This window comes from Dendrobates tinctorius, unplaced genomic scaffold (assembly GCF_039654945.1).
Source record: "Dendrobates tinctorius isolate UK_male_01 unplaced genomic scaffold, ASM3965494v1 ptg000040l, whole genome shotgun sequence".
Taxonomy (NCBI): domain Eukaryota; kingdom Metazoa; phylum Chordata; class Amphibia; order Anura; family Dendrobatidae; genus Dendrobates; species Dendrobates tinctorius.
The window spans coordinates 19,850,369-19,922,457 of NW_027361708.1; the positions used below are offsets into that span (position 1 = coordinate 19,850,369).

The 72,089-nt window shown below is 44.4% G+C and overlaps 1 long non-coding RNA gene across 1 annotated transcript; it reads right to left on the bottom strand.

Moving 5' to 3' along the window:
- Window positions 1–12,886: 12,886 nt before the first annotated feature.
- LOC141088696 (uncharacterized) lies at window positions 12,887–15,859 on the bottom strand. Its single transcript, XR_012232030.1, has 3 exons — window positions 15,703–15,859; window positions 14,221–14,262; window positions 12,887–13,352 (listed from the first exon to the last, which is right to left on the bottom strand). It is a non-coding gene; the product is annotated as an uncharacterized lncRNA (long non-coding RNA).
- Between the last annotated feature and the right edge of the window lie 56,230 nt (window positions 15,860–72,089).

Here is a 72,089-nt window from a genome sequence, read left to right on the forward strand (position 1 = left end):
TGTGATTCCTCACCCCCTTTTGTCATTCCGCTCATTTTAAAAAGTTTGCATTCGGTGCTGCTTCATGCCGCTGTAGTTTCAGAAAAAATTTTGTGTCCCCACCGTTTCCGGATTTGGTGGTCTCCCCCTTGGGTGTGGTTCCGAAAAAGGAGTCAAATAAGTTTCGGCTTATTCAACACTTGTCTTTTCCACGGGGTAGGTCAGTCAACGATGGTATTGATCCAGAGATATGTTCGGTGGTCTACTCCTCGTTCGATGAGGCCGCACGGTGGGTGCGGAGGTGTGGTTAGGGGGCACTTATGGCTAAGACCGACATTGAAGATACATTTCGCCTTTTACCGGTCCATCCGGACAGCATGAGGGTCCTAGGTTGCTTTTGGGACGGCAAGTTTTTCGTGGACAGGTGTTTACCCATGGGTTGCTCATTGTCCTGTGCATATTTTGAGGCCTTTAGTTCCTTTCTTGACCGGGTGGTGCGTGACGTTTCCGGTTTTGAATCAGTCATCCACTATTTGGATGATTTTTTGTGTGTCGGTCCTGCGGATTCATTGTGTTGTCAAAGAGCAAACCACTGAGTGGGTGGCTGAGTGTTTCGGAGTCCCGCTGGCACCCGGTAAAACAGAGGGCCCAAGTACATGCCTGCATTTTTTGGGGATTGTCATCGACACTGTTGAGTTGGGAGTTCAGGCTGCCTGAGGACAAGTTAGTAGATCTGTGGGCTGAGGTGGTCCGAGCACGCCATTTGAAGAAAATATCATTGCGTGATCTCCAGTCATTGTTGGGGAAGTTGAATTTTGCGTGTCGTGTGATGCCAATGGGGCGAGTTTTTTCATGTAGGCTAGCGAGCGCTACGGCAGGGATTCGAGCCCCCCATCATTTCATCAGATTGTTGTCAGAGCTCAGGGCGGACTTGGCGGTTTGGGAGTCTTTTTTGGTCAGGTACAATGGCCGCTCTTTGGTAATGTCTGATGTTGTTGGTAACGACGCTCTACAGCTGTTTACGGATGCGGCCGGAGGTTTTGGCTTTGGTGCTTACTTCAGAGGACAGTGGTGCACGTCTCATTGGGCCGACAAGTGGATTGCATCTTGTCTGGTGCGTAACATTACGTTGTTGGAGATTTTTCTGATCCTTGTGGCCATGCATTTGTGGGGGCGGGAGTTTCGGGATCAGTGCGTGCAGTTTAATTGTGACAACATGGGCATAGTGTGCGTGATCAATGGGCTTACCGCATCGTCTCCTCCAGTCGTTCGAGTGTTGCAGCAATTGGTTTTGCTATGCTTGTCTTTGAATGCACATGTGACTGCATCTCACATTCCTGGAGTTAAGAATGAGATAACTGACCCTCTTTCTCAATCGCAGTGGGATCGTTTTCGCTCTTTGGCGCCAGAAGCAGAGGTCGAGGGTTTAGCTTGCCCAGAGGAACTGTGGAGATTGGCTTACGGGCCGCAGAGTCGCTGATTGAGTCTTCCTTGTCTCCAAAAACTTGGGAGGTCTACCGGGCAGTATGGCGGATGTGGGAGGAAGTTGTTGCAGCCGGCCCAGTCATTGGTTTCGGGCAGGATCAAGAGGGGATGCTGTTGGCTTGGTTGGGGCGCGGCTCTATCGAGGGCTGGTCTTGCGCAAAAGTTTCACGGGTTTTGTCTGGATTGTCCTTTGGCTTTCGCTTACGCGATAGTCGGGATCTGACGAAGATATTTTTGGTCAAACAAGCGGCAAAGGGTTTTCGCCACTGCAAAAGCAGGGGGGATGTGAGGAGGCCGGTATCTTTCAATCTATTGGAACGGTTGGGCCTTGTTTTGGAGTCAGTTTGTTCTTCAAGTTATGAGTTTTTATTGTTTCGTTTAGCTTTCTCGTTCGCCTTTTTTGGGGCTTTACGGGCAGGCGAGCTCGTATCTACCAGCAAAGGATCGGTAGGTGGGTTATTGTCTAGGGATGTTGTACTGACATCATGCGGTGTGGAATTTTGGTTGCGACGGTCCAAGACGGATCAGTTTGGAAGAGGCCGGCAGGTGGTGTTGGGCAGCATGCCTGGCTCTCCAATGTACCCTGCCCAGTGCTTACAGAATTTTTGGGAGCTTTGTCCCAGCTTCAGCGGGTCCCTGTTGTGTCATGTTGACGGCAGTAGTTTGTCCCGGTACCAGTTTCGAGCTGTTTTTAGGAAGGTTGTTCGATTGTTGGGCCTGGACGACTCCCGCTTCGCTCTTCACTCTTTCAGGATAGGGTCAGCGACAGAAGCAGCAGCTGGGGGATTTGGCCGGGCGTCTATAATGCATATTGGTGGTTGGAAGTCTAATCGGTACCGAAGTTATGTTAGGCTTTAATTGTGGGGGGGGGTGGCTCGTGTGAAGGCTAGGTGGTGGATATGGAGTGTTACGTTTTTGTTGCATTTGTGGTATGTTTTGATGTTAGCATTCCCCTTTTTTGTTTCAGGTATCGAGCCTTTGCTGGTTTGGATTTTTGGTCACTCCTTCGTTCATTGGGGAGCATTGTGAGCGAACGAAGGCAGACAACTGGGCTTCCCCAGGACCGTGGCGGTGGTGCAGTGGCTCGGTTTAAGGGGAATGGAGTGGAGAAGGGTATTACAGAAAATTCATGTGTGTGCTCAGTTGGACCGCGCAGCGGACATTCTTGTTCTTCATGTCGGGGGTAACGATTTGGCGGTCTGACCTTTTCGCGAACTGATAATGGACATCAAACAGGATTGCTTGCGGTTATGATTGTTGTATCGGGGAGTCACCATCGTCTGGTCCGAAATTGTTCCGCGCAAGCATTGGCGTTCCATGAGGTCCTTGGTAAAGGTCAACAAGGCCAGGATTAAAGTCAACAGGGCGGTGTCTTCCTTTGTGGTTAGGAATGGGGCGTGGTTGTGCGTCATTTTGATCTTGAGAAGGGCGAAGGAGATTTTTGGTTGGCTGATGGTGTCCATTTGAACGCGGTCGGTTCCGACATTTGGACTCTGGGCCTTCAGGATGGCATTGAGAGGGCCATAGCATGGCGTGTTCGGGGGGTCTCGGGCCGTTGAGGTGTTCTAGGGCCCTCGTTATGGCAGTTCGGAAGGGGGGAGTCCTTGGAGTCATTTGGAAATTGGCTTTGGACTCACGGTATAGGGTCTCCTACGTTCATAGGTATGGTGGTGGTGATCTGGTGAAAAGTGGAGGGGTAGTTTCCGTAAAGTGGGCGGATCCCCAAGTTGCTTAGTGGACAATATGTCTCGGTGTGTTGGTGCTCCTGAGCCTGTGGGATAACGGCTGGGAGTAATATGTTGGGTTTTGTCCACAGCATTTTGGGGTAATTCACCTAGATCTTGTGGCTTCAAGGACTCCTCCTCAGTGTTCAAGTTGTTGTATTTATGTTGTTCATAATACATTATTATTGTTGTTTGTTGCTTTAATAAAAAGGCTGCTGTAGCCATGCAAATTCCAAAGAAACTTTTGGTCTCTGGAGTTATTAAGCGGCGTATGGGGTTAATACATGTGGGTGGTGTGGGGCTTTGGGATCGTCTTGTCTCCTCTCAAGGAAACAACTTGACAATCCCAACATCAAGCACCTTGAACTCTATGGATGACAATAGAGTCATTGTTTTCACAAAAAAATGTCTGGTAACCTGCAGCAGCTATATATTTAGCAACAGACTGCAAAGCTCTAAGCTCTGCCTAGATGCTGTTTTCAGCTATTCTCCCTGCTCCAGCTGTCCCATGGCTAAATGCAGAATGTATTGCATTGAAAGAGCAAAGCACAATTTTAGCCCTAAGAAGGACTTTTAGTATGATTGTTCAGCAAAGTATGACCACTAGAGGACTTTGATTCCTAAAACTGTGCACACAGGCCTGGACAACTACTCTCTCCATCCAATAAGAACTTTTCCTGAGCTGTGCAAAGGCGTCAGTGTGAGGAGCATGGTGGTGACAGTCCTTTTATAACCGCTGATGAGGTAATGCAGCCAGCCAATCACAGTAATACCACTACCAAAATAGTTATCGGAATCCACACGATTGACTGTGTTACAGTTGCCAATTTGGAGGAGCAGGCGAGCATATCCAATGACCCATACAAATACCTGAGCAATATCCAAGTATCGCTGAGTGCGTTCGCACATCACTAAGGCCTCTTTCACACATCAGGTTTTCGCCGTCAGGCGCGATCCGGCGCTTTTGACAGAAACCGGATCCGGCGAAATGCAATGCCGGATCCGGTTTCCCCCCCATTGATTTGCATTTGCGCCGGATCGCGCCGGATGGCCATGCGTTTCATCCGGTTTTCGCCGGATCCGGCAATGTGTCGCAATGTGTCGCGATCCGGCGTCTGGAAAAAACGTCTACTGTAACGTTTTTTGTCTCCGGCGAAAAAGTCGTACCCGCCGGATCCGGCGCGTCCGGCTTTTTCACACAATGAAAGCCTATGAGCGCCGCAATGCGCCGGATCCGGCGAAAGCCGGATCCGTTTTTTTTGGTCTGAGCATGCTCAGTAGCTCTGCCCACAGGAGATATATAAAAGCAAGACAATGGGACCCTCAGCCACACCCAACATGCCACCCAAGCCAAGAACCAGGAGCAGGAGAAGGCAGCAGACATCTGCAGCAGCAGCACCATCAGCACCACCCCAAATGGAGCAGCATGCTGAACGGGAGGGGAGTCCAGAAGCAGATGAGAGACGGTAATTATCAAATCCCCCATTCCTCCAAACTAGGGCCATGGAATATCAAGATATTCATTGGCCCTTTGTTTCTCTTTATTCAACAGCCGCCAAAGAGATGCAGCAGCAGCAGCAGCAGAAATGGCATCACTGGCAGCAGCAATACCCACAGCCATGGAGTCTGGCCATCAACAGGACAGCACATCTTCTTCTGGGAGCCCTCCCTCGCATCGTCAGCGTTTGACGGTAAGTTTTTATTTCCAAAATCCATCATCTCTGTAATATATGTCTATTCATTGCCTTTTATTTCAAAACAGGAATCACAAGATGAAGAGGAGCTCCCAGAAGAAGAAGGAAGGGGTGGACAGACACCTGGAGTGGGCTCACAATTCGTAAGTTTTTTGCATCAAACGCAGAAACACAACATCACACTACACACAACACATAGAAAACAATGTTCTGCAGACCACACACAGCAAACAAATGCCTACATCCCAAGACATAACATTTTTTGTTTTCTTCTCTAGTCTTCCCAATCTGGTGCTCGGCCAAGAGGTCCTCGCAGTGCCTCCCAGGGTCGTCGGCGACAGCAACGCGGCGGTCACCAGCGTGTAAGTATAAATATTTTTGCTTTGTTTTTTTGCACTTTTTATTTCATTTCTTTTGTGGAGGCTAATTATGTTATTTTTGTCTTTTTCTTTAACAGCCTTCACAGCGTGCTCCCGACTCTGACGGTGAGGATGGAGGGATTGATGTGGACCGTCTCATCAATCTCGTCAGAGAAAGGGAGCCGCTCTGGAATATGGCTGACCGCCGCCACGCTGACCTGATCATTACCCGACGACTCTGGGAGGAAATCTGTTCTCTCCTTGTGGGCCGCTGGGAGGACCTCGAAGCTCGGGCCCAGATTAAAGAGCGTAAGTATATACAGTAACGGTTGCTTGATGTAAACCAGTGTTTCCCGAACTCCAGTCCTCGTGGTCCCCACGGATCATGTGTTCAGGATTTCTATTTACTATGGAAATCCTGAAAACATGACCCCTGGGGACCATGAGGACTGGAGTTTGTGAAACACTGATGTTGTATACTAACCACTCCTTTCTCGTTTCAGGGAACAGAATTGTGAATCGGTGGCGGTCTGTGAGGGATCGTTTCAAGGAGTTCAATAAAGAGATGCAGGCCCCGAGTGGATCTGGAGGACGCAGGAGCAAGTACAAGTACGCACAAGCCCTGTCGTTCCTCCGGGAAACAATGCTCACCAGAAGGTAAATATTACACACCACATGTGAAAAAAAATGTTAGATGTAACTTTTTTTTTTCAGCCAGGGCCATACCATGTCAGTATTTTAATTGGTTTTTTTTCTCTTTATTCCACAGCACGGTGAGCAGCACTCGGGAGCCTGCACGATTGGACCCTTCTGAGGCGATCCCTGAGGAGACCGGCACCGAGGGACACTTCGACCGCCCCGGTACATCTGCACCTTCCCAGCCTTCCCACACATTCGACCCATCTGTCCCATCCACCAGCACAGGAGCATCGTGGCCGCCTACATTACATGAAGCTGCTGGTGAGGAGATCGCTTTCCCTTTACCCCACCCTTCTGCCCCTGCCGCCTCTAGTACACCTGCGGGTACTGGGCGGCAGCGGCAGAGGGGTCAGGAAAAGAGTTATGCGCAAGAGTTATTGAATCTGAATGCATCTTTCCAGAACTGTCTCAAAGTCTTGTCAGAGCAAATCTCCGCAGGCTTTCAGCAGATCAACTCCAGCATTCTGGAGGTGAAGACACTTCTGCAAACCATGCATTCAGAAGCAAGATCTTCGCCAAACCACACCTTTTTCAGGTCTGTTGTGGAGCGCATGGCAACACTATCTCCTACCCAGCAGATGCATGTAATGCATTCGTGCCACGGTGCTCTACAGCAGGTTACCTCCCAACCTCCACCTCCCACCACTGTAGTTCCTCCACCTGCACCCCCTCCAGCCACTTTCCATCCTCCCCCTCCTATTACATCTGCACCCCCTCCAGCCACTTTCCATCCTCCCCCTCCTACTACATACCAGCAACCTGCCCAGTACCAGCAACCTCCCCAGTACCAGTCATCTCCCCACTTCCAGCAACCTGCCCCGTACCAAACTCCTTCCCCGTACCAAACTCCTTCCCCGTACCAAACTCCTTTCCCATACAACTTTCCATCAACATCATCTGCTCCTACAGTCCCTGCCCAACCCTCCACTCCACCACCCACCACCTCTTCTGCTTCCCACATGTCCACCCATTCTGTAGTTTTTTCCACACCTTCACCTCTAACTGTTCCTTCCCCATCACGATCCCAGTCCTCTCTCCACACACCCAGTGTCGAAGTGTCCCGCAGCCCCTCCAGCAGTATTTCCACCCCACAGTACACAGAATTGTAATGTGTGTTTTTTGTAATAAAAATGCCCATTGGGTTTAAAACCTTTATTAAAAAAGTTTTTTGCACTTTAAAAACATTTTACAAAAAAAAAAAAATTTAAATAAAAGTTAAATTATCGTTTCACAATGGTTGTCTGTCATTTCTTTCTGCGGCGAACTATGTTTTAAAAAAAGGTTAAATACAGGGTATTTCAAAGGTAAAAAGGTATTCAAAACCAGGTATAACTGTGGGTAAATTTTAGCTTTTTGCCACAGTTGTGTTCCTGGTTGTGTTTGAAGCAAAGTATTTCACCGAAAAAGTTGTGTTTATTGTTGGTGATTTCCTACCAATGTACACAACTTTTGTTAAAAGGTGAAATACTTTGCATAAAACACAACCAGGTACACACCTGTGGCCTAAAGGTAAAAATAGTAAGACCATGACAAGGTAGCCAACTTTGGTTGGCAAAGGTATATACTGTTGGTCCAGAAGGTACACAAGTTTAGGGCAAAAATCTCTCACACTCTGTCATCCCAGTGTACTCTGCCTTGAGGTGACATAAAGTATAGTGGAAAATTGTCCCTGAAACCGTCACAGAACTTCTAGTGGTAATATTTCCAATGACAACATCCATCTTCGCCAGTAACTTGCTCTTCTCTCCAACCTGCACTTTCGTCTCTACAACCTGTCAAAGAAGGGCTGTAGGAACATGCTATATCTAGTTTTCCAGTAGCCAATCCCGTTCGGAAGGCCACAAGGGTCAATTTTAAAAACCGGATCCGGCGTAATCCGTCGAAAAACGGATAGAAAAATGGATAGAAAAACGGATGAACCGGATGAGACGGATCCGGTTTTGTCTGTCAAGAACAAGACGGATCCGGCAGAAAACCGGATCCGGCACTTCAGGTTTTACAAAACATTTGCCGGATCCGGCATTCCGGCACGACGCCGGATCGCGCCTGACGCCGAAAACCTGATGTGTGAAAGTAGCCTAACAGAGAATTTTATAAGTAGCATATACAGATAAGACATCTGTTCCAACACCCTGAACTATTGTCTCTTTACTCCATATCCTATAGACTGTAAGCCCTCGAGTACAGTGTTCTTTCCACCCTTGGTAACAGTCTGATACTATTAGTTTATTTACTGTATGCTATATATATATTTCTTAACTAACATGTACAGCACCCTGGAATTAGCGGTGCTTTAAAAATAATAATAATAAAAGCACAATGCATGTAGCACAAGCAAAGAGTCATGCAGCACAAGTAGTTTAGTACTGTTGTGCAGGCAATACAAGCTAGCCAATCCATATATGTACTTAAAGAGGTTGTTCATTACTTGACAAACTGCTTCTCAATGTAAATGTTTGCCCTCATTAAAATAAAAGCACTATACGGTACTCATCTCCCGTGCCAGCGCCATTCCAGCAGAGTGGGCACTCGGATTTAAAGTAGTCTAGCAAAGCTGTTATGTCACTTGAGCCCTGCTTCCTTTTTGCTCTGGTATTACTGTCCCCTCCTTCGAACACATAAGTAATCAAGAGGGAGTCAGAGAGCAGCCGCAGTTCTCACTTCCTGTTGATTACTTACAGTATAAGTCTGAAGACAAGAATGGTGATAACAGCGCTGCTTAGGCTCAGGGCTTATTTCACATAACAACCTCACTTGAGCCCCAGGAGAGTGAGAGCCAACACCGCTGGATTGGTTCCGGCACAGGAGGCGAGTATAGGTGTTTTCATTCAGATTGAGAAGGAGTTGTCATAGTAGGCCCCACATCCCGCCCCGCAGTGTGTTATGATGTATTCACAGTGCAGGGCTGGGGCCTCAGTAACATGCAGGCGCAATAGCCTGATGTTGGTTCTCGGGCAGCGTGCACTGCGTATGCCCAAGAACTCTTGTCACAGCGCAGGCGCCGGCATTCAAAACAGGAGGAGGTGGCGGCGCACAGGGGCATGGTGGGCGGCGCCCACGCACAAGACAACTGGCATGATGAACGGATGGTAGGCGGTGCCCAGGCACAATACAAGGGGCATAATTGATGGATGGTGGGTGGCGTCCAGGCACAAGACACAGGCATGATGGACGGATGGGAGGCGGCTGATACAGGGGAACACACCATATCTATGGGACACATTACAGGTATGAGGAGCTATTTATCAAAGTCGATATTTCAGCATTACTAGGGGTCAGAAACAGAAGAGCCACCTTCACAGAGTGCAGCATTGGTGCTGCTGAAGGTGCCTCTTTTAATTAAAAACACCCTGGGGGGGGTGACAGTTTCCCTTTAAGCAAGGTAGCCCCCACTTTACCTGTCTTTCAATTTATTGATCTAAATATATGATCACTGGCAATTTAAAAGTGACATGAGCACAAATTAATTGAATCTTCTGTCTAATGGCATGTGGATTACAGGACTACATTGCCTGTTGCATTGATTGTAGGTGTCATGATTTCTCTGCTCAGAGTGTCTGGGACTCTGTGATGGACAGCTCTGTAATCCTATCCTGTGCTGTGGTGTGCTGAGCTTTGAGTGCTTTGATTAACAGCTCGGTTGACCTATCTGACAGGGAGGTGCAGAGATTTCCAAAGGTGCTCCCTGTTCTTGGTAATTGATAAAATAGTCCTTAGAGGAACATATAATCTGATTCGTATCTGGGAGGGTGATGAGTGGAAAATGGCGTTTTTAATATTGGAGGGTTTATTTGTCTTTTGGTTAACCTATGCACCTACAGTCTTTCAGGACTATATGAATGACATTTTCTCTGATATTATTGGAAGGTTTATTGTGGTATACCTGGATGACATTCTAATTTTTTTCACCTGATCTGAATTCTCACTATGAGCACATTCTAAGTGTTTTTAACAGAAACTCAGGTAAAATTCTTTGTTTGCTAAATTGGAAAAATTTTTCTGTTCAGGAAGTATTGTTCCTGAGGTTCATTGTGTCAGCTGAAGGATTTAAAGTGGACCCTGGAAAGGTGCATGCTATAATTAATGTGGTTCAACATTGTGATCTAAAAGAATTGGAACGATTCTTAGGGTTTCCTAATTACTACAGAAAGTTTTTTAAGGAGTTTTCTCAAATCGTGAAACCCGTTACTGACCTCATATGAAAAGGGACAGATCTTAAGGTTTGGTCGTTGGATGCTGTTAGCTCCATTGATAAATTAAAGGAGTGTTTCATGTCCACTCCAGTTTTGATTCAATCTGATCTCCAGAAACAATTCATCGTAGAAGCGGATGCCTCAGAGGTTGGGGTAGGGGCTGTTTTGTCTCAAGGTTCCAAAACTCTGACTAACTTGCATCCATGTGCATTTTTCTCCAGGAAATTTTCACCTACTGAAAGAAATTATGATGTGGGGAATCGTGAGTTGATCGCTGTCAAGTTTGCTTTTGAAGAATGGAGACATTCTTTGGAGGGAGCTATTCATCCTGTTACTGTGGTGACAGATCCTAAAAATTTAGCCTATATTGAATCTGCTAAATGTTTAATCCCTAGGCATGCCAGATAGTCCTTATTTTTCTCTAGATTCAATTTTTTCATTACGTTCAGACCGGGGTCTAAGAATGTTAGGGCTGACGCTTTGTCATGCAGCTTTGATTCCATTTCTCCTCCAGAACCTTCATCCTAAATTTTTCCTCTAGGAATTGTGATTTCTATGGCATCCTCATAATTGGTAGCTGAAAATCAGGAGGTACAGTCATTGGCCCCATCCGCTTATCCAGAATTTAAATTATTTGTTCCTGTGTATCTTAGATTACGTCTATTGCAGGAATTTCATGACTCCATCTTAAGTGGTCACCGGGGAGTCACTGCTACACAGAAATCTATTGTTAGACTCTTTTGGTGGCCATCCATGCTTAACAATATTAAAGAATTTGCATATGCTTGTGAGATTTATACAATGGTCATTTGAGTGGTAGTTGATCGATTCAGTAAACAGGCTAGCTTTGTTCAGTTATCAGGGTTACCTAAACCTGAACCACTTTCCAGGTTAATCATATGGTGAACTTGCATGGCATTTTTTTAAACATTGCATCTATTAGGGGGGCAATTCTGGAGGGCATTTTGTAAGAAGTTTGGGTACTGTCACACTTAGCGATGTACCAGCGATCCCGACCAGCGATATGACGCGGTCAGGATCGCTGGTACATCGCTAAGTGGTCGCTAGTGAGCTGCCACACAGTCAGATCTCACTAGCGACATCGCTGGGGACGGGGGTCGCTACTTACCTGTCACACCAGGTGATCCTGCGTCCTCCTGCCCGGCTCCACGCTTGTCGCTCGTCTCTCCACAGAAAGCGCCGCAGGAAGCTGACGACGAGAAACAGTCCTGGACGTTCTCGCGCGATCAGCGATAACCAGCGGGGGAGCTGGTCGTAGGTAAGTATCAGACACAGTGATATCGCTAGCAATATCGCTATAACGTCACTAGTTATAGAGATATTGCTAGCGATATCTCTTAGTGTGACATGCCCTTTAGGGATTGACTAGTCATTTTCCTCTGCTTATCACCTTGAAACAAACGGTCAGACAGAGAGGATGAATCAATCACTAGATCAAATTTTAAGATGTTTTGTGGTGGTCAGCAGGAGGACTGGTCCTCATTTTTGCCTCTTCTTGAGTTCACTTTTAATAGCTGGGTCAATCCATCCACTCAAACCTCTTGTTTCTTTTGTAATTATGGTTTTCATCCTCATTTTTTGAATTCTCTAGGATTAATTCTGGATGCCCTGGAGTGGAGGTGACCATTGAGAAACTTGGGGATGTTTGGAGGGAGGCTCAGCAGAATATTGGGGTAAGGCAGATAGGAAACATTTGGCGGGTTCCACTCTCAAAGTTGGGGATAAAGTTTGGATATCGTACAAAGTTCGGCAAAGTTGGGTACGAAATTCATTGGCCCGTACGAGATTCTGGAGGTACTAAATCCAGTTGCCTTTAGATTAAAGCTTACGCAGTTCCTTTGTGTCCCCAATGTTTTTCACAAATCCCTGTTAAATAAGTTGGTTCCTTCTGTGTTGACTGTTTCTTCCCCTCCTCCTCCAGTCTCTGTTGATGGCGGTTTGGGGTACAAGGTGTAGAGGACTGTGGATTTTCGGACGGCCCAAAATTCCCTCCAATATCTCGTTCACTGGAGGAGATACGGACCCGAGGAGAAATCCTGGGTTCCGGCTCATTCGGTGAAGGCTGATCATTAAGTCAGAGCTTTTCATCGTATGTTTCCTGGGAAACCTGAGGGTCCGGTGGCCCCCCTTGAAGATAAGGTACTGTCACGACTCCTCTGCTCAGGGGGTCTGGGATTCTGTGATGGACAGCACTGTCATCCTATCCTGTGCTGGAGAATGCTGAACTGTTAGTTCTTTAATTGACAGCTCGGTTGACCTATCTGAGTCAGAGGTGCAGAGATTTCCACAGATGCTCCCTGTTCTTGGTAATTGCCCTGCTATTTAGGTGAGCTCTCTAGCCAGATCACTGGCAGAAAAAAGCTTGTGCTCTCTGGTGTATTTGCCTGTTCTCTGTGTAAGTTTTGATCTTCTACTACTGACCTAAGGACCGTTTCCCATTTGTTATTGCCCCTTTGCATTCTGCTGCTGACCTTTGCACCGAGTTCTGACTATCTGTTTTTTATTGCCCTTTTGCTTATCCACTATTTCTCTGGCATTCTGACCCTGGCATGTGGCCTGACTTACAAATTTTTATTTTCCTGTGGTTTACTTCGTGCTCTTTTGGTGTTGACCCTGGAATGTCTGACTTCACTGATTCACGGCCTGGCCATGGATTGTGACTAATGTCACTGTAAGTTAATCACCTCATATTACATTTAACCCTTTTCCAACATAATACAAAAATAAAACAGTCCTGATTGAAGCGGATAATTTATTTGACAAATATTAAGAACGACTAAAATTTAGTTTTTTTGCTTTTTTCACACACAGTTAACAAATAATGATTTAATAAAGATTAATGTCAGCAGAAATTAGCAGTGCTTACATGAGGTGCTAAGAAAGGATTTTCGGTATCAAATATTTATTTCTTTACTCCAGCACCACTGTATCCTCCTTGTGAAACTTGTCCACCGACTCCTCCAAATCCTCCTTGTGAGACTTGTCCACCAAATCCTCCCATTCCTTCATATCCTCCTTGTGAAACTTGTCCTCCGATTCCTCCTGCTCCTCCATATCCGCCCTGTGAAACTTGTCCTCCGATTCCTCCTGCTCCTCCATATCCGCCCTGTAAAACTTGTCCACCCATTCCTCCGACTCCTCCCATTCCTCCCATTCCTTGACCTTGCAGTTGGCAAGGATCAGGTACAGCACAAGGATCTAATAAAAAAGAAGATAAGAAACAATAATAATGACACAAATTTTGACAAAAATGGGGCATATTTAATAATAAATATCTAATCCTTATACAGCGCAAACTTAGGCTAAACAGTGATAAAAAATGGCAAATTTATTAAAGTAGTTCATGCTGTTTGATAAATTATAAGCTCTTGGTGCCCACCTTTCCCATGAAATCACACCTTGTTCAGCGAGACTACAACTCTTAGTTGTGCAACTCATAAAAAGGGTCTAAAACACATATTAAATATTGTAAAAATTATTATAGACAGTTTTTGATGCATGCAAATTAAACCAGAATTCCAGTGGATGTAACGTGCACCTAACTATGCCCCTTTAACTTTTAATTTATAGGTACGGTAGATTGTACACTGCAAAAATATGTTTATTTAGCTCTATGAACTGAAGTACTTTTAGAAAACTAAGGTGTCTAAGGAACAAATATTTAAATAATAATCAATCTGCTTAAAATAGCGAAGATGATACTAAAGCAAGTTACATCAGACATTATTATACAGAATCATACGTGGAGGGACCTCCTCCTGTCACTATAAGTTCTTGGCTGGTGAATGCTTTACTATGTCAACCGGGGACCTAACAGAGACCCCCTGGTTCCCCGTAATCATCTGTCCATTAGGTAATGCCAGAGTCTATATTGATATCTGTATTTACACTCGCAGTGTTCACTATTCCAATCATCTTTTCCTCCACAGTAATTGAGCTTCAATTTGAGCTATTCATAAACTTTACAATTTATTTCTCAGGTGCAGCCAGTGCTGGTTAGACTTCTGGTTTCTACTTTTTAACACTAACATTTATAACTTTATGGTCAAATCCTTATCCTTCATACCTTGGCATGGGTCTGGTATACATTGTGGTACTGGAGCACATGCTGAAAAGACATATGTAAAAGTTATAGCTTTCACTGTAGTATGAGAGTTTTATTTTACTTTTTATTTGCATACAAAACCTTAAGGATGATGCTCGCCTATTTTGTCAATTAAATACAACAAAAATAGAAAATAAGCAATGTTAAAAGAGTTTTCTAATCGCTTATCTTGGCTGCACCACTGCTCTGGACGGAGCGCTCTCCAGGTGACTAGCACAGGCCGCTTTGGCTCTTCAATACTGGAGAACTGGGGGACTGAAGCTGTCACATCCAATGTACTTGCCAAAGAGGGGCCTGCAGGCTTTAAAAAAAAAAGTCTGCAAATGGCGGGCACAACATGCCTAACTATCAGACCATTGATAGTCAGCAGGGTGGCCGGTAACTAAGCAATGAGCTGCAAATGGTAAAAATATAAATCTCTACATTGTTGAGAATTTTAATAAGATGCAAATTGCTTCTTGTCACAATTTTGACTTGTTAAGAACTAGAGTGTTCCCTTTCTAAATAATAATCATGTGTATTTTTGAATTTAGATTCTATGCAAAGTTTCCCTTATGAGAGGGAATAATACATTTTAAGTAAGATCAAGCTGTATAGCATTGGTTTTAGCTATGAACTATGTAAAAACACAGATTTGCATAGATGTTCACATAAAGACTTTATTCAGGTGCAGTACAGAGGGAACATTTTGGCGACTGGTTTAGGGCAGGGCACATGGCCATAAATTCTCTCATGAAATGACACCCTGATCATTCTCTGATCAGAGTATTAGCATAATGTGACACAATTGTTTTGAGATGAGAGAAGCCAAGCACCCTGTGTGGGGAAGATGGAAAACCTGATTTCAGTTTGTGACCAGCTAGTGTTTCCTGAAGCAAGCCAGACTTCACTTTTCAATACGAGTCTATGACATCCTCAATTCTGGCTCTTATAGGCTTACATTGAGCGCTTGTGACCATTACATCTGATGTTGGGCCAGTCAGAATTTGTGGTCACATAATGGCGTTGAAGGGCCGGAGCGGTGCTGATAAAGTGAAATTGGCAATGAGAAAGTATAAGACTATGACCGGGGACCTTAGATTAAAAGCATCAGTACAGCACTGAAATAAACCTAGCGCTTTAACAGCAATCTGAATGAGACATGTCAAATTTAGTTTCTAACTTCTGTTTATTACTGCTCACGCTGTCTATTGTTGTTTTCCCTGGGCTCCCAGGTTTTGGGGCGCTGCTGAATTTACTATTGTTTTTAATACAGGTCAGGATTGTACTAGTCCAATTTCACAGCATCCCATAAGATAATGTAGAATAACGCATTTTATCATTATTGCCATACTTTGTACCTGCACACACTTTAGATTAAATATCAGTGCAAAATATATACAGTAATAATATCACATCATACAATTGTTCAGTAGTGTAGTATATATGAAGTATTTCACTCACGGTCTTTGCCTTTTCCTCCCTTGGTTGCCATGATGTTTCTTCTTCGGTTGATGATCCTTACTGAAGTACCGTACTTGGAAAGATGCTTTATGCCTTGGTAAAGATGCTGTTTATATACAAACCCTGATGCCATTCCCTGGATGGTACATCCCTTGCATAAGTACATAGAATTTGGCTCCAACTATTCTAAATTGAGATCCAATTAAATCCTATTTGCATACCTGAAGGCATGGGAGTAGCTGAATGTTTAATGTAGATGGAATTCTATTCTTCAGTCTATGTGATTGCATTTCCAAAAGAAACAATGGGTGCGTCAATGCAATAAAATGACCTTTAAACATATTTAGATTGGTAAACATTAAATATGCAGGTATTAATTATTATTTCAGTTATAATTGCCTACACTTAGAAGGATTCACAGATCATTTTCAGAACGGGTAAAATACTTCAAGTGGAAACTCCTGTGTCTGCTGAATAAGCACACAGTGATAATATTAGAAAGATCATAGCACTGGATGTGATAGAAGTATAAACTGGCAGTATTATAAGTCAGGAGATTTTCCTTCCTTAATCTTTAACATTACAATAGCCTCCAATGCACCAAAATTGTGCCAAGAGTGAGTTTTTTGTCCTTCTTTCTGGTTTACATCTGCATACTGTTGGTTGTGCTGTGCAGAAGAGCAAGATAGAATTTACGTTCCTATACAGATGACACTGCAAAGAAAATGATACCATACAGTATACAGTGGGGCAAAAAAGTATTTAGTCAGTCAGCAATAGTGCAAGTTCCACCACTTAAAAAGATGAGAGGCGTCTGTAATTTACATCATAGGTAGACCTCAACTATGGGAGACAAACTGAGAAAAAAAAATCCAGAAAATCACATTGTCTGTTTTTTTTTTCATTTTATTTGCATAACGCCTTTTTGTATGACCAAACAACTCAATCTTTGTTTCATCAGTTCACAGGACCTTCTTCCAAAATGTAACTGGCTTGTCCATATGTGCTTTTGCATACCTCAGGCGACTCTGTTTGTGGCGTGCTTGCAGAAACGGCTTCTTTCGCATCACTCTCCCATACAGCTTCTCCTTGTGCAAAGTGCGCTGTATTGTTGACCGATGCACAGTGACACCATCTGCAGCAAGATGATGCTGCAGGTCTTTGGAGGTGGTCTGTGGATTGTCCTTGACTGTTCTCACCATTCTTCTTCTCTGCCTTTCTGATATTTTTCTTGGCCTGCCACTTCTGGGCTTAACAAGAACTGTACCTGTGTTCTTCCATTTCCTTACTATGTTCCTCACAGTGGAAACTGACTGGTTAAATCTCTGAGACAACTTTTTGTATACTTCCCCTGAAAAGCTATGTTGAATAATCTTTGTTTTCAGATCATTTGAGAGTTGTTTTGAGGAGCCCATGATGCCACTCTTCATAGGAGAATCAAATAGGAGAACTACTTGCAAGTGGCCACTTTAAATACCTTTTCTCATGATTTGATACACCTGGCTATGAAGTTCAAAGCTCAATGAGGTTACAAACCCAATTTAGTGCTTCAGGAAGTCAGTAAAAAGTAGTTAGGAGTGTTCAAATCAAGAAAATGGTAAGGGTGCCCATACTTTTGCACCGGTCAAATTTAGTTTAAATGCAGATTGCACATTTTCTGTTAGTACAATAAACCTCATTTGAATCCAGAAATATAACTGAGTCCATCAGTTATTAGATATATGAAACTGAAATACCTGTTGCAAAAACCAAAATTGTTATAAAGAAAAAAGGTTAACATTAATAGGGGTGCCCAAACTTTTACATATGACTGTATAACATAGAGTACATACTCACCGTCACTTGTCACTTTGATCCCCGAAGCCATTGTCACCTGAGGGATAAATATCAAAATAAAAAAACACCAATATACTTACCCCGATCCGCAGAAGTCCACGAGGGTCCCAAGTCCATCTTGCGTGGAGAACAGCAGCATCAGCTGATGCTACCATTCTCTACCAGCTCCAGGAATACAATGACGGAAGGTAGGTATCCTTCCGCACTGTATTCCTCCACCACTTAAAAAAAAAAAGTCCCTAGTCTCACTTTATGCCATTGCTGCGTGGGAAATTTTTTTTTTTAAAGTGGTGGAGGAATACAGTGCGGAAGGATACCTACCTTCCGTCATTGTATTCCTGGAGCTGGTAGAGAACGGTAGCATCAGCTGATGCTGCTGTTCTCCACGCAAGATGGACGTGGGACCCTCGTGGACTTCTGCGGATCGGGGTAAGTATATTGGTGTTTTTTTATTTTGATATTTATCCCTCAGGTGACAATGGCTTCGGGGATCAAAGTGACAAGTGACGGTAAGTATGTACTCTATGTTATATGTACTGTATGTCTATATGTATGTATTGTATGTAGTATATATGTATGTTGCATGCATGTAGTATATATGCAGTATATATGTAGTATGCATGTTGCATGCATGTGGTATGTATGTAGTATGTATGTAGCATGTATGTAGTATATATGTTGCATGTATGTAGCATGTAGTGTGTATGTATGTAGCATGTATGTAGTATGTATGTAGCATGTAGTGTGTATGTTGCATGTATGTAGCATGTAGTATATATGTAGTATGTATGTTACATGTAGTATATATAGTATATATGTAGTATGCATGTTGCATGCATGTAGTATATATGTATTATGTATGTAGTATGTATGTAGCATGTATGTAGTATGTAGCATGTATGTAGTATGTAGCATGCATGTAGTATGTAGCATGTATGTAGTATGCATGCTGCATGTAGTATATATGTAGTATGTATGTTACATGTAGTATATATGTAGTATGCATGTTGCATGCATGTAGTATATATGTAGTATGTATGTTGCATGCATGTAGTATATATGTAGTATGTATGTTGCATGCATGTAGTATATATGTAGTATGTATGTAGCATGTATGTAGTATGTAGCATGTATGTAGCATGCATGTAGTATGTAGCATGTATGTAGTATGCATGTTGCATGTAGTATATATGTAGTATGTATGTTACATGTAGTATATATGTAGTATGCATGTTGCATGCATGTAGTATATATGTTGTATGTATGTTGCAAGCATGTAGTATATATGTAGTATGTATGTTGCATGCATGTAGTATATATGTAGTATGTATGTTGCATGCATGTAGTATATATGTAGTATGTATGTAGCATGTATGTAGAATGTAGCATGTATGTAGTATGCATGTTGCATGTAGTATATATGTAGTATGCATGTTGTATGTATGTAGCATGTATGTAGCATGTAATTTTTTTTTTTTTTACATTCAACACATTAGCCGGATGATGGGACTACTACTGTCCCATCATTGGCTAATGTGTCAATCACTGTCATGGTAGCAGCATCATGATGACGCATCATGATGACGTCATTTAGGCAGCCAATCAGAGCCACTTTTGTGGCTCATTGCATTTTGGACTTCCGATTCCGGTATCCGATACGAAAAAAGTATCGGTACTCGGTATTGGAATTCCGATACGGCAAATATCGGCCGATACCCGATATTTGCGGTATCGGAAAGCTCAACATTAGTCGTCATACAATGTTTGTGTTCCCCCGGATCAGCTGTTTTAGATAGCAGCAAAAAGCTGATCAATTCAGAATTAGATACAAATTGTTTGTTATTTTTTTTGTGAATAAATAAAATGTTTTGAGGCAAAATTGTCTATTAGTCTGAACCAAGCAGCAATAAAGACTTCCATTGCTTTTCTCCAATTCTGAAGATTCATGGAGAAATAAAGATATACTATATATTTCCTAATAGTTTTCTCTGTTACCTAGAAGTGATTCAGATTAAGATATTTTGCATGACCTTTATCCTGTTCGCGGTATGAGTGGTGCTCATGTCTAACATTCTGGAACAGATTTCTCTTACCAGGAAAACAGCAGCCAATTTAATTTACAATAGGATTCACCCTTAGATAGAGTTAGTGTCTTTTGCTGGAGGCTCCTGTGGAACACCTTATTTTACCACCAGAGTCTCAACAGTGAGGAGAAGTGTAACACCACTAAGCTCCTGAGGCACACAGAACAGAATTATTTTTTACATGATGTGCGGTGTTTACAATTACTTAGGCTGGTTTCACACTAGCGTTTGATCGCGCAGCGCATCGTGCGCTATCGGGCGCACACGCAATATTCCCCTATCTTTAACATGGTGATCGCAGGGTCTTGCGAATGTACGCGCTCATCAGCATTTAGCGTGCACTGCGCATTTTACAGGTGTGAGCCCAGGCACGCCGAACGCTACATGTTGCATTTTTTGTTCCGCCTACATACTTAAAAAAATCGCGTGCGACCAAAAATAGCATTACAGTCTATGTGATCGCTGACGAGCGCTTGGCACCGCGCACGTCAGCGCCTTGTGCGCGCACGCGCTTTGAGTAAACAATGTCTAGACACTTGTCTAAAACTCCCCCTAAACAAGCAACATTGTTTGGGAGGAGTGTAGATAAAAGAAGGTGTCTTCAGGGTCAGACAATTACTCTACAGACAGCCTTGCAGAGAGCAGACAAAAGTCCAGAAGAGCCTTCCAAGTGTGGATTCAAGCTTCAGGAGCCAAAATGTGAGTATTCTTTAACATAATGTCTGTGCATCCTGTACAATTTTATAATGTACTAATGTTTATTTTGTTTTCATTTCAGCATGTCTTCTTCTGGATCGGTCTATTCGCCATCTCGGCAAGAACTGGTCCAAGCTGATCATGAGGTGACAATCTTGCTGCCTTTGGGTAAGTATAGCTGCCTCTAGAAATGTGTTTTAATTTTTCATTCCTTTACAGACATCGGACACGGGCAGTGACGATGGAGTGCGGGAGAGGTCTGAGCAGGAGCGGTCTGAGTGGGAGGATTCAGAGCGGGAGCAGCGTAGTCAAGTCGTGGCGAGGAGACGCAATGTGAGTATATAATGTGCCTTTTTTTTCTGTCTTTATTTTCATCTTTTATCTTGCTTCTTCTCTGTTTCTTTTTCTATCTTTTTCATTCTCCAAAATTACAAACATTCTAATATATTTATTTTTTTCTAGGTTCCACAGCTGGATGACGAAGAAGTCTACATCGACAATGAGCACCTGATCCGCCTCGTTGAGGAGCGTATCCCGTTGTGGGACAGCCGTGACCAGCAGTACAAAGACACAGTGGTAACCCGGCAGCTCTGGAATGAGGTGGCCGCAGCGATGATGGATGGCTGGGACAGTGACTCTGCAGCTTCCAAAAGGGTGTTCAGTAAGTATAAAGATGCTCTGTGATACTGCATTGATTTTTTGTCCTGATGGTGCAGGTGTTTTTTTGGCAAGATATATTCTTGCATTAAAAACACCAATGCCATATGGCACACTTTGATGGATTTTGGTCTTCAACTGCTGCATTGCTTTATGGTCCTGATAGTGCTGGTGTTTTTTTGGCAAGATATATTCTTGCATTAAAAACACCAATGCCATGTGGCACACTGTGATTGATTTTGGTCTTCAACTGCTGCATTGATTTATGGTCCTGATGGTGCTGGTGCTTTTATGGCAAGATATATTGTAGTGAAAAGTTCAATCTGTTATGTGTGCTGATATTTAAGTTGCCATAAGTGCATTTTATAATTTTATTTTGTTTTTGTTTTTTTCCCAACAGTGAACAAAATACGCACACGTTGGCGCTCGATGAAGGACCGCTTCAACACTGATGTTCGTCCAGAGGGACAGGTTCGGAGTGGTTCAGCGGCAAGGTGCAGAAGAAAGTACCGCTACTATCGAGAGTTGGCTTTCCTGAGACCGGTCCTTGCCAGCAGAGCGTAAGTTTTTTTAATTTGTTTTGTTTTGTTATTACTATGTGCTTTTCAATTCAACAGGTGTTGCTTCTTGTAAATACATAAATACCCTGCAACCTGTCCCGGGAGCGGTTCTTCATCGATCGACCTCGGACCCATCCCAGCCATCCGACAGCCAGGAAGCATCTTGCAGGTTAGCAACACAGACAGCTGGTGACCAGGAAGCTGGTCCATCAGGTGTTCCCCTGTCTCAGGTGTCTGTCACTGGTTATGCGGGCACTACCCGCCAGCGGCAGAGGACCTCGGACAGGCCTGTCATGCCCGAGTTCATGCACTTGAGCGAGGCCATTCAGGCCAGCCTCAAGGCGCTGTCCGCCAGAACGGAAAGCGGTTTTTCCCTGATGGAACGTGTTTTTAACCACATGGAACACTGCTTCCACTCTGTCGACCAGCGCCTTGACCGTCTGGAGACTGACCTCAACAGAACGGCGCTCCATTTTTTCAGTAAAATTGAACAGGTCATGGTGGAACACTTTAGTCCTGAGCAACAGCTGAGTGTGAATCATAGAATCATAGAATCGTAGAGTTGGAAGGGACCTCCTGGGCCATCTGGTCCAACCCCCTGCTCAAAGCAGGATTCGCTAAATTATCCCAGTCAGATGTCTGTCCAGCCTCTGTTTGAAGACTTCCATTGAAGGAGAACTCACCACTTCTCGTGGCAGCCTTTTCCACTCATTGATCACTCTAACTGTCAAAAAGTTTTTTCTAATATCTAATCTGTGTCTCCTCCCATTCAGTTTCATCCCATTGCTTCTAGTATTTCCTTGTGCAAATGAGAATAAAGTTGATCCTTCTACAATGTGACAGCCCTTTAGATATTTGTAGACAGCTATTAAGTCTCCTCTCAGTCTTCTCTTTTGCAAACTAAACATTCCCAAATCCTGCAACCTTTCCTCATAAGACAGGGTTTGCAGACCGGTCACCATTCTGGTCGCTCTTTTCTGAACTTGCTCCAGTTTGTTGATGTCTTTTTTAAAATGTGGTGCCCAAAACTGGACACAATATTCCAGATGAGGTCTGACCAAAGAGGAGTAGAGGGAAATAATGACTTCACGTGATCTAGACTGTATGCTTCTGTTAATACATCCTAGAATTGCATTTGCCTTTTTTGCTGCTGCATCACACTGTTGACTCATATTCAGTCTGTGATCTATTAGTATACCCAAGTCTTTTTCACATGTGCTGTCACTTAGCCCTATTCCTCCCATTCTATATATGCTTTTTTCATTTTTATTGCCCAGATGTAGTACTTTGCATTTCTCCCTGTTAAAAACCATTCTGTTAGTTGCTGCCCACTTCTCCAGTTTATTTAAATCTTTTTGAATCCTCTCTCTCTCTTCTCTAGTATTAGCTATCCCTCCTAGCTTTGTGTCATCAGCAAATTTAATCAGTTTACCCTCAATTCCTTCATCTAAATCGTTGATAAAGATGTTGAACAATACAGGGCCCAGGACAGAGCCCTGTGGTACCCCACTTGAGACATTCTTCCAACTGGATGTGCAGCCATTTACGATCACTCTTTGGGTCCGATCACTAAGCCAGTTATCAATCCACCTAACAGTTGCCTTGTCCATTCCATACTTAGTCATTTTTTCAATAAGGATTGTATGAGAGACTTTGTCAAATGCTTTGCTGAAGTCAAGATATACTATATCTACAGCATTACACTGCTTACTTGCAGGCTATGCAGCAGAATCGGTATGTTCAGCACTCAGTGGTGTCATTTCCAACAGTTCCACCGCTGACTCGCTTTACCACACTACCGACTTCTGCTGCATACCACTGCACGGCCACCTGCAGTCCCAGCGAAGCCGGACACCACTACACCACCCCAAGTCTGAGTGCTGCTGGACTCTCCTCCGCCACCACCACTATGTCAAGCGCTGCTCCTGTATGGAGCACCACCACCGCCAAAGCACCACCAGCTTGGAGCCAAACCACCACAGAACCTGCTTGGGCCACTGACACCACCAGTCAACACCAAAGGAGCACCGCCAGAACTCCTCAGCAACAGAGCACCGCCAGCACTCGAGGATTTTCGGAGAAGCATTCGTTTTGATGACAAGAGAACTCGTCCTGTCAGTTGTTGCGGTCATTAGTAAAGTAGAAAAGGAACCTTTGAAAAGAGATATTCCTGCAGCATGTTTACTGCAACTTTTATATAAAAAACTTTTAGACAAAAAAACATTATTATAAAGAGTTATATCGAATGCGTATATTGGGTGTTTTAAGCCCGTTCAGTTACTCTTTTGTTTTTTTTTTGCACATAGTAATGTTTTGAATTATTCACATCTTAGGCTGTGTTCCCACTGGCGCTGGGGTCTGCCAGGAGGTGATCCGTAATGGATCTGATTTCTTGGTAACTCCAGTTAAGGGTGCTGGAATGCCGGGATTCTGCCAGCCTTAGCTGGGGTCACCAGGAGGTTAGGTCCATTACAGATCTCCTCCTGGCAGACACCAGCGCTAGTGGGAATGCATCCTTACTTTGCAATTTTCAAATAAACTTTGAAAATTATTTTTGTTTGAGTTATTCCATGTTATTTGCACACGGGCCTAAAAGGCCCCAGGTATGTGAAAGTGTAGATTTTTATGGTCATGCGTTCTAGGGTTAATATTTGTGTATATGTAATTTTTTACACACGTTTAATTAAAAAAACAAAAACAAAAAAAATTCTGCAGCCTTTGGTTTATGAAAACTACGTACCTTAATGTGACCAGGAGCCGTTCCTCAGGAGTAATCGTACGCCGGAGCTGCGTGTCCTGTCTCCAGATGACTTCTTTTACCCGACCAAGCAAGTAGTGAAAGGTTTCTTTGGTCATCCGGGTATAATCCGTATATTTCTCCTGGTTTGACTGGAGCACGCTGCAGAGGGTGTGGTACGCTCCACAGCTCTCCCGGAGTTCAATAATGGGATGTATCCACATACACCGCTGCTGCCTTCTTTGCTGCCTCTCTCTCCCTCTGTTCATGGCAAGCAACTGCATAAGCCTGAGCCATCCTCATGTCCAGATCCAAGCAAAGTAAAAGCTCTTCCAGGGCAGATCCAAGTTTCTCAAGTCAAATGCAAGCAAATGTGAAGAATTCAGCCGTAAAAAGGGGCTATATAAAGAATTTCCATAAGACACGCCCACTGCTTTCCCATTGCTTGAGTGTGTTGCAAGAATTTTCCAAGGATTTTTTTCTAGTTTATTGCGCATAAAAAATGCAAACGCATGAAAAACGCTTACAAACGCATAAAAACGCTGCGATTTTTGATCGTTATGCGCACAATAATGCTACAAAAAAAGCAGCGTTTACAAGCGTTTGTATGCGCTTTTCACATGCGTTTCATGTGCGCTCCTAACGCAGTGCAAAAAAACGCTAGTGTGAAACTAGCCTTAACTGTTCAAAAAGAATTAGCGTAGGGTACTTCACCCTTTATTTACAAATTGCCATAAGGCAAATAGACCCTAACTAAAGATTATATAATAATAAAATATAACTTTTATTTTTCAACTTAATATTGTGTGCTATTTAAAACCACAGTGTCTATGTTGGCCACTATATAGACTTATCATAGGTCTGAGCTAAAGATTTAATTTCATTTTTTCAGGCCCTTTGTGGGTTCATTCTTTAATTTATGTTATCTTAGTGTACCGCAATACGTCTCCTCTTGGTCAGACAATATTTCAATTTTGTTGTATACTAACACTTCAGTTCACACCCACAGACTGACGTGGGACTCATCGATCTGGTAGCTAAATATTGGCACTGACGCAGTCCATCAGTCCATTAATAGCTCTATATTCTCACACAGCATTAGGTGATCCCATTACATGGTACAGGATTAGCTGATCTAATTGTCTCCACTATCTAGTGATCTTATTATATGGAGACTGTAGGAAGCCCTCAGAACACTTATTAGTTGTTAATTCATTCTAATGTCGCTTTGCATAATGTGGCTGCAGACAACTATTTTTTGCACGTGAGCACCAACTACAGACAAATGCCTTTAAAATATATAACCAGATGCCTCCAACATGCTTCACCATTACTGGCATCTTGAGGAGAATGAGGCTGCACAATGTTCACAATGACAGTGCACTCTCTGTTGCCAGCTCAGATTAGCAGTAACGAGACAATACCAGAGAGCACTGTCAGAATACCCAGCATGTAGGGACCAGTGATGTCACTTGCTGGGGTGGTGCTGGTCTGTGCAAGCTGAGTATTCTCATACTACATACAAAAAGTGTGATCGGGTGTCAGTTCGTTTCTGCTGATCTGGCAACAGAGAGCGTGCTGTCATTGTGCACATGTATTGCAGGGACCAGCCCAGTCCCTGAATGGAGCAGTTTAAATTGTAGCATTAATTAAATGCCCCCTGAGGAAGGAGCAATCGGCTCCGAAACGCGCGTTGGGGTGACACCTGGACCACCTGGTCATCTGAGGACTGTGTTGAGGTATGTTGGGGTTGGTTTTTTAACCCCTCTAGATGGGCTATATTCTAGCCCTTTTTGGGAAGGATTGTTTTCCCGGTGGGCAACATGTGGGCTCATGGCATCAGTGGATAGGAGGTTCATTTGAGCACACCATACGTTATAGGCAGTGGTTCCTTCTATATACATACGATCATGGATATTTATTCATATCTGGCACCTCTGTTTGAGGTGATATAGGTTTTTCTGTGTAGCTCTGTGATATACTTTAAATCTTGGCCTCTGTTTGCCCTCTATATACTTGATGCCTCTTGTATAATAGATTGGTATATCTTTCTACCTTTCCTCTGTGACTAGTGGGGGTCCAGGGTGTCTTTAGGCACTATCTGCACTTTAGTTTGCATTTTGCACATGTCTGCCTTCTTGTCCTTTTATGTCCTTTCTAATAAAGAAATATTTATATCATGATAAAGGATCTTTTGGTCGTATTTTTGTGGTTTCCACATCCATGTTTTCAGAATACCCAGCATGTAGGGACCAGTGATGTCACTTGCTGGGGTGGTGCTGGTCTGTGCAAGCTGAGTATTCTCATACTACATACAAAAAGTGTGATCGGGTGTCAGTTCGTTTCTGCTGATCTGGCAACAGAGAGCGTGCTGTCATTGTGCACATGTATTGCAGGGACCAGCCCAGTCCCTGAATGGAGCAGTTTAAATTGTAGCATTAATTAAATAGATAGGAGTTAAGGATGAAAATAACTTTATATGTCGGACCACCCCTGTTAGAGGAATATGTGTACAGTTTCTGTTTCAGCTTCTTTAATTAACCAACCATTGCAGCATCTTACGACATAGTCTCACAAAAAAATAAAATATTTGTTTATTGATGGTGATGTCTCCTTTCTAGTATACAGTAGTGGATGCCACATTAATCTCTTAATAGACATGGGTGTGAAAAGAAAATATAAAAAGATTGTCTTGACATTGATTTATTTGTGCAAAGTAATTAGGTCACCTATTAAATTGTTTCTTCTGCAACCTAAATGCAATTTACTGATCATTTACTTGTTTGACCTGTCATGTAGCACCAGCCTAATCATTGAATCTATCCAGTCTTCAATGCTTTACTTCTTACAGTAATTGCATCTTGACCCTCTTTTGTCTCATGATCTCATATTTTCTAGCATCAACAACTCATTAAATTAATTTTACAGTCCAATGATACTCTGGTGGTACGCCATTCCACCAATTACTTTGGGCTTAATATTTACTATAGTGATAACTATCTGGAATATGGGCAAAGGCTCAATTGTAGCCCATGTTAACTCATCTTTCCCCAGTTCAAGATTTCTGATCTTATATAGAGAGGGGAGTATGTACCAACTATTAGTGAAAAAAGGCATTATTATAGTGTTAGTTGTTGTTAATTATAGTGTGTTGAAAAGTGGAAAAGCCTTGCTCTTTATCAAACTGGGTTATAATAGGTTCCAACTATGATGTGGTCAGCCTCTTGATACTATTGCACAGATAGAGAATACTATATTTTTCGCTTTGTAAGACGCACTTTTTTCCCCCAAACTTGGGGGGAAAAAGGGGGTGCATCTTACAAAGCGGACATGCCTTACTGGGTGTAGGCTGCAGGGGTGTCTCCAGGTTCCCAGTGGTGCTGTGGGTGTCTCTGGGTGCCCAGCGGTGTCTCCAGGTGCCCAGCGGTGTCTCCTGTACCCAGCCCGGGACTCTGCCAACATTTTGCGACAGGCCAGAACCCGGGGCACTTTCTCAGTTCCCTCTGTCTGATGGACTCCGGCAATATGGCCGCCGCCGGGGTGGCGCATGTGCTGATGGTGATCTCAGGACTGAGATCTCGAGAGATGAGATCTCAGGCCGGAGTCACACTACAGCGAGATACGGCCGAGTCTCGCAGGTAAAAACCAAGCTCTGGCAAGGCACTCCAGAGCGCAGCGTGCAGCTCCATGTATTGCTGTGCGGCTGCACGCTCCGCTCCGGAGTGTTGGCGCCAGAGCTTGGTTTTAACCTGCGAGACTCGGCCATATCTCGCTGTGTGTGATCCCGGCCTCAGCGCTGAAACTTCATCTCTCGATATCTCAGTCCCGAGATCACCATGTGCGCCTGCGTCGCCCCCAGCAGCGGCCATATTGCCAGAATTCGTCACACAGAAGGAACCGCAAAAGTGCCCTGGGGCTCTGGCCTGTCGCAAAATGTCGGCAGAGCCCCAGGCTGGGCACTGGAGACACTGCTGAGCACCTGGAGACACCGCTGGGCACCGGAGACACTCACAGCACCGGCCAACACTGCCAGGCACCAGGAGACACCCGACAGCAGCACAAGCCCCCCTGATAGCAGCACAAGCCCCCCTGGTAGCAGCACAAGACCCCCTGGCAGAAGCACAAGCCCCCCCCGGTAGCAGCACAAGACCCCCTGGCAGCAGCACAAGACTCCCTGGCAACGCGCTGCACATCGGAGCACCCCCTCATCCCTTCCTGCAGCATCACCCCACTCTTGCCTCCTCCAGCAGTGACCCTGGAACCCCGCTTCACCGCAGCCACCAGCCCCGGTAAGCAATAAGACCCATGGATTATAAGAAGCACCACCATTTTATTAAAAAATTTTTTTTTTTCCTATTTTTCTCCTCAAAATTTGAGGTGCATCTTATAATCCGGAGCGTCTTATAAAGCAAAAAATGCGGTAAGTTGTGACTGCTGAAAATGTTATGAGGGAATGAAGGTTTACATCCCTTGGAAAACAATGTGATTTTTTAGCAGACTGTGCTTTGTCTACTATATATGAAGGGGAGGGAGGGAGGAAATAGGATTTATTTTTCTTGTTTCATTATTTTACTTTTAGAATGAGATATTTTAAACATTTAATGCAGCTAACCTCTCTTATTCTTGAAATTTAAGGAGGACAACAATTGAATTCAATTTTACATTGTACTGCACAGTTTTTCTATTACAGTCTTTTGTCCATTAAAGAGGTATTCTCAAGTTTTCTCCTGAGCAGCTCAGAGATTTGTATTCACCCTAATTTCTTTTTGCCTTGGGGGCGAGAACTCCTTCTTGACTGACAATTCTGGTCTACAACTCACTCCTGCTAGTCTATAATATTATACTATATTCTAAGCCGGAAAATTTTTATCACTAGGCTTTTCCTAATAGTGAACAAGCCATAGCCCTAACAAGCTAATTAATGTCTCAAACCTTGGTCAAAGAAGTCTGAACACACAAATCTCCAAGGGTGCCCAAACTTTTGCATCAACCCTTTTTCCTTTTCGTAATTTTTAAAATGTTGAAGATGTAATATATATACACTGCTCAAATAAAAATAAAGGGAACACTTAAACACCAGAATATAACTCCAAGTAAATCAAACTTTTGTGAAATCAAACTGTCCACTTAGGAAGCAACACTGATTGACAATCAATTTCACATGCTGTTGTGCAAATGGAATAGACAACAGATGGAAATTATTGGCAATTATCAAGACACACTCAATAAAGGAGAGGTTCTGCAGGTGGGGACCACAGACCTCATCTCAATACCAATGCTTTCTGGCTGATGTTTTGGTCACTTTTGAACGTTGGTTGTGCTTTCACACTCGTGGGTAGCATGAGACGGACTCTACAACCCACACAAGTGGCTCAGGTAGTGCAGTTCTTCCAGGATGGCACACCAATGTGAGCTGTGGCAAGAAGGTTTGCTGTGTCTGTCAGCGTAGTGTCCAGAGGCTGGAAGCGCTACCAGGACACAGGCCAGTATACCAGTAGACATGGAGGGGACTGTAGGAGGACAACAACCCAGCAGAGCCCTGCAAAATGACCTCCAGCAGGCCACAAATGTGCATGTGTCTGCACAAATGGTTAGAAATTGACTCCATGAGGATGGTCTGAGGGCCGACATTCACCGATGGGGGTTGTGGTTTTGAGCAATCACACAGATCAGGAAAGTGACAGCAATGATTAGGAGAACTGCATGCTTAGGAGAACAGCTCTGGAAACTGCCAATGATGCTAGGGTTCAGGCAATTGTGATTTTGCAGGACTAATAAGAAAACTGTCATGAGCTGAGAGAGAAGGGGAAGGAGGTGAGCAGCTAACTACTGTTTAGAAACATATGGCTGAAGAGTCCTGACTGATAGGTTAGGAGTAAACTCCTCCCCTGGAATGCACACAATAAGACAGACTATGATAACCGAACTCCTTGGAAACATGCTGTACACCATGGAAGATGAAAGCTCTCACAGCAGGAAAATGAATCCAGAAATGACAAACAAATTTGCTTATATTAATTTTATGTGTAACTAACTAATGAAATTTAATAACATGAGGATATTGTTTTAATCTCTTACCAACATATGACATACAGTTGCATCACATGTAGGATCCCTGATTTTGATGCCGACTCAGGAGCTAAGCTCCATCTTTACCAGCAGATAATGTCTGTAATATTCAATCATCATCTTCCTCTAACAGCCTTGTGCGAAGTAGCTGACAGCTGCATTAATAGAGCACATGCATTTGTGTATTTCATTCTATATGCCCATCAGCACACTAGTGATGCAATTGATCGGTTGCTGTGACAGCAATTACAGCATTCCTGCAAACCCCAGCTTCTGGCTGTCATTCATAAGAGACTATGTTTTTTGCTATTTAATGCAATACTAATTATCCCAGGTTCAAATATCTGAAGAGAACTGACAAACACAATGAAAAGTTAAAAAAATGTTTTTAATTAAAAAAAAAAATTATATATATACATATTTCATCAAAAAAGAAAGCAGCACACCATAGTAGTTTTCAATAAGGTGCTTTTTTAATAGCCCATATGGCTATGTGCCCATGCAGGAATGTTTTGGTTCAATGGGTGTGAACCTTTATATACATATATACTAGCTGAAGAGCCCGGCATTGCCTGGGCATAGTAACCAACTGTGGTTAGTTATAACAAATTATAATGATTATATTGCACATAAAAACATTTCACATCATATATTCAACAATACAGATTTGCAACACAAATTAACTGAATGATTACCCAAGTATTGATAGTATTTTATTTTCAACCCATTCAAGAGCCTTTTGATAAGCATCATGTGTATCTGTGTATCTAACCCTATCCTGTGTGTTACTGACTGCTCAGCCATGTATCTAATCCTATCCTGTGTGATACTGACTGCTGAGCCGTGTATCTAATACTATTATGTGTGATAATGTGTGCTGAGCTGTGTATCGAATCCTCTCCTGTGTGATACCTTCTGCTGAGCTGTGTATCTAATCCTATCATGTGTGTTACTGACTGCTCTGCCATGTATCTAATCCTATCCTGTGTGATACTGACTGCTGAGCAGTGTATCTAACCCTATCCTGTGTGATACTGACTGCAGAGCCATGTATCTATCCCTATCCTGTGTGATACCGTCTACTAAGCCGTGTATCTAATCCTATCCTGTGTGATACTGACTGCTGAGCCGTGTATCTAATCCTATTCTGTGTGATACTGTCTGCTGAGCGGTGTATCTAATACTATTGTGTGTGATACTGTGTGCTGAGCTGTGTATCTAATCCTATCCTGTGTGATACTGTCTGCTGAGCCGTGTATCTATTCCTATGCTGTGTGATACTGACTGCTGAGCAGTGTATCTAATCCCATCCTGTGTGATACTGTCTTGTGAGCCATGTATCTAACCATATCCTGCGTGATACTGACTGCTGAGCCGTGTACCTAATCCTATCATGTGTATTACTGACTGCTCAGCCATGTATCTAATCCTATCCTGTGTGATACTGACTGCTGAGCCGTGTGTCTAATCCTCTCCTGTGTGATACTGTCTGCTGAGCCGTGTAGCTAATCCTATCCTGTGTGATACTGACTGCTGAGCTGTGTATCTAATCCTATCCTGTGTGATACTGACTGCTGAGCTGTGTATCTAGTCCTATTCTGTGTGATACTGTCTGCTGAGTGGTGTATCTAATACTATTCTGTGTGATACTGTGTGCTGAGCTGTGTATCTAATCCTATCCTGTGTGATACTGTCTGCTGAGCCGTGTATCTATTCCTATGCTGTGTGATACTGACTGCTGAGCTGTGTATCTAATCCTATCCTGTGTGATACTGACTGCTAAGCTGTGTATCTAATCCTATCCTGTGTGATACTGACTGCTGAGCAGTGTATCTAATCCTATCCTATGTGATACCGTCTGCTGAGCAATGCATCTAACCCTATCCTGTGTGATACTGACTGCTGAGCCGTGTACCTAATCCTATCATGTGTGTTACTGACTGCTCAGCCGTGTATCTAATCCTATTCTGTGTGATACTGTCTGCTGAGCCGTGTATCTAATACTATTCTGTGTGATACTGTGTGTTGAGCTGTGTATCTAATCCTATCCAGTGTGATACTGTCTGCTGAGCCATGTATCTATTCCTATCCTGTGTGATACTGACTGCTGAGCTGTGTGTCTAATCCTCTCCTGTGTGATACTGTCTGCTGAGCCGTGTAGCTTATTCTATCCTGTGTGATACTGACTGCTGAGCCGTGTATCTAACCCTATCCTGTGTGATACTGGTCTCCCCCTGCAGTCTGTGTCAGAGGGTGGTCTGTGTTAACACGGTAATAAATTGTGCTATTTCCAGCTTTACAGAAGGACGATAACACCATAGAAATTATAAGAATAATAGGCAAAATTGTTTGGTGAATTGGAACGTGCGCCTATGACGCTCTCAGGGTCCAGACGTGTGACTGTGCAAAATTTTGTGGCTGTAGCTACGACGGTGCCGATGCCAATCCCAGACATACACACATACATACATACTGTACATACACATTTTCCCCATTATGTACATAAGGGTAAAATTGTTTGGTGAATTGGAATGTGCAGGGTTAAAATTTCGCCTCGCAACATAGCCTATAACGCTCTCGGGGTCCAGACGTATGACTATGCAAAATTTTGTGGCTGTAGCTGCGACGGTGCGGATGCCAATCCCGGACAAACACACATACATACACACACACATTAAGCTTTATATATTAGATACTAATGTTCAAATCACCCCCTTTTCCACCGTTAAAAATATAGAAATAAAAAAGACATGTGGTATCGCTACGTTCATAAATGTCAGATCTATTACAAAATAAAATTAATTAACCAGAGCATAATGAGAAAAAAAAGTCTTTTGGCAGTCACAACACTGCAAAAAATGCATTAAGAGGCGAAATAAACACTGTAGACCCAAAATGGTATCAATAAAAAGGTTGGTTCAGGGTGAAAAAAACTAGTCTTCATAAAGCTCCATAGACTGAAAATTTGATTTTCTGTTTTTTATTTTTAGATTCTATCCCACATAGTTGAAGTGTACCTACGATAAAAATTACAGACCCCTCTGCTCTTTGTAGGTGGGATAGCTTGCAAAATCAGCAGTGTATCACATACTTATTTTCCCCACTGTAGAAGACTATAGATGAAAAAAATACCAAAACCGCAGAGTTCAGCAGTGTCTTCAGATGCACAGAGGGCGGAGATTTCATGAAATCACATCCCTGTTGCTTGGACATTTAGGCCATGTTCAAATGTAGAGTAAATGCTGCTTTTTTTGCACAGAAGTTCTGCTGTTTAATTGTGCAAGCAAAATGGATGTTTCTTCATGAAAACTGCACCCCTGTGTGTCTAGAGATGCTGCTAAACTGAGCGGTTTTGGTGCTTTTTTCTCTATGTGGAGACTAAAACAAGCATTTACAAAAACCTGCAGATAATTTTTAACCCCTTAGTGACCAAGCCAATTTGGTACTTAATGACCAAACCACTTTTTACAATTCTAACCACTGTCACTTTATGAGGTCATAGCTCTAGAACGCTTCAATGTACCCCACTGATTCTGAATTTTTTTTTTACGTTACATATTGTACTTCATATTAGTGGTAAATTTATTCTATATAACTTGCATTTAGTTATGAAAAAATGGAAATTTGGCAAAGATTTTGAAAATTTAGCTATTTTCAAACTTTTACATTGTTTTTAACCTTAAAGCAGAGAGTGGTGTCACACAAAATAGTTAATACATAACATTTCCCACATGTCAACTTTACATCAGCACAATCTTGGAAGCATATTTATTTTGTTAGGACGTTAATAAGGGTTAAAATTGACCAACAATTTCTATTTTTTCCAACAAAAATTGACAAACCATTATTTTTACGGACCACCTCATATTTAAAGTGAATTTGGGGGGTCAATATAACAGAAAATACCCCAAAGTGACACCCTTCTAAAAACTGCACTCCTCAAGGTGCGCAAAACCACATTCAAGAAATGTATTAACCCTTCAGGTGCTTAACGAGAACTAAAGCTGCATTCACACACATCCACCGCCCTGGCATTAACTCTCTACACTCCATCCATATTGGCCCCTCACTCCTTTCCTCTCCTATGTACAGCACTCACGCTCTTTTCACATTGTTAAATTGCACAGATTCAGTCAGTCCCACCATTCAACATAAGAGACGCTCTCACAAATCACTTAACCATCTGCTCACTCTTTCTATCCTCCTTCTTCTAGTCGCAGGAGACATTGCTCCCAACCCTGGTCCTGCATGTTATAGAAAGTCAAACCCCCCAACTGCTACACTCAGAAACCCCTCTAATCTTATTAATATTCCCTGCATGCCATCTGTCTCTCTTAATTGTGCACTTCATTCATGACTTTTTCCTTTCTAATTCTCTTAACCTCCTGGCTCTTACTGAAACCTGGATCCAGCAGTCAGACACTACCGCTGCTGTTGCTCTTTCATACGGGGGACTACACTTCTCTCATACCCCAAGATCAGACAATAGAGCAGGTGGAGGCATTGGTCTGCTCCTATCACCAAAATGTACCTTTCAGGTAATCCCTCAACTACCCTCACTAGTCTTCCCTTCTTTTGAGGTCCATGCCATCAGACTTTACACCCCCTTCTCCATTCGAGTGGTGGTGGTGTATCGTCCTCCCGGCCCCTCCCATCAGTTCCTGGATCATTTTGCCACTTGGCTTCCACATTTTCTCTCCTGTGACATCCCCACCCTCATCATGGGAGATTTCAACATCCCCATTGCTCTTCCCCTCTCCCCATCTGCTACTCACCTTTTATCTCTAACCTCCTCATTTGGCCTTTCGCAGCTTACTAATTCTCCAACGCATGAAGACGGAAACTCCCTTGACTTGGTCTTCTCTCGGCTTTGTGCAGTGGATGATTTTGCAAACTCCCCTCTCCCGCTCTCTGACCACAATCTTCTTTCATTCTCTATCAAGAACTGCCAGGCTGCTCAGGTCACCCCCACTGTCCATACTTATAGAAACATACAGGCCATTAACACCCAGGAACTTATGAAGAACTTGCAGACTTCATTGGCCCCTATCTCCTCCCTCTCATGTCCTGATTCTGCACTGAAGCATTACAATGAAACACTTCAAAGTGCCCTGGATGAATTTTCACCCCCTATAAATAGAGCACCACAACACAGATGGCGACAACCATGGCACACCCTGCAAACACGTTTCCTGCAGCAGTGCTCCAGGTGCGCCGAACGTCTGTGGAGAAAATCCAATCTACACGAAGATTTCATCCATTATAAGTTTATGCTTAGAACATACAACACTTCCCTTCACCTCTCAAAACAAACCTATTTCAACACCCTCATCACCTCACTGTCCAATAACCCGAAACGTCTCTTTGACACTTTTCACTCTCTACTCAACCGAAGAGTACAGGCCCCAACCACAGAGCTCCGAGCTGACGATCTGGCCAATTACTTCAAAGAAAAAATTGACCAGATTCGACAGGAAATTATCTCCCAATCACCTCATACCATGCACTGTCCTCCCTCCCCCACTGCATCTAGCTCACTCTCTGATTTTGAACCAGTCACAGAAGAAGAAGTAAGCAGGCTCCTTGCATCTTCTCGCCCAACCACTTGCACCAGTGACCTATTTCAGTCACATCTCCTCCTGTCCCTTTCCCCTGCTGTCACCACTCATCTAACTAAAATATTTAACCTCTCTCTCTCTTCTGGTATCTTTCCCTCCTCATTTGAGCATGCCATCATACATCCACTACTTAAAAAACCATCCCTCGACCAAAACTGTGCAACTAACTATAGACCTGTCTCTAATCTTCCCTTCATCTTTAAACTCCTGGAATGCCTGGTCCACTCCCGTCTTATCCGCTCTCTCTTTGATAGCTCTCTTCTCGACCCTCTCCAATCCGGTTTCCGCTCTTTACACTCTACTGAAACTGCCCTCACTAAAGTTTCTAATGATCTACTAACAGCTAAATCAAATGGTCATTACTCCATGCTAATTCTCTTGGCTCTCTCTGCAGCATTCGACACTGTGGATCATCAGCTCCTCCTCATTATGCTCTGTTCCATTGGCCTCAAGGACACCGTTCTCTCCTGGTTCTCCTCCTATCTCTCTGACCGCTCCTTTACTGTATCTTTTGCCGGTTCCTCCTCCTCTCACCTTCCCCTTACTGTTGGGGTTCCTCAAGGATCAGTCCTAGGCCCCCTCCATTTCTCCTTGTACACTGCCCCTATTGGTCAAACAATCAGGAGATTTGGTTTCCAGTACCATCTCTATGCTGATGACACCCAATTGTATGCTTCTTCTCCATGCCAGCCTTTCTAGAAAACGCCGGCGATTGTCTAAACGCTGTGTCTAACATCATGTCCTCACTATATCTGAAACTGAACCTGTCAAAGACTAAACTCCTTGTGTTTCCTCCCTCTACTAATGTACCTATACCCGACATTGCCATTTCTGTGTGTGGTTCCACTATTACTCCCCAGCAACATGCATGCTGTCTTGGGGTCATACTTGACTCCGAGCTTTCCTTTGCCCCCCACATTCGATCATTGGCTCGCTCTTGTCATCTGCACCTCAAAAACATTTCTAGAATTTGACCTTTTCTTACTTTTGACTCTGCAAAAACTCTTACTGTTTCTCTTATTCATTCTCGTCTCGACTATTGTAACTCTCTTCTAATTGGTCTCCCTCTTACCAAACTCTCCCCTCTTCAATTTGTCTTGAATGCTGCAGCCAGGATCATATTCCTCACCAATCGTCACACCGATGCCTCTACCTTGTGCCAGTCATTACACTGGCTACCCATCCACTCCAGAATTCAGTATAAACTTATTACCCTCATCCACAAAGCCCTCCATGGCTCAGCACCACCCTACATCTCCTCCCTTGTTTCAGTATACCACCCTACCCGCGCCCTCCGTTCTGCTGATGACCTGAGGTTAGCATCCTCAATAATCAGAACCTCCCACTCCCGTCTCCAAGATTTTACACGTGCTACGCCAATTCTTTGGAATGCACTTCCCAGGTCAATATGATTAGTCCCCAATCCCCACAATTTTAAGCGTGCCCTGAAAACGCATTTATTCAGATTGGCCTATCGCCTCAACACATTAACCTAATCTATCCCTTTGTGGCACAGCCAAAAGTTTTTACCATAACCAGGTTCCCCGCATCATGTTCCCACATGCTTTATTATTATTATTATTATTATTATTATTATTATTATTATTATTATTTATTGTTATAGTGCCATTTATTCCATGGCGCTTTACAGGTAAGGAGGGGTATACATAAAAACAAGTACAATAATCTTAAACAATACAAATCATAACTGGTACAGGAGGAGAGAGGACCCTGCCCGCGAGGGCTCACAATCTACAAGGGATGGGTGATAATACAGTAGGCGAGGGTAGAGCTGGTCGTGCAGCGGTTTGGTCGATCAGTGGTTACTGCAGGTTGTAGGCTTGTCGGAAGAGGTGGGTCTTCAGGCTCTTTTTGAAGGTTTCGATGGTAGGTGAGAGTCTGATATGTTGTGGTAGAGAGTTCCAGAGTAGGGGTGATGCGCGAGAGAAATCTTGTATGCGATTGTGGGAAGAGGAGATAAGAGGGGAGTAGAGAAGGAGATCTTGTGAGGATCGGAGGTTGCGTGCAGGAAAGTACCGGGAGACGAGGTCACAGATGTATGGAGGAGACAGGTTGTGGATGGCTTTGTATGGCATGGTTAGGGTTTTGTAATGGAGTCTCTGGGCAATTGGGAGCCAGTGAAGGGATTGACAGAGGGGAGATGCTGGGGAATAGCGGGGGGACAGGTGGATTAGTCGGGCAGCAGAGTTTAGAATAGATTGGAGGGGTGCGAGAGTGTTTGAGGGGAGGCCACAGAGCAGGAGGTTGCAGTAGTCAAGGCGAGAGATGATGAGGGCATGGACTAGGGTTTTTGCAGATTCTTGGGTGAGGAATGAACGGATTCGTGAAATATTTTTGAGTTGAAGTCGGCAGAAAGTGGAAAGGGCTTGGATATGTGGTTTGAAGGAGAGATTAGCATCAAGGATTACTCCGAGGCAGCGAGCTTGTGGGACTGGGGAGATTGGGCAGTCATTTACTGTAATTGATAGGTTCGTAGGGGGGGTCACGTGAGATGGGGGAAAGATGATGAATTCTGTTTTTTCCATGTTAAGTTTCAGAAATCTAGTGGAGAAGAAGGATGAAATAGTGGACAGACATTGAGGGATTCTGGTTAGTAGGGAGGTGATATCTGGTCCAGAGATGTAGATCTGTGTGTCATCAGCGTAGAGATGATACTGAAAGCCATGAGATTTTATGAGCTGTCCCAGGCCAAAGGTGTAAATAGAGAACAGCAGGGGCCCAAGGACTGAACCTTGTGGGACTCCGACAGATAGGGGGCGAGGTGAGGAGGTGGTGTGTGAGTGGGAGACGCTGAATGTCCGGTCTGTTAGGTATGATGATATCCAGGATAGGGCCAAGTCTGTGATGCTGAGGGATGAGAGGGTCTGTAGTAATAGGGAATGGTCCACTGTGTCAAAGGCAGCCGACAGGTCCAGGAGGAGAACAGAGTAGTGTCGCTTGCTCTTGGCGGTTAAGAGGTCATTGGTGACCTTAGTAAGGGCAGTTTCAGTGGAGTGGTGTGACCGCAAGCCAGATTGTAAGCGGTCGAAGAGGGAGCAAGAAGAGAGATGGGAGGACAGTTCAAGGTAGACGTGTTGTTCCAGTAGCTTGGAGGCGTAGGGGAGAAGTGATATAGGGCGATAGCTAGATACAGAGGATGGGTCAAGAGAGGGCTTTTTGAGGATAGGTGTGATGGAGGCATGTTTAAAGCTTGAGGGGAAAACACCAGTGGTTAGTGATAGGTTGAAGAGATGGGTTAGGGTTGGGAATTTATGCATCCATTAGCCCTCTGTGTCTGTACTGTTACACACTTAACATTATGGCTGGTCCATACAATCAGGGCAACTGTTACCACCCACCTTTCGTGTCTACTTCTTTCCTCATAGACTGTAAGCTTGCGAGCAGGGCCCTCATTCCTCTTGGTAATTGTTATAATCTATGTGATTATTGTTATGCTGTAATGTCTATTGTCTGTACAAATCCCCTCTGAAATGTAAAGTGCTGCGGAATATGTCAGCGCTATAGAAATAAAATGTATTATTATTATTATAAAGCAATGTGGAAGGAAAAAATGAACAATTCACTTTTTCCACAAAAAATGTATTTGCAGCCAATTTATTTGAATTTTCGCAAGGGTATCAGGTGAAAATGGACCACAAAATTTGTTGTGCAATTTCTTCTGAGTACGCCGATACCCCATATGTGAGGGAAAGCCACTGTTTGGGTGCATGGTAGGGCTCAGAAGAGATGGAGCAACGTTTGACTTTTTGAAAAGCAACCCTAACCCCAACACACCCCTAGCACTAATCCCATTGCTAACTGTAATCCCAACCATTACCACAAACCTAACGCTATCCCAACCCTAACTTTAGCCCAACCCTAACTTTAGCCCAACCCTAACCTTAGCCCCCAGACTAACCTTAGCCCAACCCTAACCCTAACTTTAGCCCAACCCTAACCCTATCAGGTGAAAATGGACTATAAAGTTTGTTGTGCAATTTCTTCACTGTTTGGATGCATGGTAGAGCTCAGAAGGGAGGGAGCAACATTTGACTTTTTGAAAAGCAAAATTGGCTGGAATTAATGGTGGCGTCATGTTGCATTTGAAGACCCCCTGATTGACCTAAACTGTGGAACCCCCCAATTCTAACTCCAACCCTAACCCTAACACATCCCTAACCCTAATCCCAACCCTAATCATAACCCTAACCACAACCTTAACCCCAACACACAGCTAACACTAATCCCATCGCTAACCATAGTCCCAACCATAACCACAATCCTAACCCTAGCCCAACCCTAACTTTAGCACACCCTAACTTTAGCACAACCTTAAATTTTAGCCTAACTCTAACTTTAGCCCAACTCCAACTCTAATGGAAAAATGGAAATAAATACTTTTTTTATTTTATTACTGTTACATAACAAAGGGGGTGATAAAAGGGGGATAGATTTACAATTTTTTTTTATTTTGATCACTGTGATAGACCCTATCACAGTGATCAAAATGAACCAATAGGAAAAATTTCCTATTGATGCTGAGTGCTGGCCAGAAGATCTTGGCGGGCGCATGCACCCGCCATTTTCTTCCTGGAAAAAGACACCGGTGGCCCGGGAAACTTCTCAGGGTTTGGTCAGGACTCCTGAGATCCCAGAGGGATCAGGGCACCCCATTTCTCTCTCCTCTGATGTTCAATCACATCAGAGGAAAGAGAAATTAATTGGAAAATCAGACCTTTTTGTCGTCACCGTTATACCATTAATAATGGCGATCACAACACCAGGTTCAGTAAAAACCAACCCAAATAATTTTCTCTGGGGTCTCAGCTAACCCCGGTAGCTGAGACCCCAGAGAAATTTGGACTCTGGGGGGCTCTATACCCTTATTCCTAAGCTCCGTTAAAAAGCTGCGCTGTGACATAAGTACCCTTAACTGCCACTGTTAAAAAGTGTATGGCCTGTCTTTAAGGAGTTAAGTGCAGAATAAAAGCTTTTCTGTACTATAAAAACACATTTAAATCTTTGCTTCACATATGCACAAAAAACGCCTCAAATAAGGGGGAAAGGGCATAAAAAATGCTGCAAAAACGCAATAACCAGAGAAGATTGTTATTATGTAGTTTGGTGCTGACACCTGCAGAAAAAAACACAGTATTTATGCAACATGTGAACACTGCTTTATAGACATCAAAAAGCAAGATGTCATTTAATCAAGCTACATAAAGATGAGAAAGTTCTGGCTGCTATGACTGTAAATGAATGAAAAAAAAATCCATAGGTCCAAAATAGAGATGAGCAGGACAAATAGATGATATTGCACCAGCCCTGGCTAGTCAAGAACCGCACCTGAAGTTAAGAGATTTGTGATGTCCCATCCAGCTGCCGGGTATCACTGACCTGGTCGCTGGACCATAGTCCAGAGAATCGATATGCTCATCTCTAGTTCCAACCATCCTGTATACAGAGGACAGTCCTGGTTTTGCGCTTACGCCCTAGAGACTTAGAATTTCCCTTACTGACATTGCTCCTCTGACATCTCCTCCTGCCAGGGTAGAAAAAAAAATGGTAAAAGGGTGTAGATTGGGGTGTGGCCAGGAGCATGGCCAAAATTTGTCTGAGTGTGCTGAATAATTTGTCCTTCTTTCTGTTCTTCGAAAGTTGGTAGTCTGACCCTTGTACTCATGCTTTATACGGCCTCGTTCAGACACCTGAATTTTTAGTTTTTTTTTGTTCTTGTACAACAGACAGCACACTAATTTTATAATAATCTATTGTCAAGTCTGACAAATTAAGGATCTGAAAAATTAAGGATCAGAACCACCAGCAGTACATGAATACTGTACATCACCAAGCATAACAGTGATCAAGTGCAATGTCAGGTCATTTCTTGCCATATACAATTGTAGTTTATGAACCTAGAATTCATAGTATGACCTTAAAAATTGTAACGAGATAATGGGAGTTGTTGCCAGACATCATGAGACTGCAGCCACATAGGAACAACAGTACTGGTGAGACATTGGCTGTAGCAATATTAAACATTTAAAGTGTAACTTCGATTTTGAGAGATTATTTTTTACATGTTTTAGACTCTTTTATTCTGGGAAAATTGGTGGCGTTTAGGTCCTGAAACCCTTACAAATCGCTCAAAAGACCTTTTAGAAGTGTACAGCTTGGGAGACAGGAGGTTATGACTTTCTACTGCTTCTGTACTCCACTTTGTGTCTGCTCCTGTCGATTCAGCTGCGCACATTTAAGACGTGTTTCGAGCGATTGGTGGGGGTCTCAGGAACCTTATCACTAACGATTTGCCAAAAACATAAAAACTAACCAGATTTTAGTTATTCTTTAACTCCTTCACCACCTTGGGATTTTCCATTATTGCTTTTTCATTTTTTGCCCCGTCAATTTGGCTGTGTGAGGGATTGTATTTTGCGGGATGAGTTGTACTTTTCAACACCATTGGTTTTACCATATAGTGTACTAGAAAACGGGAAAAAAATTCCAAGTGCGGTGAAATTGCAAAAAAAGTGCAATTAGACAATTGTTTTTTGTTTGTTTTTTTTTATCATGTTTACTATATTCTAAAACTGACCTGCCACTTTTCATTTTTTTATTGTTTTATTTTGAATGTGGCAAAATGGGGGTGATTTGAACTTTAAGATTTTTTTCATATTTTCAAATTTTTTTTTTACTTTTCACTTGCTTCAATAGTTTCCTTAGGAGACTTAAAGCTGCGATTTTCTGATCGCTTGCGCTCATGCCCTGCTACAGTTGTGCTCAAAAGTTTACATACCCCGGCAGAATTTTTGCTTTCTTGGCCTTTCATCAGAGAATATGAATGATAACACCAAAACTTTTTCTCCACTCATGGTTAGTGGTTGGGTGAAGCTATTTATTTAACCCCTTCCTGACATCCGACGTACTATCCCGTCCATGGTACCCGGGCCCGTATGACCGTGGACGGGATGGTACGTCTACCGCGATCAGCGGCGCCCACGTGGTGAGTGCCGCTGATCGCGGCCGGGTGTCAGCTGATTATCACAGCTGACACCCGGCACTATGTGTCAGGGGCGGTCACGGACCGCCCCAACACGTTAACCCCTTGCACACCCTTGATCGCGGTGTACCGGGAGTTAAAGGGAAGCATCGGCAGGGAGGGGGCTCCCTCCGTGCTTCCCTGAGCCCCCCACGGCAGCGCAATGTGCAGCGCTGCTGCGGGGGGCTCCTATCCTCCAGGCCCCCGAATCCAAGATGGTGACGGGGGCCTTCGGGGACCTGAGGAAGCTGGCTTCCTCAGTGCCTGCAAAGCACAGGCAAGAGGAAGTCTGCTTCAATGCCTGTGACAGATTGCTGATCTGTCACAGTGATCTGTGATGTGACAGATCAGCGATCTGTCACAGGACAGTGATGTCCCACCTGGGACTATGTAATAAAGTAAAAAAAAAAAAAAAAAAAAAATGTAAAAATAAATTAAAAAAAATCGCCAAATAAATTAGTAAAAAAAAAAAAAATATTCCCCAATAAATTCATTTTTTGAAAATAATAAAAAAAAAAACAATAAAAGTACACATATTAGGTATCGCCGCGTCCGTAATGACCCGCCCTATAAAACTGTCCCATTAGTTAACCCTTTTAGCGAACCCCTTAAAAAATAAAAATAAAAAACGAAGCAAAAAATAATGATTTATTATCATACCGCCAAACAAAAAGTGTAATAACGCGCGATCAAAAAGACGCATATAAATATCCATGGTACCGCTGAAAACGTCATCTTGTCCCGCAAAAAACGAGCTGCCACACAGCATCATGAGCGAAAAAATAAAAAAGTTATAGCTCACAGAATAAAGTGATGCAAAAATAATTATTTTTTATATAAAATAGTTTTCATTGCATAAAACCGACAAAAACATTAAAAAACGACCTAAATGAGGTATCGCTGTAACCGTACTGACCTGAAGAATAAAACCGCTTTATCAATTTTACCGCACGCGGAACGGTGTAAACGCACCCCCCCAAAAGAAATTCATGAAACGCTGGTTTTTGTTCATTCTGCGTCCCAAAAATAGGAATAAAAAGCGATGAAAAAATGTCACGTGCCCGAAAATGGTACCAATAAAAACAACAATTCGTCCAGCAAAAAATAAGACCTCACGTGACTCGGTGGGTCAAAATACGGAAAAAATTATAGCTCTCAAAATGTGGTGATGCAAAAACTATTTTACAATAAAAAGCGTCTTTTAGCGTGTGACAGCCGCCAAACATAAAAACCGCCATAAATAGTAAGTCAAACCCCCCGTTATCACCCCCTTAGTTATGGAAAAATAATAAAACTAAAAAAAAAGTATTTATCTCCATTTTCCCGTTAGGGTAAGGCTGTGTGCACACGCTGCGGATTAGGTGCGGATTCATCCGCGCGGATTTTGTAAAATCCGCAGGTGAAACCGCAGGTCAAAAGACCTGCGGTTTTACCTGCAGATTGCTCTGCGGTTTTGTCCTGCGGTTTTTCATCTCCTCAATAGAGGAGATGGCAAACCGCAGGAGAATCCGCAGAAAGAATTGACATGTCAATTCTTTCTGCGGATTGAAAACCGCAGATAATCCGCGCAGAAAATTCCGCACCGTCTGCACTGCGGTTTTTGATTCCCATAGGGAATCATGGTACTGGGGTCCGCAGCAGCCAAAACCGCTGCGGAACCGCAGCAAAATCCGCAGCGTGTGCACACAGCCTTAGGGTTAGGGCTAGGGTTAGGGCTAGGGTTAGGGCTAGGGTTAGGGTTAGGGTTAGGGCTAGGGTTAGGGCTAGGGCTAGGGCTAGGGCTCAGATTAGGGTTAGGGGTGTGTTGGGGTTAGGGTTGGAGTTATAATTGGGGGTTTCCACTGTTTGGGCACATCAGGGGCTCTCCAAATGCAACATGGCGTCTGATCTCAATTCCAGCCAATTCTGAGTTGAAAAAGTCAAATGGTGCTCCTTCCCTTCCAAGCTCTGCCATGCACCCAAACAGTGCTTTACCCCCACATGTAGGGTATCAGCCTACTCAGGACAAATTGCAAAACAATTTTTGGGGTCCAATTTCTCCTGTTACCCTTAGGAAAATAAAAAATTGGGGGCAAAAATATCATTTTTGTGGAAAAAAATGATTTTTTTATTTTCACGTCCGAGTGTTATAAACTTCTGTGAAGCACTTGGGGGTTCAAAGTGCTCACCACACATCTAGATAAGTTCCGTGGGGGGTCTAGTGTCCAAAATGGGGTCACTTGTGGGGAGTTTCAATAGTTTAGGTACATCAGGGGCTCTCCAAACGCACATGACACCCGCAGACCATTCCATCAAAGTCTGCATTCCAAAACGTCACTGCTTCCCTTCCGAGCCCCGACGTGTGTCCATACAGTAGTTTTCTCCACAAAAAGGGGTGTCAGCGTACTCAGGCCAAATTGGACAACAACTTTTGGGGTCCAATTTCTCCTGTTACCCTTGGGAAAATGAAAAAATTGGGGACTAATTGATCATGTTTCTGGAAAAAATACGATTTTTTTATTTTCATGCCCTGGCATTATAAACTTCTGTGAAGCCCTTGGGGGTTCAAAGTGCTCACCACACATCTAGATAAGTTCCTTGGGGGGTCTAGTTTACAAAATGGTGTCATTTGTGGGGGGTTTCCACTGTTTAGGTACATTAGGGGCTCTCCAAAGGCAACATGACACCCGCAGACCATTCCATCAAAGTCTGCATTCCAAAACGTCACTACTTCCCTTCCGAGCCCTGACGTGTGCCCATACAGTAGTTTTCTCCCACATATGGGGTATCAGCATACTCAGGACAAATTGGACAACAACTTTTGGGGTCCAATTTCTCCTGGTACCCTTGGGAAAATAAAAAAATGGTGACTAAAAGATCATGTTTGTGGAAAAAATACGAATTATTTATTTTCACGCCCGGGCATTATAAACTTCTGTGAAGCATTGGGGGGGTCAAAGTGTTCACCACACATCTAGATAAGTTCCTTAGGGGGTCTAGTTTCCAAAATGGTGTCATTTGTGGGGGGTTTCCACTGTTTTGGTACATCAGGAGTTTCCCAAACGCGACATGGTGTCCGATCTCAATTCCAGCCAAAAACGTCAAATGGCGCTGCTTCCCTTCCGAGCTCTGCCATGCGCCCAAATAGTGGTTTACCCCCACATGTGGGGTATCAGCGTACTCAGAACAAATTGCACAATAACTTTTATGGTCCTATTACCCTTGGAAAAATAAGAATTGAGGGTGAAAAGATCATTTTTGTGGAAAAAATATGATTTTTTAATTGTATGGCTTTATGTTATAAACTTCTGTGAAGCCCATGGGGGTTCAAAGTTCTCACCACACATCTAGATAAGTTCCTTAGGGGGTCTAGTTTCCAAAATGGTGTCATTTGTGGGGGGTTTCCACTGTTTTGGTACATCAGGGGTTTTCCAAACGCGACATGGTGTCCGATCTCAATTCCAGCCAAAAACGTCAAATGGCATTGCTTCCCTTCCGAGCTCTGCCATGCGCCCAAATAGTGGTTTACCCCCACATTTGGGGTATCAGCATACTCAGGACAAATTGCACAATAACTTTTAGGGTCCTGTTACCCTTGGGAAAATAAAAATTGGGGTGAAAAGATCATTTTTGTGGAAAAAATATGATTTTTTAATTGTACCGCTGTACGTTATAAACGTCTGTAAAGCCCTTGTGGGTTCAAAGTTCTCACCACATATCTAGATAAGTTCCTTGGGGGGTCTAGTTTCCAAAATGGGGTCACTTGTAGGGGGTTTCCACTGTTTAGGTACATCAGGGACTCTCCAAACGTGACATGGCGTCCAATCTGAATTCCAGCCAATTTTGCATTGAAAAAGTCAAACGGCGCTCCTTCCATTCTGAGCTCTGCCATGCGCCGAAACAGTCGTTCCCCCCCACAAATCAGGTATCAGCATACTCAGGACAAATTGCACAATAACTTTTGCAGTCCAATTTCTCCTGTTACCCTTGGTAAAATAAAAAAAATTGAACCTGAAGTATTTTTTTTGTGAAAAAAAGTTAGATGTTCATTTCTTTTTAAATATTCAAAAAAATTCCTGTGACGCACCTAATGGGTTAATAAACTTCTTGAATGTGGTTTTGAGCACCTTAAGGGGTTCAGTTTTTAGAATGGTGTCACTTTTGGGTATTTTCTATCATATAGACCCCTCAAAGTGGCTTCAAATGTGATGTGGTCCTAAAAATAAAATGGTGTTGTAAAAATGAGAAATCGCTGGTCAACTTTTAACCCTTATAACTTCCTAACAAAAAAAAATTTTGGTTCCAAAATTGTTCTGATGTAAAGTAAACATGTGGGAAATGTTACTTATCAAGTTTTTTGTGTGCCGTATCTCTGTGATTTAAGGGCATAAAAATTCAAAGTTGGAAAATTGTGAAATTTTCAAAATTTTTGCCAAATTTCCATTTTTTTCACAAATAAACGCAAGTTATTTGAATGAAATTTTACCACTAACATGAAGTACAATATGTCACGAGAAAACATTGTCAGAATCACCGGGATCAATGGAAGCGTTCCAGAGTTATGACCTCATAAAGGTACAGTGGTCAGAATTGTAAAAATTGGCCCGGTCATGAACGTGCAAACCACCCTTGGGGGTGAAGGGGTTAAACTACTGTGTTTTCTCTTTTTAAATCATAATGGCAACCCAAAACATCCAAATGACCCTGATCAAAAGTTTACATTCCCCATTTCTTAATACCATATATTGCCTCATCTGACATCAATGAGAGCTTAAAGTCTTTTTTGGTAGTTGTGGATGAGGTTCTTTATTTTCTCAGATGTAAAGCTGCCCACTCTTCTTGGCAAAAAGCCTCCAGCTCCTGTAAATTCCTTGGCTGTCTAGCATGAACTGTGTGCTTGAGCTCTCCCCAGAGTGTCTCGATGATATTCACATCAGGAAACTGAGATGGACACTCCAGAACCTTCACTTTGTTCTTCTGTAGGCAATGACAGGTTGACTTGGCCTTTGTTGTCATGTTGGCACGTCCCATTACATCCCATGCGCAGCTTCCAGGCTGATGAGTGCAAATTTGCCTCCAGTATTTGATGATAATGGGTTGCATTCATCTTTCCTTCAACTTTGACCAAATTTCCTGTGCCTTTGTAGCTCACACATCCCCAAAACATGAGCGATCCACCTCCATTCACCATAGGCCTTGTTGATCTCTCTCCAAATGTAATGTTTATGGTTGTGGCCAAAAAGTTCAAGTTTGATGTCATCACTCCAAATTACCTTGTTCCAGAAGTTTTGAGGCTTGTCTCTGTGCTGTTTTGCACATTGCAGATGAGATACTTTGCGGCATTTGCACAGTAATGGCTTTCTTCTGGTGAGTCAACCATGCAGCCCATTTTAATTCAAGTGCCTCCTTATTGCGCATATTGAAATATCCACACTGCTAGTTTTCAGAGAGTCCATTATTTCAGCTAATGTTATTTGTGGGGGGTTTTTTGGATTGCAAACAATTTTCCTGGCAGTTGTGGATTAAATTCTTGATGGTCTACCTGACCGTGTTTTTGTTTTTAGAGAGCCCCTGATTTTCCTTTTGTTAATCACAGTTTGAACACTCCTGACTGGCATTATCAATTTCTTGGATATATTTTTGTATCCCTTTCCTGTTTTATACAGTTCAACTGCCTTTTCCCATTGATCTGTTGACAATTCTTTTGCTTTCCCCATGACGTACAATCCAGAAATATCAGTGGCTGGATGAAAGATGCAAGAGTCTATCTGGATCCCAGAAACTCACTCAGCTTTTATGAACACACATTGATTACAAGCAAACAGGTCACAGGTGAGGATGTTACCTTTAGAAGCCATTCAAACCCATTTGTATCAACTTCTGTGCATGTTATCAGGCCAAAATCACCAGAGTATGTGTACTTTTGATCGGAATCATTTGGATGTTTTGGATTGTCATTATGATTTAGGCCGGGGTCACACTTGTGAGAAACTCACACGAGTCTCGCACCTCAATACCCTGCACTGCCGCCGGCACTCGAACTAGAGTGTTCAGCTGCATAGAAATACATGCAGCTGCACACTCTGGTCCTGAGTGAGGCCACCAAGAAGATAAATGCCCTGTTCTCCAAAGAACCATCCAAAGAATACTCCCATCAACAGAGTAACAGCACAAAGGCAGCAACTCCAATAATAGCAGAGACTGAAAAATACGGGAGGAACGTATGGGAGAAGGAAGAAACACACAACACCAGTGCAACGTGGCTGCAAGATATGAGAAACACAGCAACCACCTAGAGAAAGAACCCGTCACCATTAATGAAGCAAATATCCAACAGACATGATCCACACCTAATGGCTAAAGAAATTAACAGTGGTACATGAACGCATGGCAAAGCAGATGAACCAACTGGCCACCATCCAGCTTGGCTAACATAAGGTAGAACAGTTCTCATCTTGAAGGATCCACACAAAGGAACAGTTCCATCCAACTACCGCCAAACCTGCCTTACAACAACATGGAAACTCCCGTCATGCATCATAGCCACCAAGCTACAGAACCGTATGAACCAGTATGTGAATCCAGCTCAGAAAGACATTGGGACCGACACCAGGGGCTCTAAGCACCAGTTCCTTGTAGAAAGAGCAGTCGCTCAAGACTCAAGATCCAGACAGACCAATCTCAGCACGGCCTGGATTGACTACAGGAAAGCCTATGACTCAATGCCACACACATGGATCTGTGAATGCTTGGCTCTCTACAATGTCAACAGGAAATTAAGAACCTTCCTCAAAAACTCAATGGGGCTATGGAGAACAAAATTGGAATTCAACTCAAGACAACTAGCACAAGTGACCATCTAATGCAGCATATACCAAGGTGATGCACTTGAACCCCCTCAGTCAGATAATTACTAGTGTTGAGCGATACCATTCGATACCCAAAAATATCGTATCGCCAGATACGAAAAAAATATCGGGTATCGCCGATTCCGATACCGGAAGTCCCATTCAAGTCAATGGGACTTCCGGTATCGGAATTAAAAAAAGCCCTTTATTTCCTTGTTGGCTAATTCTACATAATTGAAAACAAATAAGAATCATGTAGAATGTATTGTGGGAGGTGGAGGAGACATTAAAGGCATAGTGGTTTATTCAAATCACATGGCATAGCATTAATTCCAATTTTTTTTTCAAGACGTTTGGAGTTAAAAAGATATTGACTATGTTAACCTTTTTTATATTTTGTCAGATATGTATGTTTCACAACTTCCATGCTCTTCACCTTCTTTTGTACTTCTCCCACACTTTCTCCTTCATGATCCGCAGCAGTAGCATTTTTTTCATCAACTTTTTCTTCACCTGATTCATCTTCTTCTTCTTCATCTTCTTCCCATTAATTTTTTTTTTCCATTCTTCATATTCTTCTTATTCAGCTATTATTAATTTTAATATGCTATTTCTTCATCTTCTTCCTATTCTTCTTTGTCTTCATTTTCTTATGGTGACAGGCATTCCTGTAGTACTTATCTATAAAAGTTATAAGATTACACCTTACGTTCTGCCTGTCACTAAAGATTTACAACAGGATTTGTCCGCGTTCAGTTTGGCCTGCAGCAGCAGGCATTTTCCAGGGGCACCACGAGGAGGAACGGACTCACCCCCATTTACTGCTTAGTCTTCTTCTGCTTATAATTTTGAATTCTTCTATGCTGATTTTTAGTCTTATGCTTAATGTTCTTCTGCTTTCTGTTCTTCTGCTTTTGCTTCTTCTGCTTCTTGTTCTTCTGTCTTTTGTTCTGTATCTTGGTGGTTGTCTTCATGTTCTTTGTCCTCTTGGTCTTATTATTTAGGGTCATATTTCTGGTCTTCTTTGGTGTGGTCTTCAGGGTCGTTGTCATCAGGGTCGTCGTCATGGAGATCAATAAGAATTACCAAAGACAATTTCAAAAAGCTTGATCTTGGAAATGTAGCAGAAGGTACAAGAAGGCTGAGAAACTGGCGAGAACCAGCAGACAGTGCTGGCACCCGGATGGGTAGCAGAAGGAACAAGAGCCAATGGCACTACCGAGGACCAACTGACGGTGCTGGACCATGGTTACTAAGCAGAAGGTACCTGTGCTAAAAAGCACTACCAAGGACCAGCTGACGGTGCTGGACCTCGGATACCGAGATGGAGGCACCTAGGCCAAAGGCTGTGGCGAGAACCAGCAGACAGTGCTGGCACCCGGATGGGTAGCAGAAGGAACAAGAGCCAATGGCACTACCGAGGACCAACTGACGGTGCTGGACCATGGTTACTAAGCAGAAGGTACCTGTGCTAAAAAGCACTACCAAGGACCAGCTGACGGTGCTGGACCTCGGATACCGAGATGGAGGCACCTAGGCCAAAGGCTGTGGCGAGAACCAGCAGACAATGCTGGCACCCGGATGGGTAGCAGAAGGAACAAGAGCCAATGGCACTACCGAGGACGAACTGACGGTGCTGGACCATGGTTACTAAGCAGAAGGTACCTGTGCTAAAAAGCACTACGAAGGACCAGCTGACTGTGCTGGACCTCGGATACCGAGATGGAGGCACCTAGGCCAAAGGCTGTGGCGAGAACCAGCAGACAGTGCTGGCACCCAGATGGGTAGCAGAAGGAACAAGAGCCAATGGCACTACCGAGGACCAACTGACGGTGCTGGACCACGGTTACTAAGCAGAAGGTACCTGTGCTAAAAAGCACTACCAAGGACCAGCTGACGGTGCTGGACTTCGGATACTGAGATGGAGGCACCTAGGCCAAAGGCTCTGGCGAGAACCAGCAGACAGTGCTGGAACCCGGGTGGGTAGCAGAAGGTACCCATTCAAAGCAAAGTAGCCAGGCCGCAAGTCCGCCTCAGTTACAGAAAACCCACAGTCCTACAGGGGGTCCATGTCCCATTGGCACTACGGATCCAGCCTTCAGTACCAGTTCCCGCAGCCCACATAGGAGTCACCTAAACTGCAGGCACCGTAGAGTCGGCTAACCCGGCCGCAAGACGACAGGACAACGGATTGGTGGCATAGTGACCTTGACACTACCCGGAAACAGCAGGCGTGCTGAAAACAGGCTGGGCAACAGGGAGTACCCGTGCCAAAGACACTGCCGAGAACCAGCTGACGGTGCTGGAACCTAGATGGGTAGCAAAAGCTACAAGAGCCAATGGCACTACCGAGGAACAGCTGACGGTGCTGGACCATGGTTACTAGGCAGGAGGTACCTGTGCTAGAAAGCACTACCAAGGACCAGCTGACGGTGCTGGACTTCAGATACCGACATGGAGGCACCTAGGCCAAAGGCTCTGGCGAGAACCAGCAGACAGTGCTGGAACCCGGGTGGGTAGCAGAAGGTACCCATTCAAAGCAAAGTAGCCAGGCCGCAAGCCGGCCGCAGTTACCGAAACCCACAGTCCTACAGGGGGTCCATGTCCCATTGGCACTACGGATCCAGCCTTCAGTGCCAGTTCCCACAGCCCACATAGGAGTCACCTAAACTGCAGGCACCGTAGAGTCGGCTAACCCGGCCGCAAGATGACAGGACAACGGATTGGTGGCATAGTGACCTTGACACTACCCGGAAACAGCAGGCGTGCTGAAAACAGGCTGGGCAGCAGGGAGTACCCGTGCCAAAGACACTGCCGAGCACCAACTGGCGTTGTTGGAGCCCAGGGACAATCATGGTGCAGGCCGAGGCCTACTTGGTGTCAGTTTTTGATTGTTTGTAGGCTACAACAGACTGTCAACGTGCTCCAATTAGGTATCTGTCTCCACTCTGCTTCCAGGATTTCACGTGACCACCAACACCGCCAGTTTATGCGTACAGCAGCCGTCTACCCAATCCACACGTGTTCCTGTGTTACTGGGGTTCTGTAATGTCGGCAGATCCCCTGATGTGTGTCTGCCACTGTCTCCTGCTCTGTCCACATTCCCACCGCTTGCAGTGGGAAGGTGGACAGCGCAGGAGACAGTGGCGGACACATATTGGGGAATCTGCTGACGTTACAGAACCCCAGTAACACAGGAACACGTGTGGAATGCGTGGATGGCAACTGTGAGCAGGAACTGGCGGCGTTGGAGGTCAGGGGAAATACTAGAGACAGAGTGGAGACAGAGGCCAAATCAGAGAATGTTTAAATCTGAAGTAGTTACAATTTGGAGGCAGCAGCACTTTGCCCTCCACACAGCAGGGGATCAGCTGACGTTACCGAACCCCACTTACACATGAACGAGTGTGTTTTTCTGTGTGGACAGCACTTCCGAGCACCAACTGGCGTTGTTGGAGCCCAGGGACAATCATGGTGCAGGCCGAGGCCTACTAGGAGCCAGGTGTAAATCGGAGTTATTTTGACTTTGGAGGCAGTAGGAGAGTTTGCCGTACACACAGCAGGGGATCAGCCGACGTTACCGACCCCCACTTTCACATGAACAAGTGTTTTTTTCTGTGTGGACAGCACTTCCGAACAACAACTGACGATGTTGGAGCCCAGGGATAGTCATTTTGTAGGCTGAGGCCTACTTGGAGGCAGTTTAAGATAAGACGTTGTTTGAATTTGGAGGCAGCAGCACTTTGCCCTCCACACAGCAGGGGATCAGCTGACGTTACCGAACCCCACTTTCACATGAACGAGTTTGTTTTTCTGTGTGGACAGCACTTCTGAGCACCAACTAGCGTTGTTGGAGCCCAGGGAGAACCAGGGTGCAGGCCGAGGCCTACTTGGTGGCAGTTTTAGATTGTTTGTAGGCTACAACAGACTGTCAACGTGCTCCAATTAGGCATCCTTCTCCACTCTGTTTCCAGGATTTCACGTGACCACCAACACCGCCAGTTTATGCGTACAGCAGCCGTCTGCCCAATCCACACATGTTCCTGTGTTACTGGGGTTCTGTAATGTCAGCAGATCCCCTGATGTGTGTCTGCCACTGTCTCCTGCTTTGTCCACATTCCCGCCGCTTGCAGTGGGAAGGTGGACAGTGCAGGAGACAGTGGTGGACACACATTGGGGGATCTGCTCACGTAACAGAACACCAGGAACACAGTAACACGTGTGGAATGCGTGGACGGCAACTGTGAGCAGGAACTGGCGGTGTTGGAGGTCAGGGGAAATACTAGAGACAGAGTGGAGACAGAGGCCAAATCAGAGAATGTTTAAATCTGAAGTAGTTACAATTTGGAGGCAGCAGCACTTTGCCCTCCACACAGCAGGGGATCAGCTGACGTTACTGACCCCCACTTTCACATGAACAAGTGTGTTTTTCTGTGTGGACAGCACTTCCAAGCACCAACTAGCGTTGTTGGAACCCAGGGACAATCAGGGTGCAGGCCGAGGCCTACTAGGAGCCAGGTGTAATGCTGAGGTATTTTGACTTTGGAGGGAGCAGGACACTTTGCCCTCCACACAGCAGGGGATCAGCTGACGTTACTGACCCCCACTTTCACATGAACAAGTGTGTTTTTCTGTGTGGACAGCACTTCTGAGCACCAACTAGCGTTGTTGGAACCCAGGGACAATCAGGGTGCAGGCCGAGGCCTACTAGGAGCCAGGTGTAAAGCTGACGTATTTTGACTTTGGAGGGAGCAGGACACTTTGACCTCCACACAGCAGGGGATCAGCTGACGTTACAGACCCCCACTTTCACATGAACAAGTGTGTTTTTCTGTGTGGACAGCACTTCCGAGCACCAACTAGCGTTGTTGGAGCCCAGGGACAATCAGGGTGCAGGCCGAGGCCTACTAGGAGCCAGGTGTAAAGCTGAGGTATTTTGACTTTGGAGAGAGCAGGACACTTTGCCCTCCACACAGCAGGGGATCAGCTGACGTTACCGAACCCCACTTTCACATGAACGAGTGTTTTTTTCTGTGTGGACAGCACTTCCGAACAACAACTGACGATGTTGGAGCCCAGGGATAGTCATTTTCTAGGCTGAGGCCTACTTGGAGGCAGTTTAAGATAAGACGTTGTTTGAATTTGGAGGCAGCAGGAGAGTTTGCCGTACACACAGCAGGGGATCAGCTGACGTTACCGAACCCCACTTACACATGAGCGAGTGTTTTGTCTGTGTGGACAGCACTTCTGAGCACCAACTGGCGGTGTCGGAGCCCAGGGAAAATCAGGTAGTAGGCCGAGGCCTACTTGGAGCCAGGTGTAAATCTGAGGTTGTTTGACTGTGGAGGGAGCAGGACACTTTGCCATACACACAGCAGGGGATCAGCTGACGTTACCGAACCCCACTTACACATGAGCGAGTGTTTTGTCTGTGTGGACAGCACTTCTGAGCAACAACGGGTGTTGCTGTAGCCCAGGAAATAAAGTTCAGGTCATAGAAACATGAACACAACAGGAGACCTGGATCCTGTTGCCAGCCAATTATTTATTCATTCTGGAAGAGGACTGGCAAATTCAGATGAGATCCAGGCCTTGTTCATTTTCAGAAAAGTTAGCTGGTCAACATTATCGGCGGATAGTCGCGTGCGACGGTCTGTTACCACACCACCTGCAGCACTAAAGACACGTTCCAATAATACACTGGCAGCAGGGCAAGCCAGCACCTCCAATGCATACTGGCTAAGCTCTGGCCATGTATCCAGCTTAGAGACCCAATACTTGAACGGGGAAGAGCCATCTGGGAGAACACTAACAGGGCAAGACAAGTAGTCTGTCACCATCTGACGGAAACGTTGCCTCCTGCTGACTGGAGCCGTCTGTGATGGTGTAGCCGTTTGTGGCGGTCCCACAAAACTTTTCCACATTTGGGCCATACTGGCCTTGCCTTGTCTTGCGGCACTGCCTCTGCTACCTCTTTGTGCAGAGGTTCCTCCACTGCCTCTACCCACATGGCTGCTTTGAAAAGCACTACCAGCAACACTTGCGGGGGGAATGGAGAACATGATGGCCTGCACAAGTGTTTCTTGGTACTCCCGCATTTTTCGCTCCCGGTTCAACTGTGGTATGAGGCTTTGTAAGTTGTCCCGGTAGCGAGGATCTAGGAGGGTGTACACCCAATAATCAGCCGTGTGGAGAATGTTGGCGATGCGGCGGTCATTTAACAAGCACTGCAGCATGAAATCAACCATGTGCTGCAGACTGCCAACTGGACCGGAAACGCTGTCCCCAGCTTGAGGCAGCATCTCTGCCTGCTCAGCATCACCCCACCCTCGCTGTACACACTGACTACTAGAGCCTTGTGTACCTCCCTCCTCTGGAGAGATGTGTTCCTCCTCCTCCATTGACTCCTCGTCATCCTCCTCACTAAGTGTCCCCTGCCTGGGCCTTTGTGTGGAAGCACGTTGCCCAGACTTGCCAGAAGCAGATGGCATTTCTGACTGCTCATCCTCGACCTCTTCAAAAACCTCCTCACTTAGTGCTTGTAAGGTTTTTTGAAGCAGACAGATGAGGGGGACAGTCATGCTGATTAGTGCATCGTCTGCACTGGCCATCCGCGTGGAGTCATCGAAGGCACGCAAAACTTGGCAGATGTCCCTCATAGTGGCCCACTCAGTGGTGGTGAAGTGTGTCCGGCGCACAGTGCGACTTGTTTGCGCCTGATGCAGCTGGTACTCCATTACTGCTGACTGCTGCTCACACAACCGCTCCAACATATGTAACGTTGAATTCCACCTGGTGGGGAGGTCACATATGATGCGATGTTCTGGCAGGTGGAATTGGCGTTGCAGAGATGCAATCCGCGATCTTGCCATGCTGGAACGCCGCAAGTGAGCACACTCTAGGCGAACCTTGTGCAGCAGTGCATCAAGATCCGGATAGTCCCTCAGAAAGCTCTGCACGACCAAATTGAGCACGTGTGCCAGACATGGTATGTGAGTGAGGTTGCCTAGGCCCAGAGCTGCCACTAGATTTCGGCCATTGTCACTCACTACCAAACCTGGCTGGAGATTCGCTGGCACAAACCACACATCGCTCTCCTGCTTGATGGCATTCCAGAGCTCCTGTGCTGTGTGGCTCCGATTCCCCAAAGAAATTAATTTAAGGACGGCCTGTTGACGTTTGGCCACACCTGTGCTCATTTCTGGCCTAACAGGCTCACGCAGTGCTGATTCCGAGGAACTAGAGTAGGAGGAGGACTCAATATGTACAGACTGCATTCCTGCAATCCTTGGAGTTGGCAGAATACGTACAGAGCCACTCTCCAGATCTGTACCCGGCTCCACAACATTGACCCAATGGGCAGTGAGGGAAAGGTATCGTCCCTGTCCATGGCTACTGGTCCACGCATCGGTGGTCAGGTGGACCTTGCTACTGACGGCATTTAGTAGCGCATTTTTAATTTTTCCCTCCACATGCTTTTGCAGGGCAGGGACGGCTTGCCTGCTGACATAAAAGCGGCTGGGCACATTGTATTGTGGAACTGCCAATGACATAAAGTTCCGTAAGGTGTCAGTCTCCACCAGCCTGAATGACAGCATCTCAAGGGCCAGTAGTTTGGCAATGCCGGCATTCAGAGCCAGTGCTCGGGGATGGTTTGCCGAGTATGGCCGCTTTTTCTCCCATGCCTGTGCTACCGATTGCTGGTGAGTGGCCTGGGAGTGTGATGATGACTGCGAACGTGGTTCAGTGGGTGGAATTTCACTGGGTCTCTGGACAACAGTGGCAGTGGTTCTTCCATGGCGTTCCAGTGAGGAAGCCGAACCAGCTGTGTGTGAGCTGGAGGAAGAGGCCCCAACACGAGCTGAAGAGGTGGTAGGTGCTGCTGAAGGTTGGCCTACATCTTCAGTGTGTCTGTGTAACTCCACCTCGTGCTTGGTACGCACATGTTTCCACATATTTGTGGTATTGAGGTTGCTCACATTTTTCCCTCATTTCACTTTCTGATGACACAGCTTGCATTTGACAAAGCAAATGTCATCTGCAACTGTGTCAAAAAAAGACCACGCACTGCAAGTCCTGGGAGCGCCCGTTTTGTGTTTTGGAAGAGGATTGCTCCTCACGGGTGCCGAAGTGGAGGCTACAGGCAACCAAGTCTGCCCCCACCCTCTCCCTCCTCTTTTGGCCGTTTGGGGAATCTCTTCCTCAGAGCTGCTCCCACCACCTTCCTGTGGCTGACTCCATGATGGGTCAAGGACCTCATCATCTCCACTCCCCTCTTCAAGCACCGGCTGGTCCTGGGTTGTCTCGCCAGCACCGTACGCACCAGAAATTGGCAACTGAGTCTCATCATCATCAGATGAGCACTGAGGTGTGATGACAATAGGCACTGGCCCACCCGCCTCTTCAGATTCAGAGGGTCAAAACAGTTGCGCATCACTGCATACTCCCTCTTCTTCACGCTCTAGAATGCTGCTTGGCTGGCCACCTCTTTCCAAGCCAACAGATTCTGAGAACAGAAGTAAAGATTGAGATGGCTCCTGTCCAGGGCTCTCAGACTGCCTGGGCAATTTGGCAGGTGGTGAAGAGACAGATGGTTGCTCTTCAGTGCTCTGGCCTTGGGAGGATGCAGAAGTCATTGAAGTGGATGCATTAGCTGCCATCCATCCGACAACGGCTTCAATTTGTTCGTCACGCAGCAGTGGGGTATGGCGAGGTCCTACAAAGCTGCGCATGAAGGACTGTTGCCTGGTAAAAGTGGGGGATGCCGGGTCACTGGTGGCCACAGCAGACACCGAATCCCCACGTCCTCTCCCTGCTGAATCCCCCCGTCCTCTCCCTGCTGAAACTCCACGGCCACGACCACGTGCCTTACTCCCTGCCTTCTTCATCTTGGTAGACTGATAAAGATAGGCAGAAAAGTAAAAAAGGGGTGGCTTAGTGTTCTTATTCCTGAAAACCTGCTAACCAGTATAAGAAGCACTAATTTGGCTAAGAGTGTGTGTACTACACTTTAATATGATCTAATGTGGCCTAGACAACTGTAAAGTGGAGTGTTTGGTGAACTTTATTTCCTTTTTTTTTTGGGGGGGGGGAGAAAAGGATGTGACCAAAGTTTGAAAGCTATAGTATCACAAACTTTTTGGAGCGATTACAATGCAGGAAGCTAACCTACAATGCAATTGATGAGGCTCCAAAAAATAGGGTGATACTAGTCTGGCTGGCCCTGAAGGGCACAAGCCAGCAAAAAGGCTCCTCTATCTAATCCTATATAGTGTTTGCAACCAACCAATGACAATGGATGCGGTTGGAAGCACACTAATATAGGAGCAAAAATCTGGCTAAATTAGCTGCAAAAAAAGGACTATGTATGAGGCAGTGACGCACGCTGAGCGGACTACAGCTAGCGGTGGCTGTAGAACACACTGCAACGTGAGCTGCACTCACACACAGAGAGACCTATCAGACAGCCAAAAACAGTGCAGAGAAATGGGCTATAGCACTGAAAGGCTGCTGAAAGGCTCCGCTGTCCACTCCTTTAGTGTTTGCAACCAACGTATATGGATACGTATGGAAGCACACTATACAGGAGAAAAAAAAAGCAGCAATAAAAGAAAAATGTGTATGAGACAGAGACACACGCTGGGCGGCCTACAAGCAGACGTGCCTGCAGGACACACTACACAGCGTGGGTCTGCACTCACACAGCCCTTGCAGACAGCTATTAAAACAGCGCTGCTGGGCTACAAAAATGCTACAGTGGTGGATTATGTAGCCTGGGTAGAGCAATAGATATTTTGGATGATCGCTATTTCTAACTGTCCCTCACAGTCTTCAACAGCAGCCTGTCCCTAACTGAATTCACAGCAGAGTGACCAGAAATGGCGGCTGCTGCGGTTTTTATAGTGCATCATGACATCATTTCAGCAGCCAATCACAGCCATGCCAGTAGTTAACATGCCTACATGCCTAACAGGATGTGCCCACACTTCTGAGGATCCCCATTGGCTGAATCAAATCGAGCGGGCTCCTAGCATTATGGGAACTTCCGATTCCGGTATTCGATATGAAAAAAGTATCGGAACTAAGTATCGGAATTCCGATACAGCGAATATCGGCCGATACCCGATACTTGCGGTATCGGAATGCTCAACACTAATAATTACATATTCTGGCTATGGAAACAAGTTCAAGAGTGAAGCACCATCAGCCACCTCCTCTACATAGATGACATCAAGCTGTATGCGAAAAATGAACAAGACATCGATTCACTGATCCCCCTGACAAGAATCTACAATGAAGACATCGGGATGTCCTTCGGACTGGAGAAGAGCAGCCGGTTGGTAATAAAGAGAGGCAAGGTAGTCAAGACTGATGAAGTGGAATTACCAACAGGGCACATAGCAGATGTACAGACATGCTACAAGTACCTCGGCATCGCACAGGCATAAGGTAACCATGATGAGGAGGTAAGGAAAGCAGCAACATCCAAATACCATCAAAGGGGAAGACAGGTCCTGAAGAGCCAGCTCAATGGGAAGAATAAAATCCACACCATCAATACATATGCCCTGCCAATTATCAGATACCCTGCTGGCATAGTGTGCTGGCTAAAAGAAGAGATGGAAGCTGCAGATGTGAAGACACGAAAGCTCCTCACAATGCATGGAGGTCTCCACTCTAAGTATAGCACCCAAAGATTGTATACCAAAAGAAAGGAGGATGGTCGAGGCTTGATAAGCATCCAAGCCACCATCATGGATGAAACAAGGAGTATCCAGGAATACATCAGAAAAATGGAGCCAGAAGATGAGATGCTGAGAGAAATCCTAAGGCAGCAAAAACAACAGATCTGGAAGGAGGAACGGGAACATGAATGCCAAGGCAAGACAAGATGCTGCATGGGATGTACCATTGACAGTTAATGGAGGTGGCTGACATAGAGAAATCCTACCAATGGCTGGAGAAAGCTGGATTCCGAGATAGCACAGAGATACTAAATCATAGCAGCACAAGAGCAAGCACTAAGTACCAGATCCATAGAAGCAGAGATCTACCACACAAGAAAAGACCCAAGGTGCAGACTGTCCAAAGAAACCTCAGAAACCATCCAACACATAGTGGCAGGATGCAAAATGCAAGCAGGAACAGCATATACTGAACTCCACAACCAAGCAGCGGGAATTGTATACAGGAACATCTGCACAGCATATGGGCTATGTCCCCCTAAGTCCAGGTGGGAGACTCCAGAGAAAAAAGTGGTGGAGAATGAAAAGGCTAAAATCCTGTGGGACTTCAAGATCCAGACGGATAAGCAGGTGTTGGCTAACCAACCAGACATTGTCATAGTAAACATGGATCAGAAGACAGCAATGATAATACAGGGTGGGCCATTGGATACAACTAAATAAAATGGGAATAGTTGGTGACCCAGATCGGCGCGCTGAATTTGCAGAATGGGCAAAACAAAAATTGGAACAGGACCCTCAGTTCACACAGAACATTATGTTCAGTGATGAGGCAAACATTTTTGGGTGGGCCATTTCTGTGGATACACCTAAATAAAATGGGAATGGTGACAGTTTTCTTGCATAGGGTGTCTTGCATTGAAATCTGCTGTAATGACCCGGGTACTGCGCTCACCAGACATCAACACAATTTCTATCTGCTCCTCACATGTTAACCTCTGCGACATGTCAATGGCTGTAAACAAAGAGAAACTTGTAAATAACTCATGAAAGAATGAACTTAAATTAACCCCTTAGCGACAGAGCCAATTTGCAGCTTAATGACCAGGCCAATTTTTTACAATTCTGACCACTGTCCCTTTATGAGGTTATAACTCTGGAACACTTTAATGGATCCTGCTGATTCTGAGATTGTTTTTTCGTGACATATTGTACTTCATGTTAGTGGTAAAATTTCTTCGATAAGTCTTGTGTTTATTTATGAAAAAAATGGAAATATGGCGAAAATTTTGAAAATTTTGCAATTTTAAAACTTTAAATTTTTATGCCCTTAAATCAGAGAGATGTGTCACAAAAATTTCTTAATAAATAACATTTCCCACATGTCTACTTTACATCACCAGGAAGTTATAAGGGTTAAAAGTTGAACAGCGATTTCTTCTTTTTACAACAAAATTTACAAAACCATTTTTTTAGGGACCACATCATATTTAAAGTCATTTTGAGGGGTGTACATGACAGAAAATACCCAAAAGTGGCACCATTCTAAAAACTAGACCCCTCAAGGTGCTCAAAACCACATTCAAGAAGTTTATTAACCCTTTAAGTGCTTCACAGGAACTAAAGCAATGTGGAAGGAAAAAATTAACATTTAACTTTTTTTTACAAAAAAATTACTTCAGAACCAATTTTTTTATTTTCACAAGTGTTAAAAGAGAAAATCAACCACAAAATTTGTTGTACAATTTCTCCTGAATACGTCGATACACAATATGTGGGGGTAAACCACTTTTTCAGCACACGGCAGAGCTTGAAAAGGATGGAGCGCCGTTTGACTTTTTCAACGCAGAATTGGCTGGAATTGTGATCGGATGCCATGTTGCGTTCGGAGAGCCCTTAATGTGCCTAAACAGTGGAAACCTCCAACAAGTGACCCCATTTTGGAAACTAGACCCATTAAGGAACTTATCTAGATGTGTGGTGAACACTTTGAACCTTCAAGTGCTTCACATAAGTTTATAACGTAGAGCCATGAAAATAAGAAATCCATTTTTTTTCCAGAAAAATGATCTTTTCGCCCCCAAATTTTTATTTTTACAAAGGTAACAGGAGAAATCATACCCCACAGTTATTGTGCAATTTGTCTTGAGTATGCTGATACCCCTTATTTGGGGGGAAACCACTGTTTGGGCGCATGGGAGAGCTTGGAACGGAAGGAGTGCCATTTTGGAATGCAGACTTTGATGGAATGGTCTGCGGGCATCATGTTGCATTTGCAGAGCCCCTGATGGGCCTAAACAGTGGAAACTTCCAACAAGTGACCCCATTTTGGAAATTAGACCCCCTAAGGAACTTATCTAAATGTGTGGTGAGCACTTTGAACCCCCAAGCGCTTCACAGAAGTTTATAAACGCAGAGCCGTGAAAATAAAATGTCTTTTTTATTTCAACAAAAGTGATTTTTTTAGACCCAATTTTTAGACCCCCAAAGTTGGTAAATAGTGGAATCACCTCAATTCTTGCTCCAACCCTAACCCCAACCCACCCCTAACCCTAATCCCAACCCTAACCTTAATCCCAACCCTAATCCCTAATCCTAATTCTAACCCTAATCCTAGTTCGCCCTAACCCTAATTCTAACCCTAGCCCTAACCCAAGCCCTAACCCTAGCCCTAGCCCTAACCCTAACCCTAGCCCTAGCCCTAACCCTAACCCTAGCCCAACCCTAACCCTAACCCTAGCCCAACCCTAACCCTAGCCTAACCCAAACCCTAACCCTAATCCTTGCCCAACCCTAACCCTAACCCTAGCCCAACCCTAACCTTAGCCCTAGCCCTAACCCTAACCCTAATGGAAAACTGAAAAAAAAATATTTTCTTTATTTCGTTATGTTGGCCTAACTAAGGGGGTGATAAACGGGGGGGTTATGTACTATTTTGTTTATTTTGATCACGATGATAGTTTATCATCGTGATCAAAATGAATGAATGGAATCTGCCAGCCGGAGCCGGCAGATCCCCGGCGGGCGCACTGCGCATGCGCCCACCATTTTTCCCAGATCCAAGATGTCGGTGCCCACCGGAGGACGTCGGCGGGACGCAGGACCACCGGGAGGGGACAGAGGACCACGGAGAGGTACCGGGGGGATCGGGGACCCTCTTTCCCTCTCCTCTGATGTGCGATTACATCAGAGGAAAGAGAAATTAAATGTAAAATTGCGGCTTTGTTTGCGGTCGCCGTTATAGGGTTAATAACGGCGATCGCAAAAGCAGGGTCGGTAAAAACCTACCGATTCATGATCTCTGGGGTCTCGGCTACCCCCAGCAGCCGAGACCCCGGAGAAAATCCGACACTGGGGGGTGCTATTCACTTTCTCCACAGCGCCGTGAATTAGCGACGCTATGGTTTTAATACACTTAGTTACCGCCATTAAGAGGCATATCGGCGGTCGCTAAGGGGTTAAAACCAAGCACACCATTGTTTTTCTTGTGAAATTCTCAATAAGTTTGATGTGTCACATGACCCTTTTCCCATTGAAAAAAATAAAGTTGGATCCAAAATGGCTGACTTCAAGATGTCCGCCATGGTCACCACCCATCTTGAAAAGTTTTCCCCCTCCCATATACTAATGTGCCACAAACAGGAAGTTTATGTCACCAACCATTCCAATTTTATTTAGTTGCTTCCAAGTGACAGCAACATCAGAAAGAAGGAATCTGAGAAGCTGGAGAAAGATCAGGGCTTCAAAGAAGAACTGGAGAAGATGTGGATGGTGAAGGCAACAGTGATTGCAGTGGTGATAGGAGCACTTGGAGCAGTGACCCCTAAGTTGGAAGAATGGCTACAGCAGATCCCAGGAGCTCTCTGTCCTGAAAAATGCAATGCTGGGAACAGCTAAGATCCTGCGCAGAACCCTCAAACTCCCAGGCCTCTGGTAGAGGACCTGAAAAGGAAGTTTTTTTTGTTTTATGTATATATATATACTGTATATATATATATATATATAGTTTTATATTTGTATATTTGTTTGTTTTATTTTCAATGGGGAAAAGGTGTTGATTTAAGCTTTTCTGTTTGTTTTACTTTTAAAAAAATGTTTTATTTTATTTTTACTGGCTATAACAGTCCCTTTAGGAGACTTAAGGCCTTGCGATGAGTAGCAAATATCACAATCTCCTATGAATGCAGGCCACTAGCGTATGTTGTAGATTCACAATGACAGGTACGGAGGTCTTCTGCAGACTCCCCGGTTGTCATAACAATCCACCAGTGCCCCATGATCACGTGACAGGGGTGCCAATGGGCAGGAATAGTGATTGACAGTGGCTGTTAGAGGTACATGTCATCTGATCAGGTCCACTGTCACGTGTAGGGAAATATGCGGGCTCAGCGTCGGGGCCCGCATCAAAGGCAGGAACAAGACCTTGAATATACCTATACAGCCATGGTCATGAAGTGGTTAATACAATGAACATCTTCATATACATTTCCTCTATCCTTCCTTACTTAGTCCTCTGTCTTCACCACCACCCAGCAGCACATCAGGACCTTCCCTCATCCCCAACAATACACGGCACTGCCTCCGGAACTCGGAACCGGAGTGTGCGGCTGCATGCATTTCTGACTGGCTTCTCGTCAACTACAACTGGGCAATTTAGTAAATGATAATACCAGAAACATCATGGCTTCCATGTATTTGGGCAAAGTAACACTTGCTCGCTATATATCGCACATCCTCAATTTCATCATGCTCAAAGGTCAAAAAATGTTTTCAAACAAAAATTCATGGTCTTTTATGACTACAGTTTGTTTTTTACTATCTACTATCGTCTGCATTTTTGGAGAAATTAGAATCTTGTGTGATTTGACTTTGCGGTGAATTTGCCCGTTAGGACCGTGTTCAGATTCAGACCCATCTCACATTAAAATGGGCATCAATGACTACAATTTTCTTAACTATTATTCTCATTTTTAGCAAAAAAATAATAATTTGTTGGTATTAATTGATGTTAATTCCCCTTGTAGGAGTTTGTGCAGGGATGGGCACAAAAAGGTAAAAATATTGTCTTTTTTAAAATAAATTTGCTTCTTTTACTACAATTTTCTTTACTATCATTCTCATGTTTTAGAAAAATCTTGTGCATTGACTGGATTCAATTCCCTCCTGGAGTCAATTCCCCCTGAAGTAGATTAGGCACCTGCACAGAGCTGGGCATAAAAGGCAAAGAAAAAATTGCAGCATTTTTTCCATATTTGCCAAAAACTTTTGCACAGAGCTTTGTATATGATATATAGATTTAGACATAGATATTGACATACTGTAGATATACCATTTTAATGCAGCAATAATAGTTGAAGTTAAAGGCTTACTTTTATTACTCCTCCCAAATTGTTTTGACCAAAATGAGCAATGTTTATGTAGATCATCTAAGGCTTCTGTGCAGTAAACCACATTCCTTAATATGATATGACAACAAGTGTTTAAAACATTCTTAAACCCATGTGATCACAGTCATAGGGAGGCAATTATTTCTAAATGGGTGTGAAGATGGAAAGATCAAAGTAATACATCTGTTAGCTGTCAGCATTCCACATTCTTACATGCAATTTTTATATGACTAACAGTTGACCGTCATTATTAAGGTTTATTTACAATACTTAATTATAGACCAGCCCTTTGTTAGTTCTTTGATAAAAATGTACAGTATAAATCCAATAATCTGCCACTAGATGGCTATGGAGAATTGGTGTTTACACATTAAATTTATCTATTGTTAAAATATTTTTTTTGTATCAGTAATGAATTATTATTGTCAAAGAACTACATATGCTTAATGTTTTAAAGGAGTTGTCAGGGAGTGACATATTATGGCTGCTTTCTTCCAGAAAATATCTGGAAACAGCATTCAAATGGAATAGCAGCAACATGAAGGCGCATGGAGGCATCTCTGGCTCCCAGGTCACTGCTGGGAGCAATGATGTCAGTGTATTACTCCATTCTTGCGGACGGACAACAAAACATACAAAACCAAAGATAAAATGGATTTTGCAGAAAAAAATGTTGGGAAACATTTTTCCCTGTATCATGACTTGCACTTAAGGCAAAATTAAAAAGAGAAAAAAATCACATCTTCTACCCCTTAACAGCCATGCCGTCTTTAACTGTATATCACAGTCACCTATGACTACAGTAGACAACATAGTAATGGGATAATTAAATGATTTTATGACTCTGAAACTCACAAAACTTTTGTGGACAATGCAAGAACTGCCTAAAATTAGAAGGAAGATGGACTCCATTAGACATAAAGTAGGGCCTCATATTTATTCTGTTACAATTGTTAGGTAGTGGGACTCCTAGACTCATAAAGTCTATGCACTAAGTGCAAGGGCAGCCAAAAAAATTTAAGGAAGCACTGCAATATACCCTGGAAGACACATATAGGAGGCCCTCTGAGAACATTTCCTTTTTAAGGAGTGGGACCCCAAGACTGGTAAAGGCTATGCACTAAGCACAAAGACTAAAAAATTTTGAAAAGAGACAGTCTGTCAGCATTTTTAGTTGACAGACGGATGCGCCTATCAGTTGCTATGCCATTGGTGGCACTAAAAATCTGTTCTGACAAAATGCTAGAGGCAGGGCAGGCGTAGAGGGACAGTTCGTGCCACATGTCCAGGTTGCATGCACAATACCAACAAAAATTTAACTACCTAACTACATAATAAAATATTCCATCTTTATTAGGTAAAGTACAATAAAAACATACAATTAATAAGCTGAAATAAAGGGGGGTATTTTTCAGAGACAGAAGTGGTAATTAGTGATAAGCGAGCACTAAAATGCTCGTTGCTCAGGTCAAACAAATTGGAATACTCGGGTACTCGATCAGAGCAGCGAGCCCAATGTAAGTCTATGGGAAAACCGAGCATCCCCCAGGGGGTCCTTTTAGGGTCTAAAAACGTCTGAAATTGATCAGAACAGTGCTCAAATGACACGGGAACATCATGAGGAAGACCTCTGGAAGCATTTCTGACTCCTAGGTCGCTGCTGTGAACAATGCTGTCAGAGTGTTATGCCACTTTTACAGGCGCACAGTAAAACAGTAAAAAATGTGTAAATGTTAAAAAAATGTATGCTGTAAACAAATGTATATAACGTGGGGACACCTGGTCAGGGGCTGCATGAGTGGTTTTATACCACTGCTTCACTAGAATGTACAAACACTTTGAAGTCCTGTGGTTTTTTGCCGGCAGAGCGGGACTCGTACGCCACTTATGGAGTAGCAGTGATATATCAAAAGTGCCGTAAGAGTGAGTGATGATGGAGGCAATCTTCTGACAGCTAAGTGTGTAAGTGGTGTAAGGAGAGCAATCTGCCCTAGGTGCTGTGTTATGGTTAACGCAGGAAGAAGCCACCCATCATCATCTTCATCACAAGGGATTCACAATTATAAAGCCTGGACTACTGTCCTTGTTGTGCCACTGGCCAAAGTGTAGGCATAGACATAGTGTCTTCAAAACATTAGCCCTAGGGGCTGTATCATGGTTGATGAAGGAAGCAAGACAGGTCTGAAGAGCCAAACAATCATGATGTAGCTAGGACTACTAGCATAGAGGTTGTAGTGCCCAGTGTCCAGGCATAGCTATAGTGTCTCCAAAAATTCACCCAAGAGGCTGTATCATGGTTGATGAAGGACGCAAGACAGGTCTGAATGGCCAAACAATTATGATGAAGCTAGGACTACTAGCATAGAGGTTGTAGTGCACAGTGTCCAGGTATAGCCATAGTGTGTCCAAAAATTAGGCCAAGGGGCTGTATTATGGTTGATGAAGGAAGCAAGACAGGTCTGAAGGGCCAAACAATTATGATGAAGCTAGGACTACTAGCATAGAGGTGGCAGTGCCCAGTGTCCAGGCATAGCCATAGTGTCTCCAAAAATTAGCCCAAGGGGTATGATACCATGGTTGACGAAGCAAGAAGGGTCTCTCTCTCATCACAAGTGCCTCCGATGGGAAATATTAATTAACGTAACAATGTTTTTAGCTTATTGACCATGAGGTACATGTGTCAGAAGCAGGTTTTGAAAACATGAGTAAGAAGAAGAAAAGGGGCTTGTATGGGAAGGGATGGACGTGATCACCAATTTAAAAAAAAAATAAAGTTTTGGGTGACTTTAGGTTAGGATACTGTCATCTGGAGGGCTTAAATACTGTTGCAAAATCCAGTCCTTGTTAAATTTTATCAGAGGCAGCCTGTCTGCATTCTCTGTAGTCAACCGTGTGCATGTATCTGTGATGATTACCCCAGCGGCACTGAAAACACGCTCTGACATCACACTAGCAGCAGGGCAGGCCAGCACCTCCAAAGCATAGAAGGAGAGGTCGGGCCAACTATGCAGCTTGGATACCCATTAATTAAACGGTATAGAAGCTTCAGGAAGGACGCAGGTATGGTCACTTAGATAGTCGTTGACCATCTTGTTCAACTTCTCCCTCCTTGACATTGCTACTGTTGCAGCTAGTCCTTGGTGATGAGCCGGTTTATTGAAGATGGCCCAGTTTGTGGACATTTTACCACCACCTCTTTTGGACCTGCATGGCGTACCTCTCCCCATTAATGCATGCTGTTGCACAGAGCTGGTATCTCTGCTAGCAGTGGTGTCTGAGGGTGCTGTTGCCATCAAATGATCGACAACGGCCTTCTTGAAGGATTCCATTGTGAAACCCCTTGGTGACTGCAACAGTAGCAAAGGAAATTTGTCCTTGTACCATGGGTCTAGAAAGGTGGCCAACCAGTATAGGTTCCTATTGAAAATGTGGATTACGCGAGGGTCTTGGCACAGACAGTCTGATACGAAGTGTGCCATGTGTGCCAAGCTGCAAAGAGGCAAATGTTCTGTGACCCCTGAAGGAGGAACAAAACCCATCTCTCCTCACACTGACTCTCCTCCTCCACCTCCTCCTCTTCAGCCCACCCATGCTGGACAGACATGAAGCTGGGGTTGGGATTCCCCTCTGTAGCATGAGGTGTCCCCTTTGTACCACTGAAAAAGAAGTCCTCTCCCTCCTCATTTTCATCATCATCTTCATCCCCCAATGTTACCTGATGATATTGGCTGGGCTGGGTAGGATCACCCATTGTGAAATCTTGCTCTATACCTAGCTTCTGGGCAAGCAAAAATTCCATTTTTTGATTCTGCAGCGATTTTTTCAGCAGACATAGCATAGGGATGGTTACACTGATAATAGCCTGATCACTGCTCACAAGCTTGGTGCAGTACTCAAAGTTATCAAGCACCTTATAAATATCAGCGATCCACACCCACTCGACAGTTGTTATGTGTCTTGGCCGAGTCTCAGTGTGACGGGCATGTTTAAGCTGGTATTCAGAAAGTGCCCTCTGCTGCTCACTTACCCTTGCCAACATATTATATGTTGAGTTCCACCGTGTTGGCAGGTCGCAAATGAGTCTGTGGTTTGGCAAATTAAATTGCTTTTGAAGCGCTGCAAGACCGGCAACAGCGGTTGAGGAGTGGCAGAAATGGGCGTAAATACGGCGCACCTTCTCAAGTAGCTACGGCAAGTCAGGGTATGTTTTTATAAATTTCTGCACCACTAGGTTCAGCACGTGAGCCATGCATGGCACGTGTACCAGCTTCCCGAGCTTTAAAGCCACCACTAGGTTACGCCCATTGTCGCAGACAACCAGACCAGGTTGGAGTTGCAGTGGGGAGAGCCACTGATCGGTCTGTTGTTTTATTTCTTGCCACAGCTCTGCTGCAGTGTGTGGTGTTTCACCTAAGCAGATCAACTTCAGCAGAGCGTTTTGCCGCTTTGCCGATGCGCTGCTGCACAGCTCCCAACTTGGTAGTGATGTGGAAGGTAATTCAGCATAGGATGACGAGACAGAGGAGGAGGAAGAGGGGAGACTGGAGATATATGATGAGGTGGAAACCCTGATTGAGGTTGGGCCCGCTATTCATGGTGTGGGTAGGATATGTGTTGATGGTCCAGTTTGAGACTTTGTCCCATCCTCCACCACGTTGTGCCAGTGTGCCGTGACAGAGATGTATCATCCCTGGCCACAAGTAATTGTTCACGTGTCTGTTGTAAGATGGACCTTCCCGGTTACAGCGTTGGTGAGAGCACGCTTTAGATTATTTAAGACGTACTGGTGTAACACGGGGACGGCACACTGGGAAAAATAGTGCCGGCTGGGAACTGAGTATTGTGGGGCAGCCACAGCCAAAATATCACGGAAAGACTGTGTCCCCACATGCCTAAACGGCAACATCTCCATGGCTAGCAACTTGGCAATGTGCGTGTTCAGTATTTGTGCTTGTAAGTGCGTGGCTTGGTACTTACGCATCCTTTAATACATCTGGGGCACGGACAATTGGACGCTTTCCTGTGACAAACAAGTGGATGAGTTTGTTGCGGCCTGTGTCTCTGCAACCGCAGCTTGTGAGCAAGAGGTATGATGGTCACCTGCTCCCTGCCCAGCAGATTGGAAAGGACGTATCACAGGTGACATGGCAGTGGTTGGACCCGCAGTTACAGACACTGATTTGGTACCCTGTTGTTCAGCCCACCGACTAGGGTGCTTGGCTGCCATGTGTTTCCGCATACTGGTGGTGCTTTGGTTGCCTTTGCCCTGGCCTCTGCTCAGCTTCCTATGGCAGATGCTACAGATGACAACATTTGGTTCAGAAGGACTATTGGAAAAAAAATTCCACACAGCGGCTGAACACACACTTGCCTTGACTTGGGGCACAGAGGGATTGCTCTTGGCAACAGTTGACACACTTCGCACTCTGCTCAAACCAGTAGCCCTTGGTGCCTTTTTTGGTGCTACGTAACCACCTTCATCCTCTGTGCTTCTGTGCTGGCTATGCGTGCCAACGATCCAGGTCGGATCGGTGGTCTCATCATCGACCACCTCATCGTCCATGTCATCCTCCTTCCGTGTTGATATAGGTGACTGGCCAGATGGCAACCGTGTGTCATCACCATCAGCCTCCAAACTCTTCACCCGGTATATCACATGGATGAAAGTGGCTTTCTTCTGGCCATGGGGTTTCAAATATTTGGCCATCATCAACAGACGATACCCCCTCACATTCCTCTTCAATGTCGTGCGGTGAGAGGCCAGAGGCAATGCAAGGAAATGGATCAAACAGATCCTCGGAGTGACCAAGGTTGGGGTCAAATGTTTCATGTGACTCCTGACTGTGTAATAAACTAGGAACAGGTTGAGAATAGGATGACCCAGCGTTATTTGTATGGACAGTAGACTGTTTGTCATGGACAATTGGGTGCTGCTAGAACATTTCATTGAGGCCTTATCAGCCATCCAAGACAGTATCTGCTCTTTTTCTTCTGGCTTCCCGGCCCGTTTATGTTCCAGACTGGGAAATTTTGCCTGGAACCTAGATGCATCAACCTTCTTCGGTCTCCCAGACTCTGTGCCTTTTTGGGCATCAACGACCCCACATCCACATCCCTGTCCCTTCACAACAGCCTTTTTAGGAATTTTGGATTTTTCTGCCACAGTTGCAGATGTTCAGATGCAGATATTGG